At 50.5% G+C, this 68,695-nt stretch overlaps 3 protein-coding genes across 9 annotated transcripts in view; all 3 read left to right on the top strand.

Moving 5' to 3' along the window:
• The window catches only part of Adat3 (adenosine deaminase tRNA specific 3), a 9,339-nt gene extending 480 nt beyond the window's left edge, over positions 1-8,859 (top strand). For 2 of the 4 annotated variants that reach the window (XM_042697281.1, XM_042697283.1), the window contains exon 2: positions 7,350-8,859. In XM_042697281.1, coding sequence (XP_042553215.1) covers positions 7,466-8,647 — 1,182 coding nt within the window. In that variant the 5' untranslated portion in view covers positions 7,350-7,465 and the 3' untranslated portion in view covers positions 8,648-8,859. Of the gene's footprint in view, positions 1-4,699; positions 4,731-7,171; positions 7,248-7,349 lie in introns of those variants that run through there. The other 2 variants (XM_042697282.1, XM_042697284.1) reach the window with 2 other exon arrangements.
• The window catches only part of Scamp4 (secretory carrier membrane protein 4), a 24,977-nt gene extending 481 nt beyond the window's left edge, over positions 1-24,496 (top strand). For 3 of the 4 annotated variants that reach the window (XM_042697285.1, XM_042697288.1, XM_042697287.1), the window contains exons 2-7: positions 11,860-11,912; positions 13,956-14,084; positions 14,415-14,571; positions 15,663-15,764; positions 18,674-18,791; positions 22,958-24,496. In XM_042697285.1, the coding sequence (XP_042553219.1) occupies positions 11,906-11,912; positions 13,956-14,084; positions 14,415-14,571; positions 15,663-15,764; positions 18,674-18,791; positions 22,958-23,137 (693 nt within the window). In that variant the 5' untranslated portion in view covers positions 11,860-11,905 and the 3' untranslated portion in view covers positions 23,138-24,496. Of the gene's footprint in view, positions 1-9,016; positions 9,037-11,859; positions 11,913-13,955; positions 14,085-14,414; positions 14,572-15,662; positions 15,765-18,673; positions 18,792-22,957 lie in introns of those variants that run through there. The other variant, XM_042697286.1, reaches the window with a different exon arrangement.
• Positions 24,497-34,747: 10,251 nt separating this feature from the next.
• Csnk1g2 (casein kinase 1 gamma 2) lies at positions 34,748-64,191 on the top strand. The gene is made up of 12 exons (XM_042697082.1): positions 34,748-34,850; positions 55,437-55,877; positions 61,015-61,055; positions 61,148-61,217; positions 61,295-61,443; positions 61,542-61,776; positions 61,860-61,945; positions 62,025-62,109; positions 62,194-62,342; positions 62,980-63,063; positions 63,144-63,250; positions 63,344-64,191. Exons 2-12 carry the CDS (start codon positions 55,691-55,693, stop codon positions 63,396-63,398), a joined length of 1,248 nt encoding a protein of 415 aa, XP_042553016.1. The 5' UTR covers positions 34,748-34,850; positions 55,437-55,690; the 3' UTR covers positions 63,399-64,191.
• The last annotated feature ends 4,504 nt before the right edge of the window (positions 64,192-68,695 follow it).

Raw genomic sequence — 68,695 nt, 5'->3', positions numbered from 1 at the left:
TGATCGTGGTGTGTGTTTTCCATCAGCAGTTTTTCTTTCTTTTTTGCTTTCTTTCTCTCTCCCTCCTTCCCCCCCTCTTTTTCTCTTTCTCTCTTTTTTGTTTTGTTTTTGTTGGTCGTGGAGCCTGAACTCTGGGCCTGGGTGCTGTCCCTCAGCTCTTCAGCTCAAGGCTAGCGCTCCAGCACTTGAGCCGCAGCACCACTTCCAGCTTTTTCTGCTTATGTGGTGCTGAGGAATCGAACCCAGGGCCTCAGGCATGCAAAGCAAGCACTCTACCCCTGAGCCACCTTCCCAGCCCCAGCAGTTTTTCTTTAGGCATTGGTCCCACTTTTTTTTCGGTTGGTCGTGGGCTTGATCTCAGGGCCTGGGCGCTGTCCACAGCTCAAGGCTAGTGCCCTACCACTTGGGACTACAGGTCTACTTTGTTTTTTTGGTGGTTAATTGGAGATTAGACTCACAGACTTTCCTGCCTGGGCTGGCTTTGAACTGTGACTCCTCAGTAGCTAGGATTATAGGCGTGAACCACCAGCATCTGGATGAAGTTTGAATTTTATTGACACCAAAAGTGGTCTTGTTACAAGGCGAGTGTTTCAATTTTTTTTTTTTTTTTGCGGGGGGGGGGGGGGGGGAGGGGGGGGGGGAGGGTCCGGTTGTGGGGCCTGAACTCTGGGCCTGAGCGCTGTCCCTCAGCTCTTCAGCTCAAGGCTAGCGCTCTACCACTTGAGCCACAGTGCCACTTCTGGCTTTTTTCTTTTTGCTTACGTAGTGCTGAGGAATTGAACCCAGGGCCTCATTGCATGCAAGGCAAGCGCTCTACCACTGAGCCACCTTCCCAGCCCCAGTGTTTCAATATTTGAGCCAGGCTCCCACCCAGTTTTGCTTTAGTTTCGTTTATCAGCTAGGGTCTTTCATTTTTGTCTGGATGAACCTGAGAATTAAAAAAAGACCCTTCTACTTCCTCCCACACAGTAATTACAGGCCTAGCCCACCATGCCTGGCCCATCAAATATTTTTAACAATATTTTGAAGATTGCATGAAACATACTAAAACACACTATTCACTTATGCCAAATTCATAGTAGTTTTTTTGGCCTTTTTTTTTCTTCCTGTCGTGGGGCTTGAACTCTGGGCCTGAGTGCTGTCCCTCAGTTCTTCAGCTCAAGGCTAGCGCTCTACCACTTGAGCTACAATACCACTTCCAGTTTTCTGGTAGTTTATTGTAGATAAGAGTCTCACGGACTTACCTGCCCAGGCTGGCTTTGAACCGTGCTCCTCAGATCTCAGCCTCCTGAGTAGCTAGGACTATAGGCGTGAGCCACTGGTGCCCGGCTTGACTTTGTTTTATATGGTGAGTCTACTCACCTGGGAAGCATATATGGGCCCTCCTCCACTCAGCTTGGAAACTACATTTGAAATAAACATTCCCCTGGGTGAGGTGTCATGAGACTGAACATTGGCTGATCCTTCTACTCAGGTTCCTTGTCAGGCTTTGCCTGCCTTTCTTGCCTAGGTATAGATTCATTGCCTCTGGTAGCCTTTATGTGGACTTTCCCATGGAGCTATGGGGCTCTTTTGTGGAGTTATTTGAGTGTAGCTCAGGACAATGCCTAGATTAGTATGTATTCTGGCCCTTTCTGCTTATGCTTCCAAGCCTGACTGGTCAGATTGCCACGAGGTTGGAAGTGAGGCTAGAGAGGATCAACTGGTGCCTAACATGTCCCAGCTAGGGACTGTAGAGCTGGATGGAACCTCCAGTGTCCTATATGCTTTCTGATTGGGCACATGTAGGGCCAAAGCTCTGACTGTTTTGGATTCCTCATCAGTGGGTAAGAGGAGGCCGCCTAGCGTAGCACTCACCAGAAATTTCACCATGCATGTTCACCCACCCTGAACAAATGCCAAAACCATATTAGGTTTAAAATGTGAATCCAGGGGCTGGGAAGGTGGCTCAGTGGTAGAGTGCTTGTCTTGCATGCATGAGACCCTGGGTTCTATTCCTCAGCACCACATAAGCAGAAAAAGCGGGAAGTGGCACTGTGGCTCAAGTGGTAGAACGCTGACCTTGAGCTGAAGAGCTGAGGGACAGTGCCCAAGCCCAGAGTTCAGGCCCCAGAGTCAAAAAAAAAAAAAAAAAAATGTGGATCCATTTCTGCAGGACCCCAGGCCTATAGTCCATTGTTCCTCTGGGATCTAATTAAGGGAAAGTTCCTAGCCTCTTGTCCAGCTTAGACCCTTTGGCCCTGCAACAGGTAGAGGAGTTACTGTTGAGCCCACTTATCCTGGACAGCCATCGCAACAGTAAACCCAGAAGGAGCTTTCTTCCCTGTGGGTCTCCATGACTTTAGTTGCTCTCCTCCCAACCCCCAGAAGTTAGAAGCCCAGGTATCTGGTTCTGATGGCATCCTTCTTTCTTTCTCTCATTTTGTTCTGTTTTTTTTCATCAGTCAGAAATTGTAGTCTTGGGGACAAATGAGACTATGTTTGGCTTTTACCCTGTACACAGTGGAGCTTTTGTGGCCTAGGCAGGCCATGCAAGCCAAAAGAATTGGCGTGTGGTTCAGGGAATCCAGAGGGCACCATGACCCTCTTAGGGGCCCTGTTTGCCATGGGGCCTCAGGCAGCTGCAGCTATGGTGGCACCAGGCCCTTCAGGCATGCTAGACACCACCCACACTTCCCAGTCTCACTGTTCTCCACTGCACATATGTGTTTGCCTGATCACCAATAAGTAGGGTAAGCTGTCTGTGGCAGGCCTCCCTGTGCTCGCCCAGTAGGATAGACTGATGTCTGAATCTGTCACCAAGGGATGCCTGGCAGCCAAAGTGGAGTGCAGCCTATGGTTGTAAAATGATTAGCGCACTCTTGTCCTCAGGGAAGGACTAGGGCTGGTCACTCCAAGATACGGCTGTGTTTGAGACCAACCAGAACAACTCTTATACTGTAGTTCAGTGTCATCTAAGCAACAGATATTCTTTGGTTCTTTAGCTATTTTTCCATGCTGAGCAATCAAACTGAGGGCCTAATATAGTACACTTTTAGAAGCTACTTTTTAAAAAAAGTACAGCAAGAAGGGTTGAAATTCATCTTTATAATATGCCTTAGTTAATTTAAAACATGTTACACATACACACATACACACACACACATACTCCCCCCCCCCCCCCCACACACACCTTCGGTTGTAGGGCTTGAACTCTGGGCCTGAGTGCTGTCCCTGAGCTCTTCAGCTCAAGGTGGGGGCTCTACCACTTAAGCCACAGTGCCACTTTCAGTTTTTCTGGTATTAATTGGAGATAAGAGTCTCATGGACTTTCCTGTCAAGGCTGGCTTTGAACCTCGATCCTCAGATCTCAGCTTCCTGAGTAACTGGGATTACAGGTGTGAGCCACCAGTGCCCAGTAATCAATCAATCAATCTTTCTTTCTTTCCTTCCTTCCTTCCTTCCTTCCTTCCTCTCTTCCTCTCTCTCTCTCTCTCTCTCTCTGTCGGTCTTTCTTTTTTTGTCAGTTTTGGGGCTGAACTCTGGGCCTGGGCGTTGTCTCTCAGCTCTTCAGCTCAAGGCTAGCGCTCTACCACTTGAGCCACAGTGCCACTTCCGGCTTTTTTCTGCTTATGTGATGCTGAGGAATTGAACCAGGGCCTCATACATGTGAGGTTAAGCACTCTACTTCTGAGCCAACTTCCCAGCCAGTCCCCCTCCCTTTTCTTTTGGGTCCGGTGGTGGGGCCTGAACCTGGGCCTGGGCGCTGTCCCTCAGCTCTTCAGCTAGCACTCTACCACTTGAGCCACAGCACCTCTTCTGGCTTTTTTTTTTTTTTTTCTGCTTATGTGGTGCTGAGGAATGGAACCCAGGGCCTCAAGCATGCAAAGTGAGCACTCTACGACTGAGCCACCTTCCCAGCCCCTTTTTTTTTTGTCTCTTCTTTTTTGTGATACTTGGGATGGCCTTAGGGCTTGCATATGCTGTCAGCACACTATCACAAAGGTATACCCATTGCCCTCATTTTAATATGTAACTGTTTTTTTTTGTTTTTTTTGCCGGTCCTGGGGCTTGAACTCAGGGCCTGAGCACTGTCCCTGAGCTTCTTTTGCTCAAGGCTAGCATTCCATCACTTCTGGCTTTTTGTGTTTATGCGGTGCTGAGGAATCCAACCGAGGACTTCATGCATGCTAGAGGCAAGCACTCTACCACTAAGCCACATTCCTAGCTTTATAGTTTTTTGTTTTTGTTTTTATTTTTTTTAATTCACAGAAAGCTAGACACTAAGCCAGGTGCTGGTGGCTCACGCCTGTAATCCTACTCAGGAGGCTGAGATCTGAGGATGACCATTCAAAGCCAGCCTGGACAGGAAAGGCCGTGAAACTTATCTGCAGTAAACCAACAGAAAACTGATGCTGTGGCTCAAGTGGTAGAGTGCTAGCCTTTAGCTAAAGAGCTGAGGGACCGCACTCAGGACCAGAGTTCAAGCCCCATGACTGACAAAAAGAAAAAGCAAGTCAGGCACTAATGGTTTACTGCTGTAATTGTAGCTATTCAGGGGGCTAAGATCTGAGGATCAGGGTTTGAAGTCACCCAGGGCAAGAAAGTGTGTGAGACTTTTCTTTTTCTTTTTTGTTTATGTGGTGCTGAGGAATTCAACCCAGGGCCTCATGCATTCAAGGCAAGCACTCTACCACTGAGCCACCTTCTCAACCCGTGTGTGAAACTCTTATCTCCAACGAAACACCAAAGTAAGTTGGAAGTGGAGCTGTGGCTCAAGAGGTAGAGCGTTAGACTTGAGCAAAAAAGCTCAGGGACAGTGCCCAGGCTTTGAGTTCAAGCCCCAGGACTGGGGGGCATGTGGGTGCCACACACACACACACACACACTCTCTCTCTCTCTCTCTCTCTCTCTCTCTCTCTCTCTCACAGGACTGTTTATGTTCTGTTTTGTTTTTCTATTTGTTGGTCGTGGCGCCTGAACTCTGGGCCTGGGCTTTGTCCCTCAGCTCTTTAGCTCAAGGCTAGGCTCTACTTCTTGAGCCACAGCGCCACTTCTGTTTTTTTTCATGTGGTGCTGAGGAATCGAACCTAGGGCCTCATGCATGCAAGGCAAGCACTCTACCACTGAGCCACCTTCCCATCCCCAGGATTGTATATGTTCTTTTGTGTGTGTGTGTGTGTGTTGAGGGGCTTAAACTCACCATCTGGGTGCTCAAGGCTAGCCACAACACCACTTCCATTTTCTTCTTTCTCTTTCTCTTCTCTCTCTCTTTCTTTCTTTCTTTTTCTTTCTTTCTCTTTCTTTCGTTTTCTTCCTTCCCTCTCCTTCTCTCCCCTCCCCTCCTCTCCCTTCTCTTCTCTTCTCTTTTTTCTTGGAGATAAGAGTCTCAGACTCGGGCCTGGGAAGTTGGCTAGGTAGTAGAGCGCTTGCCTTGCATGCCTGAGGCCCTGGGTTCGATTCCTCAGCACCACATAAGCAAAAAGAAAAAAAGCCGGAAGTGGCGCTGTGGCTCAAGTGGTAGAGCGCTAACCTTGAGCTGAAGAGCTGAGGGACAGCGCTCAGGCCCAGAGTTCAGGCCCTCACGACCGGACCCCCCCCCCCAAAAAAAAAAAAAGAGTCTCAGACTGCTGCCCAGTCTGTTCAAACTGAGATCCTCAGATCTCAGCCTCCTAAGTAGCTAGGATAATAGGCGTGTGCCACAGGTGCCCAGCTTAACATTTGAAGTCTCTGAAACTGAGTGTTTAGTCACTGCCCAGGAGAGGAAGTGTTGATAAGGTTTTGGAAGGGCAGTTTCTTCTCATGATTTTGTAATATGTGCAGTATTAACTGCTCGCTCTGGGGCCATTTTGATACCTTGGCCTCTGTCTGGAGGGTCTCTGTCCAAGTGTTATCCTGATCCTGGGTCTAGGACATTGGAAATGTTTCAATTGTCTAGCTCCTGGGCTGTGATTTGGGATTGTATTTTCATTTTACTTTACTTTTTTGAGAGTAAGAACCTGCCCAGACTGGGTTGAACCCCTGAGCTCAAATGATTCTCCTGCCTCAGCCTCCAGACCTAATGGGCTCCTTTTTGTGGGAAGTCAGCTGGGAGCAGATGTGGACCTGGAAGGTGTTGGGGATAGAGAAGCATGGCTGTGAGCAGGTATCTTCAGGATGACCAGTGGATCAATGCCCCAGGCCAGGGATTGGGAAGCTAGAGGCACTGTCCTTCATTGTTGCCCAAGTGAAAATTCTCCCAACGGGGCTGCCTGTTCCCTACAAGCCTGAATCCCTGTTACCTCCCTCCTACACCCTGGCTGCCTATAAGCCTGGAAGCAGAAGAGGGCCTCAAGTTCTCAGGGATAAGAACGAGGGGCACCTGGCCAGCACTGCTCCTCTCTTTATTCATCTCTACTTTGAGGATGATGGTGGCAGCGATGATGTCAGGTCCAGCTTTGCAAGGCAGGGCCAGGAGCCTTGGCAGAAGGGGCAGGTGGAGTGGATAGGCAGATCTCCAGGTTAGGCCAGCCCACAGCAACCATGCCCTCCAGGGCCTCTAGGGTGGGGCAGAAGGTAGGAGAGTCTTGGGGGTCAGGTGCACCTGACCACTATAGTGCAAGGATAAGGGGAAGGATAGGAAGCATGGGCTTCCTGTAGGAGAAGGGACTGCATTTAGGGGTGGGGAGGCAATGTTTTCTCGCCTTTCTTCTGTCTAGCCTTTTGTAGTTCTGGCTGGTGAGTCTTTTATAGACACTGTGTGGAAAAGGGCATTTATTTTGGGTCATGAGCAGACACTGCATTATTCTGGTACGTAGCCCCATATCCAAACCTGGTGTGTTCATTTTCTGTCATTATGTAACTCCTGAAAATTTAGTAGCTTAAGTGATGTCTGTCCATTAGCCTGTGGACACAGTATGACTGAATCCACTCATGGAGGTCTTACCTGTTGGAGGCCAAGGCTTGGCAGGGGCTGCTTTTTCATATAGGCTCAACTAGTGGGGGTCTACTCACAACACTGTTAGCAGATTTCAGATTCAGTTCCTCCTGCTATAGGACCAAAGGCTCTGAAGCTGGCCTCAGCCTGCCAGCAGCTCATCTGGCTTCTGGAGATATAGGTGTATCCTAGCACTGGTGTGTGTGCAGAGTGGTGACTGTTTGGAATTCCATAGTATGATGGTTGTGGATCTCTATACGTCTACTGAATACTTCCTTAAAAGTGATGCTGTTATGTTGCATGCTTAGAGTCCCAGTGGAAACACTAAGATCAGGAAGATGTCAAGTTCCAGGTCAGTTTAGACTAGAAAACAAGAACCTGTCTCAAAAAACAAAGATATGTTTCTGATAGCACATGAATTTCATTTTGTTTTGTTTTGTTTTGTTTTTTAAAGAGCTAAATGGATGTTTAGACTCTGCACACCAAGAGTTAGTAGGATGTGAGCAAGATTGTGACTGGTGATGTGCAGACCCTGGGCTGGAGCTCTCTGAATGAGCCTCCAAATTCAGCATGCTCAGCCTCATAGAGCCTCCAGGAACTGACTCCTCTAGCTCACCCAGGCCTACCAAAGCTCATGGACAGTGCTCTACTCCAATCTCTGTTTCCACAGTCAGAGCCTTATTGAGGATGGAACCTGCCCTGGGCCTCACAGAACTACATGGCCATGAGAAGACTGACAACCTGGAGCCAGAGCCAGTGCCCTGGCAAGCCGTCCCAGTCCTATCTGAGCAGCAGTCCAGGGATGTGGAGCTGGTGCTGGCCTATGCTGCACCTGTTCTTGACAAACGCCAGACCTCACGCCTCCTCAAGGAGATATCAGCTGTCTACCCACTGCCTGCACAGCCGCACCTCAAGCGGGTGCGGCCCAGCCGGGATGCCAGTGGCTCCCATGCCCTGGAGATGTTGCTGTGCCTGGCAGGGCCAGCTGCGGGCACACGCTCACTGGCCGAGCTCCTCCCGAAGCCGGCTGTGGACCCTCAGGGCCTGGGGCCACCCTTCCTGGTACCTGTGCCTGCCCGGCCACCCTTGACTAGGGATCAATTTGAGGAAGCTAGGATCCACTGGCCCACATCCTTCCATGAGGACAAGCAAGTGACCAGTGCCCTGGCTGGACAGCTCTTCTCAGCACAGGAGCGGGCTGCAATGCAGAGGCACATGGAGCAGGCCATACGGGCAGCGCAGCAGGCATTGGCTCGGGGCCTGCAAGCTGTGGGTGCTGTTGTGGTGGACCCAGCCACAGGCAGAGTACTAGCCACAGGCCACGACTGTAGCCAGGTGGCCAGCCCCCTGCTGCATGCTGTCATGGTGTGCATCGATCTCGTGGCCCAGGGCCAGGGCCGTGGCACCTATGACTTCAAGCCCTACCCAGCCTGCTCCTTCACCCCTGCAACTGCCATTCTTAAGGGCCCCCAAGCAGGCCGTGTACGCAAGCTGGATGAGGACAAAGAAGAGGATGGCCTTCCCTATGTGTGCACTGGCTATGATCTCTATGTCACCCGGGAGCCCTGCGCCATGTGTGCCATGGCCCTCGTGCATTCCCGCATCCAGCGGGTCTTTTATGGGGCACCTTCACCTGACGGTGCCTTGGGCACTCGCTTCCGCATCCACGCCCAACCCGACCTCAACCACCGCTTCCAGGTATTCCGAGGTGTCCTTGAAGATCAGTGCAGCAGGCTGGACCCTGACACATAGGCTTAGTGCCCATCCACTTCCACAACTTGCTCTACTGCTGGCCAATCTCAGCATCTGAGATTCCAGAGGCTTCATCCTATCTCCATTAGAAATGCCACCACACTTCTGCAGCTCTGGGACTGAGTTCTGTTCTCTATTTCAGTCTCTGTGGTCCTTCATGACTGTGCCAGGAAACAGCAATGGCATATGAAAATAAACTACCCCCAAACCAAGCTTCTGTCTGGATAGAGGTGCCTGTCACAGTAGCTGGGGTATTGGGGCTGGAACAGGAAGGAAACCCCCTGAGCAGATTGTGATCAGGGATATAGTGTATGTCCTGAGGCAGAGGAGGCCCAGGTGGCACTCTGCGTTCCTTGAGTCTGGAAGGTTCTATGTGTGTTTGGATACAGGTCAGTCTGGGGACATCTTACCAAAAGGCTTCTTTGGGCCATTCCATTCACTGTCTTTCATAAGTTGTAATGAGGACTTCAAAAGGGGCCAGCACAAGTTCATAGGATAGAGGGCTGGAACTGCTGTTTGTGCTGGACTCAGAGTAGGTGCCTGATGCCTCGCTACTTGGTGCTGCAGGAGCCTCTATATTATTGCCCTGAAGGAATCCCTGGCCTCATGGGACCCCACAGTGTCCAGGACACTGGGACTGACTGAGCCTGCCCCATCTCCAGAAAGGGTGGGCTATGCTGGTGCTGGATGGAGGTCTGTGGTACTAGAGTGGAGGTGGCTAGAAGGAGACAGGAACCACAGTCCCAGACATGAAAGGAAGTGCGGGCCTTGGGCTGCCTGTCTTCCACACAGGTTCTTCCTGTATTAGGCAGGGTTAGGATCTTTCCTTAAGGATGTGCTTACTGTCCTGGGCAAGCAACTGAAAAAAGGTGCCTGATAGGAAGTGGCTGAGAGGCCAAGAAGTAGAGTATCCCATGCTGAGACCCTGAGGGTCTGAAGGCTAGTGGCTTTGAGCAAGATGGTCTGGACAAAGTTGGTATTCTTTTCCTTTATTTTTTTCTTCTCTCTTTTTTTTTTTTTGTCGGTCATGGGGCTTGAACTCTGGGCTTGGGTGCTGTCCTTGCGTTCTTCAGCTCAAGGTGAGTGCTCTACTGCTTGAGCTACAGTGCTGCTTCCGGTTTTCTAGTGGTTTTTATTGAAGATAAGAGTCTCATGGGCTTTCCTGCCTGGGCTGCCTTTGAACCGTGATCCTCAGAACTCAGCCTCCTGAGTAGCTAGGATTACAGGTGTGAGCCACCGGCGCCCAGCTGAAAGTTGGTATCTTTTTTTTTTTTTTTTTTGGTCCAGTAGTGAGGCCTGAACTGTAGGTCTGGGTGCTGTCCCTCAGCTCTTCATCTCAAAGCTGGCGTTCTACCACTTGAGCCACAGCACCACTTCTGACTTTTTTTCTTTTTGCGTATGTGGTGCTGATGAATTGAACCCAGGGCCTCATGCATGCAAGGCAAGGGCTCTACCACTGAGCCACGTTCCCAGCCCTGAAAGTTGGTATTCTTGAAAGCTTTATACCTGTACTGGGGAGAGCCAGTTCCCTGCCCCAGTGCCTGCCCCTCATACTGGCCTGGCAACTTTACCTTCCAGGACTCAGAAAGCTGGCTTGGGAATAGGGCTACTCTGACAGGAGCTGTGGTTACCACTCAGGCTATGTCAGGATTCATGGCTCTGTGGATCGAGGGTAACAACTGCAGCCCAGAGGTCATAGGACATAACCTAAGGTCACAGCAATAAGTTTGATCTCAGTTCTCAAGGACTCAGTGGGAAGTAGGGCCTCACAGGGGTCAGGAGGTACTTGGAACAATCTTACACCACACGCAGAAGTTGGGGTGGGGGGCTGTGAATGTGGCTTAGTGGTAGAATGCTTGCCAAGCATGCATGAAGACCTGAGTTCTATTTCTCAGTACCACATAAGCAGAAAAAGCCGGAAGTGACGCTGTGGCTCAGGTGGCAGAGTGCTAGCCTTGAGCACAGAGAGGCTCAGGGACAGAGCCCAGGTCCTGAGTTCAAGCCCCAAGACCAGCAAAAACAATAAATAAATAAAAATTAAAAAAATTCTTAGGGTGGGATGGAAGCACCAGGACCCAGCCTGACCTGTCCCATCTTGCCAGCACCAGCTAGCACTCACACAAGTAGCGGGGCTCTGAGGGGAAGTAACACTAGCCTCATTTACTGTGAGATACCAGCGGAGGCAGTAGCTGACCTTGGCCTTTCTACTGGGCTCTGTGTGTGTGTGTGTGTTTGTGTATGTGTGTGCACATGTGCAGCAGTACAGTCTTAAACTCAGGATGGTCCTGGTTCTTAGCTTTTTTGCTTAAGGCTGGCACCTTACCACTTGACTCACAGTTCCACTTTGGCTTTTTGCTGGTTAATTGGAGATAAGAGTCTCTTGGGTTTGTCTGCCTGGGCTAGCTTTGAACTTCAATCCTCACATCTCAGCCTCTTGAGTTGCTAGGATTGTACAAACATAAGCCACCAGCAATTGTTTGTTCATTTGTTTTAGTTGTGAGGCTTGAACTCGGCCTAGGCACTGTCCCTGAGCTCTTTTGTTCAAGGCTAGTGCTATACCACTTTGAGCCACAATGCCACTTCCAGTATTTGAGTGATTAGTTGGATTTTAGCCAGTGCCTGGCTTTTTTTTTTTTAATTTCTAATATGGCAATTTGAACTCAGGGCCTCACATTCTATCTCAGCTGTTTTACTCACAGCTAATACTCTACCACTTGACCATGCTTCTAGACTGGCATCTTGCTGGCTAATTAATTGGAGCTGGAATCTCACATAATTTTTTTTTTTTGTCGGGCATGGGGCTTGAACTCTGGGCTTGGGCACTGTCCCTGTGCTCTTCAGCTCAAGGTGAGTGTTCTACCGCTTGAGCCACAGTGCCACTTCCAGTTTTCTAGTGGTTTATTAGAGATAAGAGTCTCATGGACTTTACCGCCCGGGCTGGCTTTGAACCGAGATTCTCAGATCTCAGCCTCCTGAGTAGCTAGGATTACAGGCGTGAGCCACTGGTGCCCAGCTTCTCACAGAATTTTCTACTGGGCTGCCTCTGACTCAGTCTTCTTATCTCACCCTCTTGAGTTACTAGGATAACAGCCATCAGCAAGCAGCCTGACGGGGCTTTTGGTCATGATGGATGCCCTACTTAGGACCCAGGCTACAAGTGGGCATCTGATCACCTGTGGCTATGGGGTTCCTGACATCCTGTTTCCTTTCAGGTGGCTGCAGCCTTCAGCCAGGGTGACCAGATCAGCCAGAGCAGAAATGTCAGGTAAGTCCCACCAGGAAGGCCATGGAAGCAAGGAGTCTGCTCTTCTCTAGGACATGGCCCCCAGTGGGAGTGATGTAAGCAGCTTCTATATGAGACCATGGTTTCAGCTAGTACCTCACCTCACCCCTGGAGCCTGCAACAGGGCTTTCTGCCTTATTGCACCTTGGGCAGCTGTGCGGTGCAGACATGCCCACCTGCAAAGCTGCCATGTCCACAGTGGCAGAGTCACATGGTCACCTTCATTTATACCAAAAATGAGTGAAGCAGCCAGGTGCCATGGCTCATGCCTGTAATCCTAGCTATTAGAGGTTGAAATCTGAAGATTGCAATTCAGAGTCAGTCCAGGCAGGAAAGTCTGAGAGATTCTTATCTCCAATTAATTACCAAAACCAGCCAGAAGTTGAGTTGTGGCTCAAGTTGGTAAGTGCCAGACTTGAGTGGAAAAAGCTCCCAATCCTTGAGTTCAAGCCTCAAAATTGATCAGAAAAACCAAAAACAAGTGAAGCAGTCCTTGGAGGTTCATCTGCAGCTCCTACCTCCCATCATCTCCCTGCTGGTCTCTCCACTCCTAGACCTATTATGGTGCACTCACTTCAGGAATCTATATTGTGCATGCCCCCTGCCTGATGGCCGCCTCAGAGTCTGGACTCCCTTATCTGTGCTGCAGTCCTGCAGTGCACACAGACCTGGAGTACTTGAGCAGGTCTCACACTGTACCTTTTTTTTTTTGCTAGTCCTGGGGCTTGAACTCAGGGCCTGGGCACTATTCCTGAGCTTCCTTTACTCAAAGCTAGCACTCTGCCACTTGAGCCACAATGTCACTTCCAGTTTTCTGGTAGTTAATTGGAGATAAAGAGTCTCACTTTGCTGTGTAGACTGGCTTTGAACTGCTATCTTCAGATTTCAGCTTCCTGAGTAGTTAGAATTATAGGCATGGGTACTGTCCTTGAGGTTTTTCCCTCAAGGCTAGCGTTCTATCACTTTTACCCATAGTGCCACTTCTGGTTTTTTGGTAATTAAGTGGAGATAAGAATCGCATGAGGGCTGGGATGGTGGCTCAGTGGTAAAGTGCCTTGTATGCATGAGGTCCTAGGTTTGATGCCTCAGAACCACATAAGCAGAAAAAGCTGGAAGTGGCACTGTGGCTCAAGTGGTAGAGCGCTAGCCTTGAGCTGAAGAGCTGAGGGACAGCGCCCAGGCCCAGAGTTCAGGCCCCACAACCAACAAAAAAACAAAACAAAAACAAAGAATCTCATGAGTCAGGCACCCCATGGCTCACGTCTAATCCTAGCGACTCAGGAGGCTGAGATCTGAGGATCAAGGTTCAAAGCCAGACCAGACAGGAAAGTCCATGAGACTTATCTCCAATAAACCACTCAGAAAACTGGAAGTGGTGCTGTGGCTCAAGTGGTAGAGCACTAGCCTTGAGCTGAAGAGCTGAGAGACAATGCCCAAGCCCAGAGTTCAAGCCCCACGACCAACAACAACAAATAAAAAAGTCTCATGGACTTTCCTCTCTAGACTGGCTTTGCACCAGATCTCAGCCTCCTGAATAGCTAGGATTACAGATGTGAGCCACTGACATGTGGCTCATAAGAAATTTTTTTGTTGTTGGTCATGGGGCTGGAACTTTGTTCCAGGGGGTCAGATGCTTGACATGGAGACTTCTTGGGCTAGAGCCCAGCTGTGGTAGGGCAGGTGATTTATAGTTCTTTCTTTCTTTCTTTCTTTATTTCTTTATTTTTTGCCCATTGTGGGGCCTGAACTCTGGGCCTGGGCGCTGTCCCTGAGCTCTTCAGCTCAAGGCTAGTGCTCTACCACTTGAGCCACAGTGCCACTTCCAGCTTTTTCTGCTTCTGTGGTGCTGAGGCAACGAACCCAGGGCCTAATGCATGCAAGGCAAGCACTCTACCACTGAACCACCTTCCCAGCTCAATTTATGGTTCTAGGGGGATCCTCCACCAGCTTGGAACAGACAAAGATGTCCTGACATGCTTTGGACAGAATGTGATCATGTGACCTGTGGCTTTTTTCCTTCCTTAGGGAAGGAGAACAACTTTCCACCTTTGCCCAAGTTCATCCCGCTGAAACCATGTTTCTACCAGGACTTTTCTGATGAGATTCCCATTGAGCACCAGGTCTTAGTGAAGAGGATCTACCGCCTTTGGATATGTAAGCCCTAGGGCTGTAGGCACCAACTAGTAGCTGGCGGGGAGTCTAAACTGTGTGTCTTTTGTGGAAAAGCTGCTGTCGCAATGTAGCACTGTGCAGTGTGGACGTGGCAACTGGGGCAACTGGGGACAGCAGCCTTCCCTGAGGGCCTGAGTGGCCTGCCAGGAATCCCCTTGTCCCTGCATCCTAAGCCTGGCCTGCTAGTATGGATTGCCCCAGCTCATCTCTAATGTGTGAAAGTCCTTAGGCCAGAGAGGTGGGTACCCAACCCAGTGCCCCGTCTCTCTATCCTGCTTAGTCTACCCCACCCTTCTCTTTCCTCCCCTCCAGTTTACTGTACCACCCTTGGGGTCAACCTCATCGCCTGTCTGGTCTGGTGGATTTGTGGTGGTTCTGGAGTCAACTTTGGCCTGGCCTTCCTCTGGCTGCTGCTCTTTACCCCATGTGGCTATGTGTGCTGGTTCCGACCAGCCTACAAAGCCTTTCGGTAAGTTAGCTGCTTGGACGAGCCAGCTTATATCCAGGTTGCTCCCTGCAGGCATCTCTGGACATCTCTGCTGCTGAAGATCTTACTTAGTGTTAGGGTGACTGCCCACCCAACTGTGGTCTGGTTTCTGTTACCAGTTCTCCCCCACCAGAGCCGAGCCTGGTGCCAGCTGCCTAGAATGGTCCTGGTATTCATTGGGCTTTAGTGAAGTGAACAACATCTCTTCCTCCTTTTTTTTTTTTTTTTTTTTTGTGGATTGTTGGTCTTGAACTCTTTTGTAGATTGTTGGTCTTGAGCTCTTCAGCTCAAGGCTAATGCTCTACCACTTGAGCCACAGTGCCACTTCCAGTTTTCTGGTGGTTAATTGGAGTCTCATGGACTTTCTGCCCAGGCTGTCTTTGAACCATGATCCTCAGATCTCAGCCTCCTGAGTAGCTAGAATTACAGGCGTAGATTACAGGTGTAAGCCACTGGCACCCAGCTTCTTCCTTCCTTTGTGGAAGTTTATATTGGAGTCAGCAAACTAGAGCCCATAGGCCAAATCTTTTTTGTTTTTGTTTTTATTGCTTGTGGGGCTTGAACTCGGCCTGGGCACTGTCCCTGAGCTCATCAGCTCAAGACTAGTGCTCTGCTACTTGAGCCGTAGCGCCACTTATGGTCTTCATGGACTTTCCTGCCCAGGCTGGCTTTGTACCAGATCTCAGCCTTCTGAATAGCTAGAATTACAGGTGTGAGCTACTGCTACCCAGTGAAATATTCTTTTCTTTCTTCTCTCTCTCTCTCTCTTTTTTTTTGTCAATTATGTCGTTTGAACTCTTGGCCTGGGTGCTGGCCCTGAGCTCTTCAGCTCCAGGCTAGTGCTCTACTACCTGAGTCACAGTGCTACTTCGTTTTCTGGTGGTTAATTGGAGGTAAGAGTGTCATGGACTTTCCTGCCCAGTCTGACTTCAAACTGCAATCCTCGGATCTCAGTCTCCTGAGTAGCTAGGATTACAGGTGTGACCCAATGGTGCCTGGTTAAAATATTACTTCTTAAAGCAACAGAAGTGTCAAGTGTCACCATCACAGCAGTGTTTTTTGTCCCTTTGTAGAGCCGACAGCTCCTTTAATTTCATGCTGTTTTTCTTCATCTTTGGAGCTCAGTTCATCCTGACTGCCATCCAGACAATTGGCTTCGTAGGCTGGGGCACATGGTAAGTTCTGAACACTCTAAGTGTTGTGTGGTACATTGTGTTGTGTATGTGTCAATCAGATATGTTGTGTGCTGTTACAAAGGCACCCCAAGTACATGGGAACTCAGGTAACAGTATCCTGTAGTCTTTTTTTTTTTTTTTTTTTTGGTCTGTTGTGGGGCTTGAACTCTGGGCTTGGGTACTATCCCTCAGCTCTTCAGCTCAAGACGAACCCTCTACCAGTCGAGCTACAATGCCACTTCTGGTTTTCTAGTGGTTTATTGGAGATAAGAGTCTCATAGACTTTCCTGCCTGGATTGGCTTTGAACTGTGATCCTCAGATCTCAGCCTCCTGAATAGCTAGGATTACAGGCATGAGCCACCGGTGCCCGGCTCCTGTAGTCTCCAGAGAGGCTCTGGTCCAATGAATTGGGTGGTGTCTGCTCCCTGTGGTAACTGGCTGCTGGCATCATCTCTCTTTCTCTCTATTTTTTTTTTCTTTTTTTGCCAGTTGTGAGGCTTGAACTATGGGCCTGGGTGCTGTCCTTGAGCTCCTTTTACTCAAGGCTAAAACTCTACCACTTGAGCCACAGAACGAACCACTTCTAGCTTTTTCTGTGATTTAATTGGAGTTAAGAGTCTCACAGGCTGGGTGCTGGTGTCTCAAGCCTGTAATCCTAGCCACTCCAGAGGCTGAGATCTGATTATGGTTCAAAGTAAACCTAGGCAAAAAGTCCATGAGACCCTTATCTCCAATTAACCATCAAAAAGCCAGAAGTGAAGCTGTGACTCAATGGTAGAGTACTAACCTTGAGTGAAAAAAGCTCAGGGACAGCACCCAGCCCCCACCCCAAAAAACTTTTAGGCTAAATTTTAAGCTTTTTCAAAGTTAATTTTGAGAATTGAGGCACAATACTAACATTGGTGGACTTGGTGAGGCCTTATCTTAAATCTTTTGTTCTGTGATTTCCTTTTCTTTTCTCTCTCTTTTTTTCCTTGGACTTGGGGCTTGAACTCAGGGTCTGGGTGATGTCCCTGAGCTCTTTTACTCAAGGATAGAGCTCTACTACTTTGAGCTATAGCTCTACTTCTGGTTTTCTGGTGGTTATTGGAAATATGAGTCTCATGGACTTTTCTGCCCAGCTGGCTTTGAACTGTGAGCCTCAGATCTCAGCCTCCTGAGTAGCTAGGATTACAGGCATGAGCCATAGGTGCCTGGCAACTTTTTAAAAAATTATTATTTATTTACTTATTATTTAGTTGTTGTTGTTCATGGGGCTTGAATTTAGTCTGGGCACTATCCCTGAGTCTCTCTGTGCTCAAGGTTAGCACTCTACCACTTGAGCTCCAATGCCACTTCTGGCTTTTTCTGTGTATGCAGTACTGAGCATTTAAACTCAGGGTTTCATGTATGCTAGGCAAGCACTCTACCACTGAGCCACATTCCCAGACCCCTTTTTAATTTTTTAATTTTATTTTAAAGTTTGCTTTGGGCCTTTAAAAACTTTGTTATTTTTATTTTATTTTATTTTTGCCACTCTTGGGGCTTGAACTCCATGGCTCCACCGCCACTTCTGGCTTTTTTTTTTTTTTTTTTTCTTTGTTTCTTTTTTTTTGATCGGTTATGGGGTTTGAACTCTGGGCCTGAGCACTGTCCCTCAGCTCTTCAACTCAAGGCTAGTGCTCTATCCCTTGAGCCACAATGCCATTTCTGGTGTTCTGGTGGTTTATTGGAGATAAGAGTTTCTTGGCTTTTCCTGCCCAGGCTGGCTTTGAACCACAGTCCTCAGCTCTCAGCCTCCTGAGTAGCTAGTATTACAGGCATGAGCCACTGGCGCCTGGCTACTTTTGGCTTTTTCTGATAATGTGGAACTGAGGAACCGAAACTGGGGCTTTGTGCATGCATGGTAGGTGAGTACTCTATCACTAAGCCATGTTCCCAGCCCTTAAAACCTTTTTAGATGGGGCTGGGAAGGTGGCTCAGTGGTAGAGTGCTTGCCTTGCATGCCTGAGGCCCTGGGTTCGATTCCTCAGAACCACATAAGCAAAAAGAAAAAAGCCGGAAGTGGTGCTGTGGCTCAAGTGGTAGAGCACTAGCCTTGAGCTGAAGAGCTGAGGGACAGCGCCCAGGCCCAGAGTTCAGGCCCCATGACCAGACTCAAAAAAACAAACAAACAAAAAAAACCTTTTTAGAATTGTTATAAAGGAAATAATACGGAGGGGTTATGGTTATGTAAATCAAGTAAAGAGTACATTTTTGGGGCTGGAAACATGGCTTAGTGGTAGAGTACTTGCCTAGCATGCATGAAGCCCTGGGTTCGATTCCTCAGTACCACATACACAGAAAATGCCAGAAGTGGTGCTCTGGCTCAAGTGCTAGCCTTGAGCAAAAGAAACTCAGGGACAGCGCCCAGGCCTTAAGTTCAAGCTCTAGGACTGGCCAAAAAAAAGAAAGAGTACATTTTGGGGGGGAGGTGATGTCATCCCTTTATTTGCTCTCTCCTAGTTTTTCCCTCCCATCCCCACCCATAAGTTGTATAGTTCGTTTTCAACACAGTGTCTAGTGGTTACCACTGCTGCATTTATTCACCCTTCGTCCCTCCATTTCTGTGGCCCCTCTTTCCCCTCCCAAAGCCATATAAACAAGAAGTAAAGAAAACAAAGTGACAAAAAAAAACTTGTTACCATTTCCTAGAGTTCACTTTGATAAATATTTTGTATGATCAGAGTTTCATTTCAACTTCATTTTGACAAGTGAAATCTGCTGTTAGCACCCTGTTGGCACTCACACTTGCATCCTCAATGATGGTTACAGTACCACTTCATGGGGTTATTGCTCACCTGATAGTTGGTGACCCATTGCCATAGAAAGGACAAACAGGCCCTTATCTGTGGTGTGCCCAGGCCCACTTACTTTCTTGCCCCTGCAGTGGCTGGCTGGCAGTGATGGTCACATTCAAGACTAATGTTGGGGTGGCAGTGGTTATGCTGATTCCAGCTGTCATGTTCTCCCTGACGGCCGCCTTGATGGCCATTGTGATCATGAAGGTAAGTCCTCAGTCCTGGGCCACCTAGCCCTCACTGTTCCTCTCCCCTCTCCATCCCAGGTATATGAAATCAGGGATGTCTTTTCTTTGAGTCACATCAGATGTGCATACTTCATCTTTAGTAAGAAGCTGATACTCACAGGAGCTCACAAAGACTCAAATTTGGCATCTTGCGAGGCAGCCATGTGGCTCCTCTACCTGGTAGTGACAAAATCCCCACACAGAAGGACAGGGCCTGAGAGTAAACTACATCATCTGTACTGGAAGTCTAGACCTAGGAACCCCTAGATCCACAAGTGCCCAAGCACAATGGATAAACCTGGCAGCCTTCTGAACATACAGCCTCAGGCCTGCCTAAGGGGTGACTCTCCCTCCTCATCTCCCTCAGGGACAGAGAAATGAGCCTTTAGTAGCCAGGTGACAGGATAGAGGCAGATCCTGCTGGAAGGTTAGTATGCAGCTGAGCTGATAACAGAGAATATGGAATTAAAAAACAGAAGACCTTGCCAGGTACCAGTGGCTCATGCCTGTAATCATAGTACTCAGGAGGCTGAGATCTGAGGATTGAGATTCAAAGCCAGCCCAGGCAAGAAAGTCTGTGAGACTCTTTTATCTGCCCAGGCCCAGAGTTCAAGACCCATGACTGACAAAAAACAAAACAACCCCCCCCCAGAAGACCTATAACCCTAGCTACTCAGGAGGCTGAGATCTAAGCATGAGTTTGAAGCAACTCCGGGCAGGAAAGTCTATGAGATTCTTATGTCCAATTAACCAGCAGAAAGCTGGGAGTGTGGCTTAAACAATAGAACACTAGCTTTGAATGAAAAAACTCAGAGATAAGCTGGGTGCCTGCTTATGTCTGTAATCCTAGCTACTCAGAATGCTGAGATTGCAGTTTGAAGCCAGCCTGGGCAGGGAAGTCTGTGAGACTTTTTGTTGTTATTGTTGGTCATAGGGCTTGAACTCTGGGCTTAGCCACTGTCCCTGAGCTCTTCAGCTCAAGACAAGCGCTGTACCACTTGAGCCACAGTGCCACTTCTGGCTTTCTGGTGGTTTATTGGAGATTAAGAGTCTCACAGGGGCTGGGAAGGTGGCTTAGTGGTAGAGCACTTGCCTTGCATGCTTGAGGCCCTGGGTTTGATTCCTCAGCACCACATAAGCAAAAAGAAAAAAGCTGGAAGTGGCACTGTGGCTCAAGTGGTAGAGCGCTAGTCTTGAGCTGAAGAGCTGAGGGACAGTGCCCAGGCCCAGAGTTGAGGCCCCACGACCGGATCCAAAAAAAAAAAAAAAAGAGTCTCACAGACTTTCCTTGCTTGTGCTGTCTTTGAACCGTGATCCTCAGATGTGAACCTCCTGAGTAGCTAGGATTATAGGTGTGAGCCACTGGGCCCGGCTTGTGAGACTCTTTATCTCCAATTAACTACCCCAAAACTGGAAGTGACACTGTGGCCCAAAGTGGTAGAGCACTAGCTTTGAATAAAAAAGCTTAGAGACAGCCCAAACCCTGAGTTCAAGCCCTAGGAGTGACATGCACATGTGTGTGCATGAACACACACACACATGTACATAGTTAAGCTGGCCACTTGTGCCTCATGACGGTAATCCTGGCTACTTAGGAGCCTGTGATCTGAGGATCACTGTTCAAAACCAGCCTTCCAGCAAAGTCCTTGAAACACTTATCTCCGATTTTAACTAGCAAAAGCCAAAAGTGAAGCTGTGGCTCAAGTGGTAGAGTGTCAGCCTTGAGCCAAAAAGCCAAAGAAAATCTTGAGGCCTTGAGTTCAAGCCTAGTACTAGCACAAACAAACCAAAAGACCTATGTGTTTTGTGGTACTGAGGGTGACCCAGAGCCTTATGCATGCTGGGAAGTTTCTAGAAATACATGGCTCAGGAGCATGATCAGAAGGTAGCCTGCACAGCCTCTAGTCAGCAGGGAGCCGAGTCTTGAGTCACAGCCCAGAGGCAAGGAGGATCCATGACCTAATGCTCCCAGGTGAGGCAGCCAGTGCTTTCCCTCAGTAAGTTCATTCTCCCTATCTGGGCCCCCCTCCAAGAGGCTTCATGAGATCATCATCCCTGAGTGCCCAGAGCTACTCCACAGAGCATGACTTTCAGGTGAGGGACATATGATAGGCGATCAAGTCTCCAGAGTCCAATGTGTGATCACCATCTCATAGCTTAGGCTTGGTCATGAAAGTAATGGCAGAGAACATATGAACAGGACTAGGCCTCAAATTGGCCAGTTGGACCAGCCTTTGTCTTTGAAAGGAGAACCTGTGGCCAGAGCCGGGTGTGTCTGACAGAATCAGGAGAGTGGGGGGAGGGGGGTAGGAGGGAGAGGGAGGCCTCCATGTGCCCATAAAGGCTCCATTCTTTTCTCCAGTTCCTACCAGAACCTCAGACACCAAAGTGCTGGATTTGCCTTATCTGTACTGTTGCTCTGAAGCTGTAATCCACTGTGGGTTTATTGGACTTGGTTACAGCTCCGTGCATTTCTAAGGCACCAGGTTCACTGTCAGTGCTGCAAAAACTCTACCAATGTGCTTAATGGACACCCTAGGTATAGCTGGTGCTTACTGATCACAACTGAGCCTGAGCCTCTTAGAAGCTTACTTTGGTCACACCCTCAATTTTCCTTTTTTTTTTTTTTTTGATTGGTTGTGGGGCTTGAACTCTGGGCCTGGGAGCTGTCCTTCAGCTCTTCAGCTCAAGGACAGCACTCTACCACTTGAGCCACAGCACCACTTCCAGTTTTCTAGTGGTTTATTGGAGATAACAGTCTCATGGATTTTCCTACCCAGGCTGGCTTTGAACTGTGATCCTCAGGCACTGGTGGCTCACGCCTGTAATCCTAACTACTCAGGAGGCTGAGATCTGAGGATTACGGTTCAAAGCCAGCCTGGGTAGGAAAGTCCATGAGACTGTTATCTCCAATAAACCACTAGAAAACCAGAAGTGCCACTGTGGCTCAAGTGGTAGAGCACTCACCTTGAGCTGAAGAGCTGAAGGACAGCACCTAGGCCCACAGTTCAAGTCCCACAACCGACAAAAAATAATAATTTTACAAGGGGGCTGGGAAGGTGGCTCAGTGACAGAGTGCTTGCCTTGCATGCATGAGGACCTGGGTTCAATTCCTCAGTACCATATAAGCAGAAAAAGCTGGAAGTGGTGCTGTGGCTCAAGTGGTAGAGCTTTCATATTAAGCTGAAAAGCTCAGGGTCAGTGCCCAGGCCCAGATTTCAGGCCCCACAACTGACCAAAAAAAAAAAAAAATCTCACAAGGAACTGACACTATCTCTCAAGTGGTAGAGTGCTCGCCTTGAGCTGAAGAGCTGAGGGACAGTGCCCAAGCAAGCCCAGAGTTCAAGCCCTAGAAGGGACAAAAAAAAAAAGAAGGGTTGCAAGAATTTCCTACCTGGGTTACTGGGCTGGGCTAGCTTTGAACTATGATCTACAGATCTCAGCCTCCTAAGTAGGATTAAAGGCATAAACCATAGACATCCATAACTGTTGCCCTTTTATTTTCTGAAAATATCCCCACCTTCCACACTTCTGTGACATGTTCTCTGTGATCTGGGCTGTTGAGGTGACAATACTATTTGCTCATGTCTCTGAGTGGCAACCTGAGACAGCTCAGTGGTTGATGGGAATGGAGCCCTGGACGTGGGTGGTACCCCCACACTGGTTATGTGGCAGCATAGCGACATGTCCCAGGGGAGTGGTGCATGTGTCCGTAGGGAAGCTGTCAAGTTCTAGTATGTCTTATTTTATGAGAGATCCATACTCTGTTGTAGCAAGACCATGTTCCCACACACTAGCGTTTGTGGGCCAGGAACAAGAAAGCCAATTCTGTTGTGTTGTATCTCTGTCATATTCATGAGCCAGCTGATTTTTTTGGTCGTGGGGTTTGAACTCTGGGCCTGGATGCTGTCCCTCAGCTCTTCAGCTCAAGGCAAGTGTTCTACCACTTGAGCCACAGTGCCACTTCCAGTTGCCTGGTGGTTTATTGGAGATAAGAGTCTCATGGACTTTCCTGCCAAGGCTGCCTTTGAACAGTAGATCCTCAGATCTCAGCCTCCTGAGTAGCTAGAATTACAGGCGAGAGCCACTGGCACCCAGCTCAGCTAATTTTTCTTATATCTCCTCTTTTGTCCTCCTATCCTGCAGGTGCACAGGATCTATCGAGGGGCTGGTGGAAGCTTCCAGAAGGCACAGACAGAGTGGAGCATGGGCACCTGGCGAAATCCACCATCACGGGAGGCCCAATACAACAACTTCTCGGGGAATAGCTTGCCAGAATACCCCACTGTGCCCAACTACCCAGCCAGTGGTAGCCACTGGCCTTAGAAGGAGCTTGCTAGGCCTGTTGCCACCTGCCTCTTCCACCCTGTCCACGTCTGCCACCTGCCCTTGGAAATATGAGGCCTGAAACACTATCCCAGTAGGCTGGAACTGTTACCATGCCAGGGCCCAGGGACCTGTGGTCATCTCATTCCTGTGTGTGGACCTGTCACAAGCACTACTGAATGGCTGTCAGCTTATTGCCCCTGAGAATGTGTGGCCACTCATCATGTGACAGCCACAGCCTTTGTTTCCAGGTCAGGTGAGGCCAACTCACCAGGGCCCAGGTGAAGAATACCATAGGCTGAATACCCCCGTGGGCCTGGGCCTAAGTTCCACATCTCAACCTCCACCTGCATTACCAGAGCAGGTGCCCTCAATTGGCTTGGAAGGGGTCTGATGGTTAGGTTCTTGGGCCACTGTGACTGCCAGGCCTAGTCCTCCATGTGCCATTCTGGACAGTCCCACACGGGATAGTGGGAGGCAAGTTTACTCATCACCAAGAACACATGTTTCTCCCTGTCTGTCCATCCATCCAGCCTTCCTGGATGGATGGACAGGCATTCTGGAATTTACTGTTCTGCCTAGCTCTGGCAGGTGGCTTTCCTCTCCTCAAATCATAGAGCCAGGTGAAACCTCCATTTGCATCCCAGAAGCCAGCCCCATCCTTTTGGTGGAGGTAGGGTCCTGACTGTGAGGAGAGCCCCGTGTCTCTGAATACTCGTGCTGCCTCTGCCAGCCACCAACAGTGGCTGGGAACCTGGGGCTTCTGCTTTGACAGGATGGAGGAGCCTTCCTCCTGTGTGTATTGCAAGGAGCAGAGCCTGGCTCTCAGGAGAGACTCAAGGATGGCACACACAAGGGCCAGGGACAGATAGGTGCCTTAGAAAGGAATCTAACAATTGACACTATTTCCCCATTCTCCTGACTCCCTTCTGGAGATGTATCAGGGGAGTGGCCACAGTACCTTTGGGCCCAAAACTTGAGGCTTCTGTGCCGCTGGCCAACCCTTCATGGCAACAAGGTCACTGCCCTCAGCACCTAGTTGCACCCCACCCCTGAGGACTGGGGTCTTGGACCTTTGCCAAATTGCCCAAGTGCTTCTCCGGCCCCAGTGCACCTGAGCATGGCTCTTAAGAGTATGGTGGCAACTCATCAAGCTGCAGGTTCCAGCCCAGGCTTTGGGCTTTCACTGGTGCCCAGCTAAATCTCCTGCCCATGGAAGTGCCACTTTACACCTGAGGCTGCTTCAGCCTCCTTACTGCACCAGGGCCAGCTGTAGGAGAGCCTTCTGTGTGTACATCCTTACATGTGTATTCTACTACCTGAGAATATTCTGGAAATAAATCCTCTTTCTGCATCAGATAGAGCAAGGGACTACCTTTATGAATGAAGTGTGAACATGAGTGGATGTGTGATAAGTGAATGTATACAGCCCGGCCCTCCCCTCCATTTCGCTGTCAAATTTTCAGAACATGGCCAGGATGACCTGCCCTGCCCCAGACACCCCACAGCTTCCCTCATGCCTGTGTCTGCTGTGGTTTCCCCTGAGGAGCAGCAGAGACGATCAGATGTCACAGCTCAGCAGTCTCCCTCCCTATCATACCTCATCCCCACAAACAGCTGGTCTCTTGAAATTGGCTCATTTTCTTTCTGCTTTATTTGAATACCGTATTGTGGGTAATAGAAAACCAGTGTCATAGTTGGGCACTGGTGGCTCACGCCTGTAATCTTGGCAACTCAGAAGGCTGAGATCTCAGGGAGCCAACCAGAGCAGGAAAGTCTAAGACATATTTTGTGTGTTTGTACCAGTCCCAGGCCTTAAACTCAGGGCTCTGAACTGTATTGGTCAAGGCTAGCATGCTACTATTTGAGCCATAGCTTACTTCTTGAGTTTTTGATGGTTAATTGGAGATTAACCATCTCCAGCTTGGGCTGGCTTTGAACCATGATCCTCAGATCTCAGCTTCCTGAGTAGCTAGTATTACAAGCGTAAGCCACCGGCTGTCAGTGAGACTTACCTCTTAACCACCAAAAAAGCCAGAAGGGGAGGTGTGGCTCAAGTGGTAGAATGCTAGTTTGAGTAAAAAGCTGAGGGACAATGCCTAGGCTCTGAGTTCAAACCTTAGTACTGGCACTAAAAACAGCATCACAATCTTAGAGGGCTTATTATCAACCATCACAGCAGCAGGGATAAGAGTGGCGGCAGGAGGGATGCCAATGTGTGAGGATGGGGCCTGTTGGTAGCAAAGACTTAGACACTGAGGATCTGAAGGGGAAGCCTGTCTGCTGCTCCACTGTGGTTGTGAGAACAAAGCCAGACCACAGGTACAGATGATCCCAAAGCAGATGGTACTGGTCATATCAGTTCACAGATTGAAGCCCTGTTCCCCAGGTGTTCCACTGACATGACTTGGCATGGAAATGAGGTCTTTGTTCATGAAATTAGTTCAGTGGAGATTACTAGGGACATCAACATGAGATGTGTCCTTACTGAAGACTTGTGAGCCAGGCATCAGTGGCTCATGACTGTAATCCTACCTACTCAGAAGGCTGATATTTGAGGATCCAGATTTGAAGCTTGCCCAGGCAGGAAAGTCCATGAGACTCCAGTTAAACACACACGCACATGCACACACGCACATGCACACGCACACACACACAAACACAAAACCCATAAGTGGATCTGTGGCTCCAGCAGTAGAGTGCTAGTCCTGAGTGAAAAAATTAAGGGACAGCACCTAGGTTCTGAGTTCAAGCCTCAGTACCAGTACCAAAGGAGGGAGAAAGAAGGGGAAGGAGGAGATATGTGGATGCAGATACTCTTGGGATTAAGTCAATGTAGAGATGAAGGCAGAAGTAAGTACCCTGATGCTTACCAGCTACTACTAGAAACTAGGGGCAGCCCTGGGGTGGATTTTCCCAGTCCTCCTCACACCTTGTCCTCAAGGTTTTGTTTTTTGTTTTTTTGGTCCGTTGTGGGGCTTAAACTCTGGGCCTGGCCGCTATCCCTGAGCTCTTTAGCTCAAGGCTAGTGCTCTACCACTTGAGTCACAGCTCCACTTCCGGCTTTTTCCGTTTATGTAGTACTGAGGAATCAAACCTAGGGCCTCATGCATGCGAAGTAAGCACTCTACCACAGAACCACCTTCCCAGCCCCAAGGTTTTTTTTTTGTTTTGTTAATTTTTGTTTGTTTTGTTTTTTGGTCAGTTGGGCTTGAGCTCTGGGCCTGGGCACTGTCCCTCTGCTCTTCAGCTCAAGGCGAGCGCTCTACCACTTGAGCCACAGTGCCACTTCTGGTTTTCTAGTAGTTTTTATTTTTTTATCTTTTATTATTTTGGTCCGGTCGTGGAGCCTGAACTCCGGGCCTGGGCACTGGCCCTCAGCTCTTCAGCTCAAGGCTAGCACTCTACCATTTGAGCCACAGCGCCACTTCTGGTTTTTCTTTTTTGCTTATGTGGTGCTGAGGAATTGAACCCAGGGCCTCATGCATGCAAGGCAAGCACTCTACCACTGAGCCACCTTCCCAGCCCCTTCCTAGTAGTTTTTAATGGAGATAAGAGTCTCACGGACTTTCCTGCCTGGGCTGGATTTGAACTGAGATCCTCAGATCTCAGCCTCCTGAGTAGCTAGGATTACAGGCGTGAGCCACCAGCACCCGGCCGGCATTTTTATTTTTTGTCGGTCGTGGGGCCTGAACTCTGGGCCTGGGCACTGTCCCTCAGCTCTTCAGCCCAAGGTGAGCACTCTACCACTTCAGCCACAGTGCCACTTCTGTTTTTTTCTGGTTATGTGGTGCCAAGGAATCAAACCTAGGGCCTCATGCATGCAAGGCAAGCACTCTACTACTGAGCCACCTTCCCAGCCATAGCATTTAAAAAATGTTTAATACCGGGGCTTGAACTCAGTATCTTATGCTCTCACTCAGCTTGCTTGCTCAGGACTGGAGTTCTACCAAATCTCCAACTCAGTTTTTGGCTTTCAGATCCAAGATGGGATAAATGTGTTGGGGTTGCAGTTGGTGAAGCACTAGCCAATGAGTGAAGGCATCAGGTACTGAGTTTGAGTCCTGGTCTCAAACAAAAGAAAAAAAAGTAAATGTGTTCCAGTCAACTTGCAACCCAAGCTTACCACATTTATACACCCGTGTTTGCATCTGCACGATCCGGAATAAATTCTGCGGGACTGGCCAAAAATATATCCCTCTTTTCCCCAATACCGTCCTTTCCACTCACTTCTTCTTGAATCAGCCTGTAATAGATCTGTAATCAGCCACTAGGGGACACCCCTGGCTTCTATCAGACCTCAAGCAGCACCTGGCCTGAACCTTCAGGGCTCCCAAGGGCCTCTCAAATACTCCAAGCTGAGGCCATACCCGATTCTACCCAATACTGCTCCACACTGCTTACTTTATGGGTCTTTGTCCCTTATCCTTGTCCCTCCAGAGCCCAACCTGAAACTCTCATCACAACCCCTACATGAAAAGTACATTCTGGCTGAACACTGGTAGCTTACACCTGTAATCCTAGCAGGCTGAGATCTGAGGATCACAGTTCAAAGCCAGCCTGGGCAGGAAAGTCTGCGAAACTTTTTTTTTTTGTCCGTTGTGGGGCTTGAACACTGGGCCTGGGCACTGTCCCCCAGCTCTTCAGCTCAAGGTGAGTGATCTACCACTTGAGCTACAGCGCCACTTCCAGTTTTCTAGTGGTTTATTGGAGTTAGGAGTCTCACGGTCTTTCCTGCCTGGGCTGGCTTTGAACCTTGATCCTCAGATCTCAGCCTCCTGAGTAGCTAGGATTACAGGTGTGAGCCACGGGTGCCCAGCTCTGTGAAACTCTTATCTCCAATAAACTGCTAGAAAACAAAGTGGTGCTGTGGCTCAAGTGGGAGAGCACTTGCCTTGAGCTAAAGAGCTGAGGGACAGTGCTCAGGCCCAGAGTTCAAACCCCACAATCAACAACAACAAAAAAAGCTGAGAATGAAAAACTGACAACAGAAAGAATTATGATACTACACTTAGTAGATGGGGAAACTGAGGCAGGGTTGTTCACCCTGCCCAGGATTGTGCAAAGTAGCACAGCTTTTTTTTTTTTTTTTTTTTCTTGTCGGTCGTGGGGCCTGAACTCTGGGCCAGGGTACTGTCCCTCAGCTCTTCTTCTCAAGGCTAGCACTCTACCACTTGAGCCACAGCACCATTTCTGGCTTTTTCTGCTTATGTGGTGCTGAGGTATCAAACCCAGGGCCTCATGCATGCAAGGCAAGCACTCTACCACTGAGCCACATTTCCAGCCCCACAGCTGTTCTTTTAAACTTAAGAACTGGGGATCATGGTCTGGGAAGGTGGCTCAGTGGTAGAGTGCTTGTCTTGCATGCATGAGGCCCTGGGTTCAATTCCTTAGCACCGCATAAGCAGAAAAAGCTGGAAGTGGCGCTGTGGCTCAAGTGGTAGAGTGTTAGCCTTGAGCTGAAGAGCTGGGGAAACAGCACCCAGGCCAAGAATTCAGGCCCCATGACCAACAAAAACAAAGAAAAAAGAAAAAAAAAAAAGAACTGGGGATCTGAACCTAACCACTCTGCCCCCTGGATGACAACAGTTTTCTCCCAGGCTGCCCAATTCCAAAAACCAAGATCTCTCCTAATCACCATTTGGCTCACCTCTTACTTTCTCATTGGACTGAGACCATTCAGTCCTCCACTGGCCATTTGCCTGTCTTTTTGTTGTTGTTGGTCATGGGGCTTGAACTCTGGGCTTAGGCGCTGTCCCTCAAGTGCTGCTTGAGCCACAGCAGCACTTCCGATATTGGAGATAAGAGTCTCACGGATTTTCCTGCCTGGGCTGGCTTTGAACTGTAATTCTCAGATCTCAGCCTCCTGAGTAGCTAGGATTACAGGCGTGAGCCACTGGCGCTCAGCTTTGCCTATCATTTTTTATGTGTGCTAGTACTGGGGCTTAAACTCAGGCATGGGTACTATCTCTTAGTTTTTTTGGTTCAAGGTTGGCTATACCATTTAAGCCTCCTGAGTAGCTAGGATGACAGGCCTGAACCATCAGCACAGAGCCCTACAGTGTGTCTTGATAATTGATTCCGAGTCACAAGAGACAGAAGAGAAAACAGGCCCAGCAGGTGACAGATCCCAGTAGGAAGTTGGGAAGCAGAATAAAGGCTCTCTGGCAGCTGGCCACTCCACCTCTGTCCTACCAGGTGCCCTTCCCTAGCCAATGCCCTAGAGTTCATCAGGTCTCCTGCCAGGAATTATTCACTGACATAAATCCATGTATTTATAAATATTGTGCAAATTGGAGTGTAGGAACACAGTGTTCTGACTAGTGTGCTCCTCGTCGTGAAGCTTCTGCATGGCTTTTCTGTGCCAGATGGACTTCTGTATGCCAGAGGATGTCCCTACATCCAGGCTGCTGTGTCCCTGTGGCAGATCGCCTAGAGATAGATAACTGAACACTTGTTCTGTCCATCAATTTCTTTTTTTTGGGGGGGAGGGGTCCGGTCGTGGGACCTGAACTCTGGGCCTGGGAGCTGTCCCTCAGCTCTTCAGTTCAAGGCTAGTGCTCTACCACTTGAGCCACAGCATCACGTCCGGCTTTTTCTGCTTATGTGGTGCTGAAGAATCAAACCCAGGGCCTGATGAATGCTAGGCAAGCACTTTACCACTGAGCCACTTTCCCAGCCCCAAAAGACCTCGCATACTTGCTTGGCTTTTTTTGCTCACAGATAGTACATTACTACTTGAGTTTACTCAGGTTAGCTCTGGACTCAATCTTCAGATCTCAGCCTCCTGATTAGTTTGTTTTGTTTTTTTGGTGCTGGGAGTTTACCTCAGGACCTCTTGCTTGTTAGGCAAGTGCTCTACTATTTAAGGCATGTCTCTATCCCTCTTTTCTTTGGTTATTTTTCTCTTTCTTTTTTTTCTTTTTTTGGTCTTTCGTGGGCTTGAACTCTGGGCCTGGGTGCTGTTCCTCAGCTCTTCAGCTCAAAGCAAGTGCTCTCCCATTTGAGCCACAGCACCACTTCTGGTTTTCTGGTGGTTAATTGGAGATAAGAGTCTCAAAGGGCCGGGCACCGGTGGCTCATTCCTGTAATCCTAGCTACTCAGGAGGCTGAGATCTGAGGATTGTTGTTCAAAGCCAGGCTGGGCAGGAAAGCCCGTGAAACTCTTATCTCCAACAAACCACTAGAAAACCGGAAGTGGTGCTGTAGCTCAAGTGGTAGAGCACTAGCCTTGAGCTGAAATGCTGAGGGACAGAACTCAGGCCCAGAGTTCAAGCCACACAACCCACAAAAAAAAAAAAAAAAAGAAGTCTTGAAGGCTTTCCTTGCCTGGGCTAGCTTTGAACTGTGATCCTCAGATCTCAGCCTCCTGAGTAGCTAGGACTACAGGCATGAGCCACTGGCACCTGGCACCTTTTTATTTTTTTATTTATTTATTTTTTAAATTTTTTTTTGGGTCCGGTTGTGGGGCCTGAACTCTGGGCCTGGGCACTGTCCCTCAGCTCTTCAGCTCAAGGCTAGTGCTCTACCACTGGAGCCACAGCGCCACTTCTGGCTTTTTTCTTTTTGCTTATGTGGTGCTGAGGAATCGAACCCAGGGCCTCGAGCATGCAAGGCAAGTGCTCTACCACTGAGCCACCTTCCCAGCCCGCACCTTTTTATTTTTGTTAGTCATAGGGCTTGAACTCAGGGCCTGAATACTGTCTTTGCGCTTTTTTTCTCAAGTCTAGTGCTTTACCACTTTGAGCCACAGCTATACTTCTGTTTTTTTGGTGAATAATTGGAATTGTTAGTCGCACAGACATTCCTGCCCTGGCTGGCTTTGTACCATAATCCTCAGATCTCAGCCTCCTGAATAGCTAGGATTACAGGTGTAAGCCATCAGTGCCCAGCTTGGTTATTTTTCAAATAGGATTCAAGTTTATACTCAAGGTGGCCTGGACTGTGATCCTATTATTTATTCTTCCCAAGTAGCTAGGATGACAGGCTTCTGATATTTGTTTACAAGTAGAGGGGGGAGTATAGTCTTAGCAACTTTTTTTTTTGCCTAGGGATGTCCTCAAACCACAATCATCCCAATCAGATAGGCCTGAACCACCATACCCAGCCAAGCCTACTTTTTGAGATAAGGTCTCTTGAACTTTCTGTTCTGGGATGGCCTGGACTTTGATCCTCCTATCTCTGCACATCCACCCTTTTAAAAGACCACTTTTTCCTTCTTCTTTCAGTATTGGTGACTTAAGGTGACCTCCTTGGAGCTGCAATATCACTGTCTACAGAGGTGGGCTTAAGGGGTGGACATCCTGGGTGGGAGACACCCAGGGGAGCTGAGAAGAGTCTACTCAGATCTTCTGTAGAACTGCATGGTCAGTTTTTACCCTGTTCTGAGCCCTCTGTCCCTGCACAGTGCCCTCCATAGCTAGCTCCTTCATTTCCTGAAACTTCCTACCAGCACTCTACAAGATGAAGGACCAATGAGTAGCTGGGTGCCATGGCACACACCTGTATTCCTAGCCACTTAAGAGGCTGAGATCTGAGGATCCCAGTTTGAAGCCCGCCTGGGCAGGAAAGTCTGTGAAACTCAAATTCTAATTAACCAGCAAAAAGCCAAACTGGAAGTATAGATGAAATGGTAGAGTGCCAGCCTTGAGAGAGAAAAAAAACTAAGGGACAGTCCCCAGGCCTTGGGTTCAAGCTCCAGTACCAGCACACACACCCCTACACTTCCCCCACACCTACACACCCCCCCCCCACACACCAGGAAGTCATAGTACACTGTACCATCCACAAGGACCACTCCAGCCCTCCATGAAACCCGTTTCCACAGCCAGCCATACCACTTGGAACAGCATTGATGAGGGGAGGAGGGAATCAGAGAGTAGTAGAGAGAGAGCAAGGAAGGAAGGGTTGTATAGAGTGACTTTAGGCCCCAGTGATTTTAGGACACTCCTAGACCCCCAAGATTTTGTGTCTCAAAGAACCTATCATCTCCAAATAGCTCTAGGCTTTTTAACACATTGGCTTTTGAGGCTCATTCAATATCCAAACCAAAGCATACTCGGCACATATTCATAGTCACAAACACATATACCCAAAGGACACTAGAGGATGAGTTTCAGTCCTCTGGGACCCAAAGCTATCACGTAGGAGTAAATCCTCTCTCAGAACTGTATATCCTGCCAGGTGCTGGTGCCTCATGCTGTAATCCTAGCTACTCAGGAGGCTGAGATTGGAGGATCGAGGTTCAAAGCCAGCATGAGAAGAGAAGTCCCCATGAGACTCTTATCTCCAATTAACCACTCAAAAACCGAAATTGGCGCGGGCCCTAAGTTCATGCTTACAACTCACAGAGAGAGAGAGACAGAGAGGCAGAGAGGCTGAAATCTGAGGATCCAGGGCTGGGCAGAAGAGTCTGTGAGACTCTTATCTCTGATTAATCAGTAAAAGGCTGAAAGTGAAAGTATGGCTCAAGTGATAGAGCACCAGACCAGCAAAAAAGCCAAGCAAGAACATGAGGTTCTGCGTTCAAGCCTCAGTACTGGCACAAAAAAAGAGGGGGGTAGGAGGGTTTGGAGGTGTTGCTCAATTGGTAGAGTACTAGCCAACGAATAAAAGTGTCAGATACCAAGTTTGAATCCCAATCTTGGACCAAAGATGAAAAAGAAGAATAATTGTGCATTCTCTGCCCACCTGATAAGACAGGTCCCGATGTGGTATACAGATGAGGGCAAATTTTCCTTTTTTTTTTTTTTTTGTCGGTTATGGGCCTTGAACTCTGGGCCTCGGTCATGGGCCTTGAACTCTGGGCCTGGAATGCTGTCCCTCAGCTCTTCAGCTCAAGTATTGAGCCACAGTGCCACTTCCAGTTTTTTCTGTGGTGCTGAGGAATCGAACCCAGGGCCTCATACAAGCAAGACAAGCACTCTACCACTGAGCCACCTTCCTAGCCTTTTGTTGTTGGTTTGATTTTGGTCATGGGGCTTGATCTCAGGGCCTGGGCCTTGTCCTGAGCTTTTCCCTTGAAGGCTAGAGCTCTACCACTTGAGCCACAGCTTCACTTTTGGCTTTTTGCTAGTTAATTGGAGAAAAGAGTCTCACAGACCTCCTGCCTGGGCTGGCTTTTAACTGTGATCCTCAGATCTTAGCTTCCCCGGTAGCTAGGATTATAGATATAAGCCACTAGAGCCCCACTCCATTTCTTTTTTTCAACCCTAAAAGACCCTGTATGAAAGCAAGAATCCTCTCCATTTTATCACATCTGGCATTTAGCCTTTAGGGTCTGGCTTACTCTGGCCATCTGGCCCCAGGAGTCCTCCCCAGGCACCCTGCTATTAACTAGCCTAGTGTCATTTGAAACCATCTTACCATTTAGTTTTCTTTTGGCCTCTTCCTCCACCACCTCCCCCCCCCCCCCCAAGGACTGAGGACTCCCTGGAAGCCATGCCAAGAGCCTCACTCACTGTTCTATTCCCAGAGCCATTGGCTGGCACTTAATACATATTTGAATGGATTGTCTCCTCTGTACTTTACAAATACCATGCCCACACCTGGGAGGTAGTGGGGTAAGTAGGAAGGCCATGAGTCTTCAGCTGCCCTTCCTCTTCAGCCGCTCTGTCCTTGTGTAGAACAGGGATTCACTGGGAGGTGAGGGGGGTGTTTGTGTGGTGGCCAGTCACCCACTCCCCCGAAGTTCTTTCTTCAGTGCAGGAGACAGACAAGGCATAGCAAACAATTAGAAAGCTGCCATGGAGTGCTTACTGGGTGTGGGGCCTGTGTTAAGCAGGGGAGGCTCAGCAAGGCACTTCACAGGTAATCCTGCTTACTCCAGGTAACCCTCTGCACCTTGGGGACCACCCACCCTTCTGCAGTGATCTTCCGGCTCTTGTTACCAAGAAGCCTAGGTCTGGCTCTTTACCCGGTGCGCACGGACTACACTATACTCATAAATTATATATATGCATACACGTTGCTTTTTGTTCTGCGGTGCAAACTACTGTTTTTGATTCTCCTCTTCTCCAAGTCCAGGAAATCGAAGCACCTAGTAGTCGCGTCCCCACGCCACACCAGCCGCCGCCCACGCAGGCCCCACCCTCTGTGACGTCAGGTGGTGAGACCCTGACGACACAGACGCGGAGGCCCGGTGGCTCCCGGCCACGCGTCGCTATGGCGACGGAGGGCGGGGCCAGGCGGAAGGCGGAAGGTCCGCCCACAGGGTATTGGGGAGCCATTCCGCCTCTTTCCCGCCCGCGCGCACCCCCAGCGGCCACACGCCTCCAGCGTCCCGGGGGACAGCGGCCAGGCAGCCTCGGCACGGCCGTAAAGTGGGACGACCGTCGCGCGGCGCCCTCCGCTGTCGCAAAGCGGCGCGCCCTCTGCCTAGCTTTCCTCCTGCCCCGCCCCGCGCTGTGACGTGGACGGCGCGCGCGCTCCGCGGCCCAGCCGCGCTTGCGCAGTGGTTCGCGCAGGCCGCCGCCCCCCGCTGGCCGACGCTGGCGGCGTAAGGCGCGCGGGCCCCGGAGCGGGCGCGGCGGAGCGGCGAGCCCGGCCCTCCCGCCGAACATGCCGAGGCCGGCCCCGGCGGCGCGGGAGCCGGAGCGGGGGCCCAAGCGGGCGCCGGAGCCGGAGCGCGAGTGCGCGCGGGGCCCGGAGCGGGGGACGCCGCGCTGCTGAGGCCGGCCGCCGCCACCGCCCGCGGGCCCCAGGCGGAGCGCAGGTAACGACGCGCGTGCCCGCCCGTCCAGCCGACCCAAGCCCCACCTCCACCCCACCCTCACGACCCGCCCTTCTCTCGGGACCCCAGGACTTTGGACTCCGCCACCCCCATACCTTGAGCTCCGGTTCCTGGTACCTCCCGTGACCCCTGCTCCCACGTTCGGGACCCCACCGTCCCCTAGACCCTGCCTGAACCCTGGCTCTGGAATCTGTTGACTCCCAGCCATCCCCGGCGCTGTTCTCGGGGTCCCACAGACCCTGAGGTCCGGACTCCACTCCCTCCCTCCTGAGCCCCACCCCCACATTGGGACCCTACCGCCTTTTACACCCCGCCGACCCCTTGTTCTGGATCGCGGCTGCCCCCACCGCGCTGGCCCTTTGCTTCGCACTTCCAGGCCCTGCCCCCTGTCCACCACACTCTAAACCCCACCCTGTTGACCCCCACTGGCTGACCCCACTGCCCTCCACTGACCCTTGGTCTCCAGCTCACCAGCCATGAGTTTCCTGCACCGCCGGTGCTAGAGCCCCCTCCCACCTTCATGTGTCCCTCCACTTTCCCCTCCGTTGTCCTTAGGCTTCCTCCACTCTGCCCACCTGGTGCCATGGCTTCCTGCTGTCTGGGCCTGGCTCCTCCTTCCTCTTCCAGCCCTTCCCCACGCTGGTGTACCTCCCTCCTCCCTTCGTGGTTCTGCAGCTTTTGAGAGAAAGAGTTGAAGGACTGGCGGGAAAGGGGGTCTGGTGGGGGGGACCTGTTGCGGGTGCTGTTTGGGAACTCTGGGTTGGGTTGGGTTGGTTGCGCCCTCCCCCTTCCGCTCTGGCCACCGGCTTTGTTTTCCGGAAACACAGGGATCTGGGTGGGAGGGAGGGGTGAAGTTGTCTGAGCATGCTACAAATCCCCGCCTGGCCCCTCTGCCTCAACTTTCTTGAGGGATGACTTTGTCAATAAGAGGGTGGGAGTGGAGAGACTGTTCAGGGACCGTTGCATTCTGGGCAAAGCTAGCTATGAGGGGCAACTGATTCTTATCCCACTGGCCTCCGGATGGCACTGTTTGCAGGAAGCAGCCCAGAGGGTGGTGTGTAGGTGGAGGCCAGCATTTTCTTCTGTTCCCTCTACGGTATTGCCCAGGCCTGGACTTATGTCTGCAAGTCTATCCTCCGGGGCAATACCTACTGGAGTCTTCGGTTCCCACCTCCAGGGACACATGGAACATGGTTGGTCCTGTTTTCTGCGGTGATTCTGGGAGCTGGTGGGTGTGAGATTGATGGGAAAGGTACAAAGGCCTCCCTGGTATAGGGGAAACCCAGCCACCCGCAGGGGAACTAAACTAGTAGTCAATAAAAGTTGGGGGTGGGGTTGTTCCTGTTGAGGGGGCCTCAGGAAGAGAGCAGATTATGTGAGGGCCCCACAGGTTTAAAAGGGGGAAGTTTGAGGTTGTCGCTAGTCGTTTGTTTTTGTTTTCAGCTGTGTCTCCACTAGAGCTGGGTGGTGCTGACTGATGATGTTCCCAGGCAGCACAGGAGCACTCAGGCACCAGGGCACACCTGCCTGCCCCGGGGTCTCCAGAGCACCACCGATGCTGTGTTTAGTCCCCCCCCCCCCCCATGAGGAGTTCTAATGCCTGGAGCTAATGGGAGGGGTGTGGATCGTCAAAGGGAGTCCCAGGGGATGGCCAGATCTAGGGTCTTAGAGGCCAGCTAGTGGGATGGATGGGGTAAAATATAGGAGGCACTGGCTTCCTCCTCCTTCCCTGCTAGCGCGTACACACACACACACACAACCCTGGTGAGTCGGCTGGTGGCCACAGTTGTGCCATGGGTCTAGTTGGAACTTGCCCTAATTTGTGTCAAGTGGCCTCCTGTCTGATTTGATTTTCCCAGTTCCTCTCAGGGGAAAGGGAGATGATTGTTCCTGTGGGCTCTGGACACCATTGGGAGGTTAGACTAGCCTGGCACACTCAATGATTGTTCGGCATTTTGTGCAGACAGATTTCTTTGAATTACTGATTACTTTTCTTCTCTCCTCCTTTTTAATTATACAGTAATTACCTCTGTGTTGCAAAAGGAAGTAGGTAAGGTTTTTGTAATTGAGTTTTCCTCCTTGCTTATCCCAGACTGAGGAAGCCAACATGCCAGCCATTAATTTGGGAATCAGGGCAGGTGTGTAGTATGCCAGCCAGACATGGAGCCACTCATGTTTGGGAATGTTTAGGTGTGGTGCCCACATGAGAGGCAGGAAGGCTATGCTTCAGGATAGCAGGCATTTCCCCTTGGAGTATCCATGGAGGGAAATGTGTGCCTTTGCTGCCCTTTTCTTTGTGTGGATGTGTATGGGTGTAGGTCCTATTACTTAAACTCAGGCTCTGGGCACTGTCCCTGAGCTTTTTTGCCAAGGTTTGTGCTCTATCGTCTCTTGAGTAGCTAGGGTTATAAGCCAGAGTCACTGGCAAGTAGCTTTTGCTGTTTCTTTTGAATCTCCATTGAGCAGCCATCAGCCCCTTTGATCTACCAAGACTCACTGTCCATCAAGTCTCTGATTTGTTGTGATGGGTAGGATGGGGAAGAGAGAAGGTCCTGTTGGTGTCAAGTGCTGCATAGTTTTGAGTATTTAGGAGGCATTGGACAAGTCAGTCTCTGCAAGCTGGTGACTTTTTCATATCTGGGAGGGCAGATGGGGCCCATGTGAAGGAGACCTTGGTTTGGAAATTGTGCAAGATGCAATAGCTGTAGCTTTATTCACTATTCAGCCACATGGCTGATACCTCATTAGGTTCAGTAGCCATCTCATGCTGGGCATTGGCTCTGCCAGATAGCTTTAGCTGGCTTGTGTGTACAGGCTCCCAGGTAGATGCTGTTGTTGCTTGTTGGTTTTAGGCTCACAGCAGGAAGTCACACAGACATTTCCACATACTGGAAGTCAAGCAAGGGTGTCTAAGCTGGTCTGGGAGGGTTTCTCTTTTTTTCTTTTTTTGCCATTCTGGAGCTGAACTCAGGGCCAGGGCACTGTTATTGAGCCTCTTTTTGCTCAAGGCTAGCACTCTACTACTAGAGCCCAGTGCCACTTCTGGCTTTTTTTGTTTATGTGGTACTGAGGAATTGAACCCAGGGCTTTATGCATGCTAGGCAAGCACTCTACCACTAAGCCACATTCCCAACCCTAGAAGAGTTTCTTGAGTATACAGCTAATTCCTGAGCATGGGACCTTGTGTGGCTTTTGTGAGATGGCTGCTGTATTCTGTTTACAGAGGAGCTTTGCTGACCCTTATCAGTAGAGGATGACCTGGGGTCACTGACTTCAGTCACCCATGCCGCCAGTAGGTGCTGGCAGAAACTAGGAAGGTCCTGTACTGAGAAAGCCTGGAAGTGTCTTGGATGGCCCCATTGCTCCCACCTTCTTGGTGTCTTCTCTGCTCACCACCCCCCTCTGTGTCCTTTCCAGCAACTGAGCCAAGCCAGCAATACTTCACTGTATAGGTAAACCTCCAGGAACAGCTTTGGCTTTACAGGGCCAGGGGCTGGCCTTATTCTGATACCCTGGCAGAGCTCAGTTACTCACAGGCACTGGCTAAGGTGGAGTCTACCAGCTGCTAACTGCAGAAATGCATATTCAACGTGGCAGAGACTAAGCTAATTGAGTGGGCTTGCCTTGCACCCGATCACCTCACTGGATCAGATGCTCTCTGACTGCGGATAGACTCTTTGCAGGCAGGACTTTGAGGCTGTCTCACTCATCCCTGAGCAGGGCCTGTTGTGGCTCCCATGTGCCTGTCTACTTCTAGCTTTTCTGTAGAGTGTCAGGGCTATCATAATGCCCATATGTTCTTTGTCTTTTCTATACTCTTGTCCCAGAGGATGTCATAGATGGTGGCCTCTGGGTGGCAGGAAGTCAGACAGAACCAAGTCTAGAAGCCCCCAGCCATCAGGTCTTCCCTTTTGTCTTATGTCTATTTTTGTCCCTAACAAGACTGCCAGATTTATAAGGAAGTTAGGCCCCATTAACATGGAGCACCTTTTCTTCTCTGCCAGGATCCACACATTGCCACTACTTGTTCATTCCTGTCGGGGAGTCAGTGGAACCATGCTCAGGTGAGCAGCTGAGGCCATCTGGTGTAAATTGCTCTTACGCCCATGAGACAGTGGCCAAGATGTCGTGACGTCTTGGCTCTCTCCGCTGCAGCTGCTCACAGCTCTTAAACTGTTCTTTTGGGGTGAGGGACTGCTTGCCTGAGCACCTTTTTTTTTTGGTTGTGGGTCTTGAACTCTGGGCTTTGGCACTGTCCCTGAGCTCTTCAGCTCAAGGCTAGCACTCTAGCACTCTACCACTTGAGCCACAGCACTATTTCCAGTTTTCTGGTGGTTAATTGGAGATAAGAGTCTCACAGACTCTCTTGCCCAGGCTGGCTTTGAACTATGATCCTCAGATTTCAGCCTTCTGAGTTGCTGGGATTACAGCCGTGAGCCACTGGTGCCTGGCTGCCTGAGCACTTTGAGTAACTTCTTTGCACAGGAGTTAGCTGCAGTTTAGGCTCAAGGATTGAGGTACAGTCCCTACCAGTCTGCCTTGGATCCCCTCCCCTGCATCATCCCTCAGAGGGCAGCCCAGAGCCTCCTTGAAGCCTCTTTCCTGCTGTCCAGGCCCAGGCCCTTTGGAATAGCTCAGTGCTCTAAGGTTTGAAACAGTTTTAGGTCAGTACCCTGTTAAATAAGTTCTTTCTAGCTCCTGACCACATGTTACAGGGATGAGCTGACAGGCAGACTATGAAGTCTGTTCTCCAAGCTCTCTATGGAACTTCCAGGCTTTTTGGAGAAGTACAAGTCTCTGAATGCTGTGTATGGGCCATGGTTGAACGAAGAAAGTGGGGGGAGCGTGAATGGTAGAGGCTGCCCACTGGCCAGACATGAAGATGCCTCAGCTCTTTAAGTGAGACCAAAGGGCCAAGAAGCTTCCAAGGTAAAGGTGGACAGAAGGTTACTAGGGAGTGGGCCTGTACAATGGAACCAAGAACTATCGGTTTCTTGGAGAGGTAGAGGAGGGCCAGGGCCTGCTGGAGGAAGAACCATTCTAGGCTTGTTCCTTGATGGCTCAAACTCTGCTTCCCCAGCTCCTTTGAGAAGTGAGGAGCTGAGTAGTACTGGCGCTACTTGATGGTCCTGGGTTACTATCCATGGGATGGCCTGGGGTTACCAGATGTTTAAAAGTCAGAGATAGATATAGTTGGTGACTTAGAATTTACCTTGGAATCCTAAAATAGTTGTGCCTAAAGGGATCACTCAGTTCTGGGAATTTCAGCTACTCAATACTGCCATGCCAGTTGCTGGAGGAAATTTGGACCCCTGAGGATCCCCCCTGAACTCTGGGTCTGAGCACTGTCCCTCAGTTCTTCAGCTCAAGGCTAGCGCTCTACCACTTGAGTCACAGTGCCACTTCCGGCTTTTTCTGCTTACGTGGTGCTGAGGAATCGAACCCAGGGCCTCATGCATGCAAGGCAAGCACTCTACCACTGAGCCACCTTCCCAGCTACTCCCCCCCCCCCCCCGCCCCCAATCTTTGAGACCAGATGAGAATATGGCCTTGCCTTCCTCAGGGGCCTTATATCTGAAGACCCTTAGACCTCAGATAACCCACAGTGACCCCTGTCTTTTTTTCCATCTGACTCCTCTCGGTCCTAGGTAAGATGGTGAATATGTGTGAGACTGGGCTTGGGTCCCTGGTGGCTGTGCTCATGGGGTCCCTGGGAAAGGGTGGGGGTGCTTGGTGGGCCGTGAGCTTGTTTGGGGAATTGCTGGCTGTGTTTTCTGAGCTGCTGTTGATAATGAGGTATGGCAAAGGCAGGACCAGGCACATTCTGAGTCCTACAGCTCAGTGCTAGTGGCCTCAGAGGCCTCTCGACAGCATCCCACAGGTTGCTAGTCAGTGCCATGGAGCCTTTTTGGCAGGAAGCAGTTGTTCTGTGGATCTTAATTTTTGAAAGTTAACATGGGCCTTCAGGAAGTTGAAGCTGAGAAGTCCTGGAGTTATTCATGCTCAAAAAGGCTATAAGGCTAGGTGCTGGTGGCTCACGCCTGTAGTCCTAGCTACTAAGGAGGCTGAGATCTGAAGATCACGGTTCAAAGCAGGAAAGTCGATGAGACTCTTATCTTCAATTAACCCACCAGAAAACTGGAAGTGCCTCTGTGGCTCAAGCAGTAGATCGCTCACCTTGAGCTGAAGTACGCAGGGACAACACCCAAGCCCAGAGTTCAAGCCCCACGACCAGCGCCCCCCCCCCCCCCCCCCCAGCAAAAGGCTATAAGGGGTTTACCAGAGGCCAACAGTGTGAGGGGAGCCCCTCAGAGCTGCTAGAAAAGGTGTCACACATGTCAGGGCACTTCTCCACTTCTGGGGCGGTGCCCTGGGCTTCTGAAACAGTCTGGCAGGTGGTTTACCAGTTCTTCTGCTGCCCTGAGGATTGGCCCTGCTTCTCTCCAGCTCACTAGTTTCTACAGCTTGACTACAGTAGTGACTGTGGGTGCTCACCTTGCATCCCTCTGAAATATTTGCAGACCATCCTGTCCTAAAAGCCAGAATGATTAGGGATGGGCCCATATGAGAGGAGGAATGCCTTTAGGCAGTAGCCAGTGTAATGGGTTGGTCTTTGGTCCTGCACAGAAAGGAGCTGATTCTTAGGCATCTTCCTTAACCCACATAGTCCCACTTCACCTGGTTGTTGGTCAGCTCTGGGCCCACTATTTACTGCAGCTTCATTCATGGTCCTTGTGTCACCCAACCACTTTCCCCAACTGGAGTCAGGTTTTAGTTAGCCCCTGCTAACTAACTGAACCTGTGAGAGATCTGCCTTTCCTTTATGGTTACACTGCCAGAAGGATTCCATTTTCACCCTCAGGCTCTTCCACCAGGGTGAAGTGGAATGGGACTAGTGGCTGGGACTTATCCTTGTTTGCTGGGGCTTGTCTGGCTCCCTCGGGGACTTCTTCCCACCTGTGGCTGGCCAGATGGGAGTTTCCTAACTATCTCCATTGCCCACAAAAGCTTGTCCATGGCTTGGCTCAGCTTTGCCATGAGGCTGTTTCCTACTGTGAAAGTAATTCTATTTTCTTTGTATGTATTGTGGGAAATAGGAAAAACACAAAAACATCTGCTCAGGGGCCCCAAGTTACATACATATGCATGGGGGGTGGGGTGGGCCTTAGGCTCTGTCCCTGAGCTTTTTCACTCTAGTCGTTAACTAGAGGTAAGCCTCATGGACTTTCCTGCCCCAGCAGGTTTTGAACTGAGATCCTCAGATTTCAGCCTCCTAAATAGCTAGGATTATAGGCATGAGCCACCAGAACCCAACCCATTACTCTTTGATTTACATATTTCTAGACTCTGTTGTCTGCTTGTGTCTGGTTATGTGTATATATATTTACATGTATATATGTATATGTTTCTGATCACAGATGACGTATCTTTGTGTCTTCCCACTGCCCTCTTGGGGGAGGAATTGTGAGCCAGTTGCATGAATTTGTAAATGTATCCTTTTAGCTCGTGGTCTCCCCTCAGCATTGTGTGCATTGGGCCAGGTCATTCTCTGTGGGATGTCCTGGGCGCTGCAAGATGCCAAGCAGCATCCCTGGATTCTACTCACTCCAGGCTAGGAGCCTCCTTATGTCTCCTGTCAGCCATAAATGTCCCCGATATTGTCCAATATCCCCAGGGGGGCAAAATCAGTTGAGACTCCTGGGCTAGGGAATTTCATTGACTTCAGTGTGATCTGCTAAAGCCCTAGGATTGGACGCCACACCCTGAGTGGGAGGAGAGAGGAAGGAAGGTCAGTCCCAAAAGCTGGGGTCCCCCCACCTCTTGAAATACATTCTGCTGTCTGGTGGAGGAAGGGACTAGACCCTGTTCTTCCTCCTGTGTCCCCATAATGTCACCATCCTTCCCTGTGTCTCCCTCCATTCCAGCCTCTGCATTTTTTCAATTTTTCATTATGGAAATTTTCAAGTGCTCCCAAATACAGAGAATAACATGGTGGGCTACCTCCTGTCACCAGACCCCAGAGTTACTTGCTTTCTGAATCTTACCTTTCTTTTTTTTGGGTCCGGTCATGGGGCCTGAACTCTGGGCCTGGGCACTCCTTCAGCTCAAGGCTAGCGCTCTACCACTTGAGCCACAGCACCACTTCCGGCTTTTTTCTTTTTGCTTATGTGGTGCTGAGGAATCGAACCCAGGGCCTCAGGCATGCAAGGCAAGCGCTCTACTACTGAGCCACCTTCCCAGCCCATGAATCTTACCTTTCCTTATGTCATAGTGCTCATCTGAAAGGGGTTAGCTTTTTTTTTTTTGCCAGTCCTGAGGCTCAGGGCCTGGGTACTGTCCATGAGCTTCTTTTTGATCAAGGCTAATGCTTTACCATTTTGAGCCACAGCACCACTTCTGGCTTTTTCTGAGTAGTTTATTGATGATAAGAGTCTTTATGGACTTCCCTGCTTGGGCTGGCTTTGAACCACAATGCCTGGCTGGTGGCTCTTTGTGTGTGTGTGTGTGTGTGTGTGTGTGTGTGTGTGTGTGTGTGTGTGTGTGTGTGTTAGGTGCTGAAGTCTTCTGCTCAAGTCTAACACTCTACTATTTGAGCCACAGATCCACTTTCTGTTGTTTTGTTTCTGTTTGTTTGTTTGTAGTTAATTGGAGAAAGAATCTCATGGACTTTCCTGCTTGTACTGGCTTTGGTCGACAATCCTCAGATCTCAATCTCTTGTATAGCTAGGATGACAGACATGAACTATTAGTGCCCAGCCATGATGCCTTAATGATGTAGAGCCTTCTGTGTGGCTAGTGAAGACAGGGTTCTGGGTCAATAACACCTCTTCTAAACTTTGAAGCAGTTGCATGCCTTTTAAGAGGCCACACAGATGGTTGGGACCTCTCTCCAGCTCAGCCCTGAGCAGGCTCACTTGTCACACTGGCCACATGTGTGCATCTCTTTCCAGAGTAATGGCCAGGTGTAAGAGATTTTTCCCTGTGCATCTTTAACCTGGCTGCTAAAATGAGGTCATCCATTGTGTGATGCAAGGGCCCCAGTACCAGCTACATCTGGGAGCCCATGCTGTACCCACAGGCCAGAGCCCAGCTGAGTTGTCCTCACAGTGAGACTCCTTTGCCTTCTTCACTGTGCACGTGGCCTGGCCTGCCTTTTCTTTGCTGACAGTGCTGCTGTGACAAAGTCTTATTTCTGGGACTAGCTCTCCACCAGATTGTTTCTTCAGGCAGCATCAGGGTAAGGCTTGTTGGCACCTTTTTGGGGCATAGTGTTGGCTTGACCCTGGACCTCACCTTCTCTTAAGGATAACGGTCCTTCCCTTGTGAGGTGGCATTCCTTGTGCACCTGTGTGAGTCTTGCAAGCCTCTCAGCCCCCAGGACTATATTCCATGGCCTCTCTCTTGCTTTGGTTATTCTCAGGCCCTGAGGTGGGGTTTGGGGTCTCTTTGTCTTGCTGACTCTTGAGAGTTGCAGCCTTTCTCCAACTCACCTATGAGAATCTTGCATAAGGTACCCTGATGTTGGCCTTGCCCAGGTTGTTGCATGCCTTGGATGGGGTAGGCTAAGGCTGGTCAGGGCCCTTCCTGCTTGCTTTGGTTATAAGATGTTCCTGGCTGCTGGCTTGTCAGCTACAGACTGGTTCACCTGATTCTCCAGCCAGGGTTCTTAGTGGGTGCACAGTGCAGAAGCCACATCCCAATCTGCGGCTCAAGCCTGTTGGCTTCGGGCATGAGAAATATCATTTGGTGCAGAATTGGCTGTGCCACAGCCAGGATTCATGATTGAGACCTGGTGCTTCTGAGATGGGGATTTTTCTAGCTTGTGCTCCTCAGATTGGCACTAGCTCTAGACTGGGGACTACGTTGATGATGTCAGCCCAAGGACTGTGACATCACTGAGTGGAGACACAGAAGGGATGCCAGGGCCCCAGCAGGGGGATGGCCTAGGCCCTGGCAAGATGGAGGACCCCAAAAAGAACAGGGCAGGTAAGGCACCTAAGGCTGGCTTCAGGAAAAGGGAGGTTCCCCACTTTGAATTGTGTCTTGGCCCCTGGTTTTATGTCTATTCTTTGCCTAGGCCAAGCAACCAGGTCCTCTGAGCCTCATGGAGGAAGATCTTGGACTGTGGGCCTTGTGGGTAGGCTGATTCAGGGTTTATTTAGAGCTGAGTGAGAGCTTAGTGGCCCCTCCTTCCCTCTGGGGTATTTTTAGCTCTAAACCTCAGTCTGGGCCAGGACTTACGGTGATATTTCTGTTCCCCTAGGGTCTCAGGGTCACCCTGCCCCCACTCAGGTGTGTCTAACACCCCCTGCCCTAGGACTGGGAATGAGGGTTCATGTGGAGGGCTCTAGTTCTCCCCTCCCTCCCTGGCAGGGTGAGTAAGTCCCTTACTCCTTGGGTAGCATACTGGCAGTGGTCACTGAGCCCCCAGTGATGTTGGTCCTCCAGGAGCAGCTTGGACTGGGTTAGCCCCTTCTAAAGTTGAGCCTGAAAATAACAGCTCTTATTTGTGGAAGAGAAGCAGCAAGATTCCAGCCGGGGTGTGTATAGGCTCATGCCCTTCATCTCCCTGTCCTCTTCTCTCACACTGGCTTCACGGGGACTTTTCTGCTCGGGCTGGCTTTGAGCCACGATCCTCACATCTCAGCCTTCTAAGTAGCTAGGATTGGAGGTGTGAGCCACCAGCACCCCAAAAATAAGGGTTTTCTCCCCCTGAGTACTCCCAGACTCTCCCTAGGACTCCCACATTTGTCCTCACATCTTTCAGGCATACCCCTATGAGTTGTGGCCATTTCTTAGTGTATCTTCAATGAATAGGCCTTTGGAACTGACTAGCTCCCTTGCCCACAAGGCTCAGGCAGACTGGGCCGTGCACACTGGGGTGTCATTGGTTATACTAGGAATGTATAGGAAAACGGGGCCACATGGGCACAGGAGGAATTCAGGCACTTGTCCTGTTTCATCTGGCTGCTGTGTCCACTGGCACCACAGTCAGCATGCCCTCTGGCCCTGGGGTGCAGTGATTAGGAGACATAACAGTGTGATGGCTCACTGCTTTGAGGGTTCCTCCATGCTGGCTCCAGGCTAGATGTGGTCAGTGCCCCATGTAGAAGATCTCCTGAGACCTTTTGCCTATTGCTCCTTCCCACCTGGGACTGACTGAAGCAGTGTTCACAGAGCATATTCTGGTTGGCCTGAGTACCCAGGATAGAACTACATGTGTTACCTTCTGCTGAGCTGTGAGTCAGGAGATAGAGGTAAGCAAAGGTGTCCTGGGTCCACCCCGCTTACTGCTGAGCCTAGCTCTGGTAGAAGTGTTTCTGTTGTGGGCCTCGGCTTCCCTGTGAACAAGGGATGCAGGGTTTCCCTTGACAGGCTAGAGTGTCACAGTGAGATCTGAGCCTGGTGGAGATGAGCCCCAAGAAGCCCACAGTACCATCCCAGGGTGAGGTGTGGGAACTTCCCCACCTGTCTGCGACTTCAGACACCAGCCAGATATACTGCTGGTGCTAGATTTGAGGGTGTGATGAGTCCTGCTGGACCTGGCAGTAGGCACACAGCCTGACTTGCTGAAAGTGCTTTTCCAAAGCATGTCTAGAAACTCTTTATAAAACTCACTCAATGCCTGCCTTCCATGCATGAGGCCCTGGGTTCCTTCCTTAGCACCACATAAACAGAAAAGTCCAGAAGTGGTGCTGTGGCTCAAGTAGTAGAGTTCTAGCCTTGAGCTGAAGAGCTGAGGGACAGCGCCCAGGCCCAGAATTCAAGCCCCATGACTGACAAAACAACAACAACAACAACTGAACTGGGTGCTGTTGACTCATGGCTGTAATCGTAGCTACTCAGGAGGCTGAGATCTCAGGATCTCACCTCAAAGCCAGCCCAGGCAGGAAACCCCATGAGACTCTTTATTTCCAATTAACTACCAGAAAACCAGAAGTGGTCCTGTGGTTCAAGTGGTAAGAGTGCTGACCTTGAGCTGAAGTGCTCAGGGTCTGTGCCCAGGCGCAGAGTTCAAGTTCCACAACCAACAGACACACAAAGTCTCACAGGACTCATGCTTGTAGTCCTAGCTATTCAGGAGGCTGAGATCTGACCATGGGGATTCAAAGCAAGCCCAGATAGAAAAGTCCCGGTGAGACTCTTACCCCTAATTAACCCCTGAAAACAGGAATGGCACTGTGGCTTAAAGAGCTAAGGGACAGCACCCAGGCACTGAGTTCAAGCCCCACAACCAGCAAAAAAAAAGTCTCAACAGGGACTTTTCTGCCTGGGATGGCTTTTTGAGCAGTGATCCTCAGATCTCTGTCTTCTGAGTAGCTAGGATTACAGGTTTGAGCCACCAGCACACAGCAAAGTCAGAGTTTTATCCTCCTGAAGTCCCAGACCCTCCTAATGCCCATATTGTCCTCACATCTCCCAGGCCTGCCCCTCTGGGTTGTGGCTAATAGTGTATCTTCAATGAACAGAAGCCTATCTCAGCTTCTGTTTTATCTGGAACTTGACAAATCACTGCTTCATGAAGAGACAGTTTCTCAGACCCAGCGGATACTTTTTCCATGTACAAATCATTGTATTGGCCCCTAGACTCCTATGATGCTGGCTGGTAATGTTCTGCCTCCTGGGGCCTGTTTTCTCTTCATCTTCAATCTTTTCCCATAGAATTCAGTTTGTGTTTCTTTTTTTTTTTTGTCGGTCGTGGGGCTTGAACTCTGGGCCTGGGCGCTGTCCCTCAGCTCTTCAGCTCAAGGCGAGCACTCTACCACTTGAGCTACAGCGCCACTTCCTGTTTTCTGGTGGTTTATTGGAGATAGGAGTCTCACGGTCTCTCCTGCCTGGGCTGGCTTTGAACCGCGATCCTCAGATCTCAGCCTCCTGAGTAGCTAGGATTACAGGCGTGAGCCACCAGCGCCCAGCTTCAGTTTGTGTTTCTTTATCCAAAGTTGTTTTCAAGAGAGTCTTGGTCTGGAATGGTTCTGTCTAAAGCACATTTAAAATAACCTTATGGCAGGCCTGGCGTGAGGTCTTCTGCCTGTCCAGGGCCTGGGCACAGGCATGGGATATTCAGGGTTGCCTGGTGACTGAGTTCTGAGTATCCCTTGCTTCATGGACCTTTCCTGCCTTCCTTTGTGTGGTATGAGTGTTTTTTGTTTGTTTGTTTGTTTTTTGGTCATGGGTCTTCAACTCTAGGCCTGGGAGCTGTCCTTGGGCTCTTCAGCTCAAAGCTAGCGTTCTACCACTTGAGCCACAGTGTCACTTCCGGTTTTCTGGTGGTTAATTGGAGATGAGAGTCTCATGATGTTCCTGCCTGGGCTGGCTTTGAACCAAGATCCTGAGTAGCTAGGATTACAGGTGTGAGCCACTGGTGCCTGGCTGAGTTGCTTTTTTTGAGGGGGGAAGAACTAATACTGGGGCTTGAACTCAAGGTTTCTTTTTTTTTGTGGGGGGGGGGGGAGGTCCGGTCATGGGGCCTTGAACTCTGGGCCTGGGTGCTGTCCCTCAGCTCTTCAGCTCAAGGCTAGCGCTCTACTACTTGAGCCACAGTGCCACTTCTGGCTTTTTCCTTTTTTTTTTTGCTTATGTGGTGCTGAGGAATTGAACCCAAGGCCTCAGGCATGCAAGGCAAGCGCTTTACCACTGAGCCACCTTCCCAGCCCCTAGAACTCAAGGTTTCTTACTTGGCTTTTTTGCTCATACTTGGCACTCTGTCACTTAAGCCATACTTTCACTTGCATTTTGCTGTGGTGGCAACATCTACAGATTTATCTATCTGGGCTGGCTTTGAACCTTGATCCTCAGATCTTAGCCTTCTGAGCAACTAGGATTACAACTGGGCACCCAACATGAGTTGCTGTCAATGCTTATGGTAGTCTGCACCTCACACATGGCCCTCAGGAGATGTGCAACTCATTGATCTCTGCATCCCCACAGTTTAGTCCAGGACTTCTCACCCTGCCAGGGAGGACTCTATCCTCCTCCCATGAAGCAAGGGTCTGGTTTAGGTCCTGACTCCAAACTTTCATCTGCCAGCTCTTTTTCTCTATTTCTCGCTCGAGAATTCTCTGGGCCACTCCAGGAAATGAATCTCTTTTCCCCAAATAGTATAGAGGTACATTCCATGGCCTCAGCGCCTCCAGTGGCCAATGGGAAGGGCTTGCCACCATGTCTTAAACTGGGTATGTGGTATCTTCTAACCCATGGCTCCTTTTTTTTTGTCAGTCATGGGGCTTGAACTCAGCCTGGGTGCTGTTCCTCAGCTCTTCAGCTCAAGGCAAGTGCTCTACTACTTGAGCCACAGCGCCATTTCTGGTTTTCTGGTGGTTTATTGGAGATAAGAGTCTCACAGACTTTCCTGCCTGGGCTGGCTTTGAACTGTGATCCTCAGATTTCAGCCTCCTGAGGAGCTAGGATTACAGGCCTGAGCCACGGATACCTGGCTAAATCGAAAGCTAAGTGTCTCTAACAGAGGCCCCTCCTGACTAAACGCTGAGTCAGAGCAGACTTCCCAGCTCAAGCACCAGCCCCCAACCTAGTCCCTTGAGCTACCTGTCACCAGGCCCCTCAGCTTCCATAATCATGTCTCTTGTAAAGGATGCAAACCCAGAAATAAACTTAGGTTAGGAATGGAGTTGTATAAGCCTGAGCTCATTTGTGGCCCAGGGATTCAAGAATCACAAAGTTCTGACATGGAGAACAGTTTCCATGTCAGAGCTGAAACCGACAAGTACAATCACTTTAGGCCATGCCAAAATCTCTTAATTTCTTTTTTTTTTTTTTTTTCTTTTTGTCAGTCATGGGGCTTGAACTCTGGGCTTGGGCGCTGTCCTTGCATTCTTCAGCTCAAGGCAAGTGCTCTACCGCTAGAGCCACAGTGCCACTTCCGGTTTTCTAGTGGTTTATTGGAGATGAGTCTCACAGACTTTCCTGCCCAGGCTTGCTTTGAACTGCGATCCTTAGATCTCAGCCTCCTGAGGAGCTAGGATTACAGGCGTGAGCCACCAGCGCCCAGCAAAATCTCTTAATTTTGGAGCCACAGCTTCTTACTTGGGATTAAAACTGCCTATCCTACCTACCCCACAAGCTTGATATTAGGATAAGATGACATTAAACTGTCTCAAAAAAAAACCCAAAAAAACAAAAACAGAAGCCAGGTGCCAGTGGCTCGCGCCTATAATCCTTGCTACTCAGGAGACTGAGATCTGAGGACCCCAGTTCAAAGCCACCCTGGGCAGGAAAAGCTGTGAAACTCTATCTCCAATAAACCACCAGAAAACAGGAACTGGCGCTGTGGCTCAAGTGGTAGAGCACTCACCTTGAGCTGAAGAGCTGAGGGACAGACCTCAGGCCCAGAGTTCAAGTGCCATGATTGACCAAAAAGGAAAAAAAAAAAAATCATTAAGTTCCCAAGGATTATAAGGTTCAGTGGCAGGCAGGGACAGAGTCCAGATATATACTTGTATCACTTCTGGCTTGTATTACTCTTCTGGCTAGACCTGCTCACCCTTCCCATCGCTATATGTGCCCCCAAGGTGATGGATCATTTCACCAGGTGTCCTGTTGGTCTTCTGTAGGCAGTCACGGCTGCATGTGCCAAGTCTCTTCTGGTTATGTGGATACTGGGGACAGGGAGATGTAAGCATGTTGGCCTGGGGAGTATGCATATGTGTGTGTGTGTGTGTGTGTGTGTGTGTGTGTGTGTGTGTTTGCTTTCTGCAGGCCTACTGGTAAGCAACCTCTTGAGTGGGCATCTCAGTGCAGGCATGTGTATCTCAGTGACTTGCTCTATGGCATACAGAGGTTTTCTGAAGAAGGTAGGCCTGCTTGTGCTGAGCTGCCCATGTGTCAGGGTGTGTCCATGCTGGCTGTGCTGGGCTGGATTGCTGAATTTCTGGTTTTAGCCTATGATATCCTTCAGTAAGTACAGGTGTTCCCTGGCAGACATGAGGGCATTCCCTCCCCCAGCTTCATTGTATAGGCTCCTATGCTTGGACTAGGCACCATCTCATTCTCATGAGATCCCTCAGGACAGGAACCTTATGGCTCCAGGCTGCTGGGTGCCACTTGGGCCTCTTCACTACTGTGCTGTTGGCAGCAGATGCCACTTCCAGGTATATGAGCAGGAGCAAGCCTGGCCATGGCTAACTCAGCACTGTCAAAGGAGCTGGTCCAACTTGTGGCCTCAATGGGTGAGGAGCGTGGTGTGACTAAAGGCAGTCACTGGCTCAGCCTGAAGATATCCATGCTTCAGGGGTATCCTGCTAGGCTAAGGTGTGCAGAAGAGCATCTGGGCCTGGTTGTCATGTCCTTTCTTCCTCACAAAGGCCTTGCTGGGCATTGCAGAAGTGGCCCAGCACTAGCTAGTGACACACACAGGTGCTGTTGCGTCCCGTCTCCCTACCACATAATGCCAAAGCCCTGGGCCACAGGGAAGATGGGCTTCAGAAGAGGAAAGGAGACTATTTCCTGAATACATGGGAGAGCACCACTGATTGTGTACAGAGGTTCTCAGAGTGCCCAGGGAAGAGGTTGATGGTTAGCCATTGGCTACCTGTGCTTCCCTTCTTCTTGAGCAGCAGGGAGAGTCATATTTCTAGCAAACTGACAGGCAGGGATGTCATGTGCTCAGTGGTCACTCACCTGCAACCACACTTCCCACTGCTTCCCTGTGCTCAGCGCCAACCGGCACAGGGCTGGCTGCCCGCCACAGTTCAGGCAAGGAAATACAAATCCAGCTTGGTGCAGCGGCATCTCCCACCAGGTGGCTGTGAGCAAAGGAGGGTAGGGGAGGGGTGGAGACCCTGAGCCCTCACCCACTGAGGGGATGTGAGGTGGTGTATCTGCTGTGGAAAGCAGACCAGTGTGAGGCCTTTTTGTTCTCTCCCCGAGAGTCCTCAGGATCCCTCTGTTGTAGTATGTGTCAAAACTTTACTCCTGTTCATGACTCAGTGATACTCTAGTGTGGAGAACCACACCGTGTCCATTCACCCATCACAGACACTGGATTATCCTCCGCTGCTGCACGTTCATACATACGTTTCTGTGTGCACCTGTTCAATTCTCAGGTACACAACTAGGGGTGATAACCTGATCACTTGACACTATAGCCTCTAGATTTGCCTGTTCTGATATATGCTTTTCTGTGCAGATCTTTGGCCCCTGGTTTACAAATAATGAAATATATGATACTCTATTGGAAGGTGTGTGTGTGTGTGTGTGTGTGTGTGTGTGTGTGTGTGTGTGTGTGTGTGTGTGTGTGTGTGTGTGTGCGCGCGTGCGTGCTAGTGCTCTGGGCTGGGAATGTGGTACAGTGCTTGTCTAGCATGCATGAAGCCCTGGGTTCAATTCCTCAGTACCACATAAACAGAAAAAGCCAGAAGTGGCATTGTGGCTCAAGTGGTAAAGTGCTAGCCTTGAGCACAGAGAGGCTCAGGGATAGAGTCCAGGCCTTGAGTTTCGTCTTCTACCACTTGAGCCATAGTACTTCCAGCCATTTCTGAGTAGTTTGTTGGAGATGAGTCTCATAGACTTTCCTGCCCCGGCTGGCTTTGAACCTTGATCCTCAGATCTCAGCCTCCTGAGTATCTAGGATTACAGATGTGAGATAGATACCAACACTCAGCTCCATTGATTTTTTTTTTTTTGTCAGTCGTGGGGCTTGAACTCTGGGCCTGAGCACTGTCCCTGAGCTTTTGCTCAAGGCTAGCTCTTTACCACTTGGGCCACAGCACCACTTCCAGTTTTTAATGTTAATGTCCTACTGAGGAATCAAACCCAGGGTTTCATGTATGCTAGGCAAGCCGTGTTTTAGTTCTGTTGGGGCCAGAACTGATATGGGCCACTGGCTGGCATTTCTTAGGGCCTCAGAATGCTGTTGTCTGAGAGTTTGTGCATCTGAGTGTCAGCATGCTCTTGAGTGTGGATGTGAGTACACCAGGCCAGGCGCTCTACCACTTGTGATAATGTCTCCTTTCATCTGTGGCTCTGGGGAATGGACTAATTGAGGGCTTTCCAGCAGGTGTTCCCAAGATCCAGGCACTGCCCTTGGTCTGGTTCCCAGAGGACCCTGCCCTGTGGCCTTCTTCCAGGGAGGAGCTGGAAGTGCCCTGGAGCAGGTACAGGGCCCAGGACCCCCCCCACCCCCACCCCCCGCCTATCCTTATTCTGGGGAGGTGGAAAAGCCCCTAGATGGGTGTACTGTTCAGTAGTCCTGAGCGCCAGAGAGACTTGTAGAACTACAACTCCCAGACTTCACTCCCTGTGTTCCCACATTCATGTAGCTGTGTCATGTCTGACAATGTCATAGTCCCTAGTTATGGCTCTCAGTCTTGGGTCCACTTGCAACCAGTCCTTCCACTATGTATGTTGAATAGTATGGACAACCCAGATGGAGGCTTGGGCACCGAAGAGTGCAGATGGCATTGTTCTCCTGGAACTTGACAGCTGTAAGAATCCTGTCATACTACCTAGGCAGGCGCTTTGCCTGCGTGCTTACCTTAAGAGGGTCTCCAAGAGGGAAGTTTGGGGCACTTTCACGCTGGGGTCTGTATAGAGCCCCTCTTGTTCAAGCTAACCTGAAACTGGCAAGACCTGTGGCGACATGGTCTCCTGTTACTGACACTCACTGTTCACCTTGCTTAGTAAGAACCTTTGATGTCCTTGGTCTCCATTCCTCTCATTTCCTTCCTCTCTCAACTATTTACAGTTGCTGGGGAGGGGGGGGGTGCTATGTCCTTGCACTAAGCATGAGGCTTAGTGCTGGGTGGGGCTGTAGGCAGGATGACCCCATAGGGGTCAGTTTGGCAGGCAAGGCCCTTCCCAGCTCTGTTGGCACTCAGTTCATAGCTGCAAAGCCTGAAGGAGCAGATGGATTTGTGTTTTTTTTGTTTTTGTTTTGTTTTGTTTTTTCCAGTCCTGCAGCTTGAACTCAAGGTCTGGCCACTGTCCCTGAGCTGCTTTTGCTCAAGGCTACTACTTAAGCCACAGTGCCACTTTTGGCTTTTTCTGTTTATGTGGTACCAAGGAATCGAACCCAGGGCTTAATGTGTGCTAGGCACACTTTAACACTAAGCCACGTTTCCAGCCTTGCCTTGTGGTTTTGATGCTTAGCATTGAACCTAGGTCTCTGATGGAGCAGATTAATTGGATTTGTTTAGAGACAGAGTCTTGCTATGTAGTCCAGGCTGAACTGGAACTCATAATCCTCCTGCCTCTGTTTTTCCAGTCCAGTAGCCTCTGCTACCACACCCAGTACTCTGTAGCAGAAAAAATTTTAATTTGGTTCCTTTAGCCCAGGGGCTTGAGAACTAGAGGCTCTGATATAGGGAGCTCCAGCTGGGAGCAGCAGAAGCTGGTGGTGTGAAGGTTGTGTGTGAAGGCCTGCACTTGGCATGACAAGGACTGTCAAGATGGTCTATGGGTGGGTGCAGGCCAAGTCTGAAGGGAGTGAGGTTCTAGGAGGAGCCATTCAGGCACTTGAGCTATGGGGAGGGCATCTCAGGGCAGATTTCTGCCGCTTTTCTTTTTTTTTTTTTGTTGGTCGTGGGGCTTGAACTCTGGGCCTGGGCGCTGTCCCTCAGCTCTTCAGCTCAAGGCGAGCGCTCTACCACTTGAGCTACAGCGCCACTTCTGGTTTTCTGGTGGTTTATTGGAGATAGGAGTCTCACGGTCTTTCCTGCCCGGGCTGGCTTTGAACCGCGATCCTCAGATCTCAGCCTCCTGAGTAGCTAGGATTACAGGCGTGAGCCACCAGCGCCCGGCTTCTGCGGCTTTTCTACCTGGGCCGCCTTTGGGCTGTTTTCCTTTCTGTGCCCTCTTAGCCTGTTTTTCGGTGTAGGGCCAGGCCATTTCCCCTACCACTCTGCACAGCGCTTGTCTGGGCTTCCCACCAGGACCTCTGGAGAAGCCACAGTCTGGGCTGCACAGTTATAGTTCCTTGCTTCCACAGCCTACCCTCTCACTGTGTCAGTGCTCTTCCTGGGATGGAGAGGCAGTGGAGGCCTGTCTGAGGTCAGGTACGGAGGCTCCTGTCCCCATCTGAGCCCTGTCTGCTCTGCCATCTGTCACCTTCCCGCTCTTAAGCAGTCCTTAGAGTAGAGACCAGGACCAGCAGACAGGCTTTTTGAATTTGAGGCCTCCTGCCATACTTCAGCCTCTCATAGGCCTCTGCTGTTTGGCTACTTGGTCTAGGCTACCCACCCTATCTTCCCCTTGGGAAGTCCATGTGCCCGAGGTCACAACCTTCAATCTGATCTCTGACCTCTTCTGTTAGTGATGGATTTGTGGGGGTTAGGTAGGAGGTAGGTAATGAGTCCCTCACATAAGATCTAGGGCAGGAATGTTGGCCTGTCTCAGATCTCCAAAGATGTTTCTGGAAACATAGCCTCCTAGGAGACATGTCCTGGTGCTGTACTTAGTTAGCCTGCTCACCCAGTCTACCCCACAGGGAGCCATGGTGCTCTGTGATGTCCTCACAAGCTTCTTGACCTCTCTCTCTCCCCCCCCCCCTCCCTCTCTCCCTCTCTCCTTCCCCTCTTCCCCTCCCTCCCCCCTTTCTTTTTCTCTCTGCAGCTGGGTGCCACGAGATTTGAGGCTGTGGGACCTGTCAGCAGGATGTCTCCTCTCTCTGCAAGCAACCCTGAGGCCACCAAGATGAGCACCGCGGCTGAGCCCACGAGCGTGGTTGCGTGTCATTAGCTGGGAGCCGCAAGGCCACCCACAGCTGGTGTGATGGTGTATTAGCGCAGAGTGGTGACCTCAGGTTTTGTAGACTCGGGATTGCACAGAGCAGAGTCACCGTGGAGAGGCCAGGGTACCACAAACTTATGGATTTTGACAAGAAAGGAGGGAAAGGGGAGTTGGAGGAGGGCCAGAGAATGTCCAAAACCGGCGGGGGCCGGAGCAGCCATGGCGTCCGGAGCTCGGGGACCAGCTCAGGGGTCCTGATGGTGGGCCCCAACTTCCGAGTTGGCAAGAAGATAGGCTGTGGCAACTTCGGGGAGCTTCGCTTAGGTAAGTCCCCCACTTGTGCAATGGCAGGGAGAACTGGGAGGTCTTGCTGACAGGCTGAGCTGGTACGGCTGACCCCCACCACTAGTGGATATCCCTGGAACTGTCGGGTCATTTAGGGACGTTTTAGGAAGAAAGCTCGGACCTGGCCCCTCCGAAGACCTGCGAGGAGCAGGACAGACAAGCCACACAACGCTGATGGGGAGAGCTGACTGCTTATTTACAGTAGTTACTCCCTCCCCCGATTTCTAAGCTGGACAAATCCTGGCATGGTTTGCAGGGCCATCTGGAAGCAGCTGGGAGCCCTGGTCACGTTTAGCCACTAGTGCCACACTGTGTACCTTTTTTTTTTTTTTTTCTTTTGTCAGTCATGGGGCTTGAACTCTGGGCCTGGGCATTGTCTCTGAGCTCAAGGCGAGTGCTTCTCCCACTTGAGCTACAGCGCCACTTCCGGCCTTTTCTGTTTATGTGGTGCTGAGGAATCAAACCCAGGGCTTTATGCATGCGAGGCAAGCACTCTTACCACTGAGCCACCTTCCCAGCCCTGTGTACCTTTTTTCATTGGCACACAATGCTTGGTCCACCTGGGGCATACACTTGAAGCCTGAGGTGGGTACCCCTGAACACACAGGACCCTAAGCCAGAATCCCTCCTTGGCAGAGGCCTGCCTTCAGGTGTCAGCATGCCAGCCTTTGAGGAGCTCTGTTCTTATCAAGTCAGGTCAGGCCCAGTCTTTCTGGTCATCCATCCATGGAAGGCTTCTGTTCCCAGAAGCTGCTGGAATCCCAGCCATGTCAGACCCCTGACCCTTTCAGATGGTATGGGGATCCTGGGCACCAGGCAAGGGGACTTGGTACATGCTCCATGCCAGACTACCACATCAGGCACCCAGCCTCCATCTGGAGTGGTCAGATGAGGGAGACTGAGGCATATGGGATGTATGCGACTTGGCTGCACCCCAGGGCAGCAGCCACGCTGGAGCCCCCACTCACCTGTTTCTGCACCTGTAAATGGAGTGGTGACATTTGCTTCTTGAGGGACTGGTATGAGAGTTATAGCAGTTGACTTCTGTGACAAGCACATGGCAAGCTCTGAGAATTTTGGGGTCTCTGGTTTAGTGTGGCCACGTGTCCCAGGAGGTGTGTGATTTTGGAAAGCCTCTTTTCAGTGGCTTTACTTAGTTTCCTCATAAGGCCAGTTTGAAACTCTGTCCTGAGCCTATATATTTTTTTTTTTTTGGTTGGTCATGGGGCCTGAACTCTGGGTCTGGGCGCTGTCCCTCAGCTCTTCAGCTCAAAGCACTCTACCACTTGAGCTACAGCACCACTTCTGGCTTTTTCTGCTTATGTGGTGCTGAGGAATCGAACCCAGGGCCTCATGCATGCAAGGCAAGCACTCTACCACTGAGCCACCTTCCCAGCCCCCTGTATGACCTTTTGCTGAGACCCTAGGTCTTCACCTCTTACCACCCTGTATGCAGAGCCTCCTGCCTGCAGCCTCAGAAAGTCCCAGCTTCAGGTTTTTTAGCCAAAAGATGGAGCCTTCCCTACTGCCCGTAAGATATGCACCTGTGTTCACACATTGACACTTGCAGACAGGGAGATGCACAGTGTAGACTCACACAAAGGCACATATACATAGAAGAACACAGCTGTGAGTGTGGTGGTATGCACATTGCATACATACAGACATGCACACAAGCTTATGCAGACAGACCTACTTATACACAATCACATGTCCAGCACTATCTTCTGGCAACCTGGAGGGTGACCTTATCCATCTTTAGGGACATGGTTGGCCTGGGTCCTGTGCTTGGACAGTGGGAGCAGTAGCTAAGCAGTGCAGGTTCCTATACAGCTGAGAGTCCACATGGGCTGTGGGTGGCTTTTATTTTTGCAAGTTGTGTAAATTAGAGTTCTTTTTAGCCTGGCCTCTGGCTTCATGTTCTTATGTCCCAGTCATTGCTCACTGCATACTGCTGTGGGGTTGTCTGCTTATAGCATGTACTATGCTTTTATTTCTTTGTCTATCTGCTAAAGGGCGTTCAGGTGTTTCTGTTTGGGTGTCTAGGGATAGAACTGTCCTGAACGTCCTTCTCTGAGGATGTCAGCAGTTTGGGGAGGTGGTCATGTCCTGGGTGCTGGAGCTCCAGCATCTTCTCATCAGTGTAAATCCAGAATCCTTCCTTGGCCCACAGCCACTTTCAGAGTTGCCATCTGTCAGGCCTGTGTGACCATAATTGCTGCAGTGGCTTTTTGAGCATGAGCTCCTCCAGTCCTAAGTCCACAAGACCTCATGTGCCTGTGTACATGTTTCACTTGAACCCAAGCTCTCCTCTAGGGACCCAGCTCTCTGGCAGGTCTTAGCCAGCTGTGTCCACCTAAGGTTTCTTCAGTAAAGCACAGTAGGAAAAAAAAATCACCATAAGACATAATTGACCAGGGAAGTGTCATCACATCTGGAAATGGCTGCTCGTGAGACATTGGAGGGGGTTATTGTGAGTGGTTCCAGATGGTGAAGCAGGTGTTCACAGAGCATCTTCCTAGAGTACATAAAAAAAGCCATGACGGGAAAAAGATTAATGATCCAGCGAAAAGTGGGCAAAATATGTGAACAGACAAAATCCGAAAGAAGACTGTTGAAGTAGCAGCTCTTCAGAGAATGGCGCATGTGAGCCTGTATTGTGGACTTACTGCATTGCACCACTCATGAGAGTTGCAACCTAGAAACAATCCAGCATCTGCTGAGGTTGAGCTGGGGACAAGATCAGAGCTCCTCAGATTGCTGCAGCAGGAGGCGGGAACAGTTTACACATGGCCTTGTCATCCTATGTTGGTTGCCTTCTTGGCTTCTCCACAGCCATCAAGCATCCTGTCTGGTGGGGTAGGTTAGATGGGGTATTGTTGCTGGGAGGTGGAGGCATTTCTGTGTGAACTTGCCTCTAAAGGGAAAGAGGACCAGAAATAGATGCTGAACTTGATCACAGGTGACACCAGTAGGAGGGGCACTGTGCTGTGTCTAGGACTTGGGAATGTTTCTACAAATAAGGAATCCCAACTGTGTGTTCGGCTGTGTTTCACACCTATAAGCCAAGTTTACTTGGAAGTCTGAGATGAATAAATCGCAGCTCAGAACCAGACCAGCCCTGGCAGAAAAGTTGGTGAGATTCTCAGTGAGGGGATTCCTTGAGTAAGTGGATGGTGGCTTGGGTGTACACCTGGGTGGAAAGTGAGATCCTGTCCTAAAAAGAACTAGCAAAAAAAAAAAAAGAAGAAGAAAAAAGAAAAAACTGGGTTGGAGATGTGGCTGAGTGGTAAAGTGCTAGCCTAGCACCCTGAGTTCAAACTCTAGTACCATCCAAAAAATAGTGAGTACTAGTGACTTACACCTAAATTGTAGCAGCTCATGAGGCTGAGATGTGAGGATTGCAGTTTAAAGCTAGTCAGAGCAGGAAAGTCCATGAAAATCTTATTTCCAATAAAGTACCCCCAAAAGCTACAAGTGATACAGTAGGGACAGCAGCCAGGGCCCTGAGTTCAAGCCCCAGGACCAGCACCAAAAAATAAAACACAAAACCCCTGAAAGTGAAGCTGTGGCTCAAATAGTAGAGCACCAGCCTTAAGTAAAAGAACCAAGTGAAAAATGTCAGGCCTAGAGTTCAAGTACCAGTACTGGAACAAAAAAAAAAAAAAAATCAACCAAACAAAAAATGCCCAGAACAACAAATAAATCCTGAGGTGGCAAGATAGTGTAGCAGGTTCACTGCCCTGTCTTGGGGCAAGCAGACAGTTTCTGCACAGAATTTCTGCTGCTAAGCATTCTTTATATTAGCAGTTCACAGAGGCAGAGCAACCCAGGGACCAGGCCAGAGGGTAGTACGCTCAGCTCACTGGCTCACAGAGGAGCCATTGCTGCGTTCTCAAGATGTCACCTTCTGCAGTGCCGCTACAGGCTTGATGAGATCCTACAGGCTATTTGGGGACACCAGTGAATTAACTGACCGTTGGCTCTGGTTGGAAACAAGCACCTGGACAGCAAGGCAGCATTTAAGCATAACAAGTCCAGAGAGAGCTATGGCAGCGTGTCTGCGAGCACATCAGAACATCGAGGACAAACTGCAGCCTAGAGGCCTGTAGGGTTGTGACCATGGGGATCTCAGCTTCTGAGTTTTGATCCCCTCAGCAGTGTCTCCACACCTGCTGTCTTCAGATCCCCCAGCTGTCCTGCAGCAAAGCCAGGAGGACATAGAAGCTCTTCCTGCAGTGGGTGGCAGGCACGATGAAAGCAGCATACAAAGGCCCAGCTTTGGAATCCATCTGGGACAGAACTCTGAGGTGGTTACGGGTGGGACGTGCAGAGCCTGGAGACTGGGCACTCGCAAATACATATGGGATATGCATATTCTGTGAAGACACATAGAGGCTGGCTCTGAAACATAGAGGTAGGATCCCACCACCCTCATGGGCCCAGTTCCCTGGAAGTTAATAACACCACCACTTCTCTGCCAGTCTGTTGGCAAGTAATCCTCATCCTGGGCCATTATGGAGACTAGGAGTGGTGGATGAAGGCCTGGAGAACTCCGCCTTAAGCATGGAAGGGGTTCTGGCCTAACCAGCCTGCCCATTCTGGACCGCTGATAGGAAGCCCAGAGCAGAGCTTGGGGCTCTTGGCTCAACTTTGGGCTCCTTAGGCCCAAGGAGACAATACAGCAGGGCCTATTGAGCAAGAGGGAGTCTTCACAGGGTGATGTGCCCTGGCCCAGCACTGCCCTTTCCTTCCTTGGCACCAGGAGAGTAGGCCCACTAGTACCCAGGATGGAAATGCTTTTTTGTGTGTGTGTCAGTCCTGGGGTTTGCTGGTCTTAAATTCTACCGGGGTGCTGTCCCTGAGCTTTTTTTTTTGCTGAAGGTTATAACACTCATCACTTGAGCCACAGCTCTGCTTCTGGCTTTTTTGGAGGTCAAACGGTTCACCTACTTTCCTGACCAGACTGGCTTCTACCTGCAATCCTCAGATCTCAGCCTCCTGAAAAGCTAGAATAACAGACATGAGCCTGTGGTGCTGATTTTGGTGAAGGTTGAGGACAGTGTGGGCACAGTGGCCAGGAGCCCTATAATCCTGATGTCCTCTGTTTCCATAGGAAAGAACCTCTATACAAACGAGTACGTGGCAATCAAACTGGTGAGTTTGTTCTCTTGTGTGGTTAGGGGGAGGGGAGTTCCGTGGCCCCCATAGGGACCCTGGGGGGCTGCTAACTGAGCCCTGTCTCCCAGGAGCCCATCAAGTCCCGGGCCCCGCAGCTGCACCTGGAGTACCGTTTCTACAAGCAGCTCAGCACTGCAGGTAAGGGGCATGTGTGGGCAGCAGACTGGTTCCCCTGCAGGGTATGGTGCCTAGACGCAGCTGTTTCCTCCTTGCAGAGGGAGTCCCTCAGGTCTACTACTTCGGCCCCTGCGGGAAGTACAACGCCATGGTGCTGGAGCTTTTGGGGCCCAGCCTAGAGGACCTGTTTGACCTGTGCGACCGCACCTTCACGCTGAAGACGGTGCTCATGATTGCCATCCAGCTGGTGCGGGCAAAGGGGAGGGACGTGTGGAGTTGTTGGGGGGTGGGGGGGAGAAGGCATGACTGGGGTCTGCTTCTGCTAAGGCCCCCTTCCCACCCAAGATCACACGCATGGAGTATGTGCACACCAAGAGCCTCATCTACCGAGATGTGAAGCCGGAGAACTTTCTGGTGGGGCGCCCGGGGACCAAGCGACAGCACTCCATCCACATCATCGACTTTGGGCTGGCTAAGGAGTACATCGACCCTGAGACCAAGAAGCACATCCCGTACCGCGAGCATAAGAGCCTGACGGGCACTGCGCGCTACATGAGCATCAACACACACTTGGGCAAGGGTGAGCGCCGTGGGGAGCACAAGGGGGTGAGGGTTGGAGGCTGCAGGCCGCACTGAGCCTGCTGTTCCCGCTCTTGTCCGCAGAGCAGAGCCGCCGTGATGACCTGGAGGCACTGGGCCACATGTTCATGTACTTCCTACGTGGCAGCCTGCCCTGGCAGGGACTCAAGGTAGGGACCAGGACTCGAGGTGGGGAGGAGGCAGGAGCAGGAGACTGAGCTGGACAGTGCTGACCATGGTCCCCTGCAGGCCGACACACTCAAGGAGCGGTACCAGAAGATCGGTGACACCAAGCGGGCCACGCCCATCGAGGTGCTGTGTGAGAGCTTCCCAGGTGAGGCCTGCATATTCCAGCTCACATCCCCTGTCCATAGTGCCCCAGCCAGGCCTCATTTTGCCCTGTATGCGCCCTCTGCAGAAGAGATGGCCACATACCTGCGCTATGTGCGCCGCCTGGACTTCTTTGAGAAGCCGGACTATGACTACCTGAGGAAGCTCTTCACTGACCTCTTTGACCGCAGCGGCTACGTGTTCGACTACGAGTATGACTGGGCTGGGAAGCCTCTGGTAGGTGGTGCTGGGAGCCCCACTAGTGGACATGGTGTGGTATTCAGGAACCCTTGGGTAGGTTATGGGAGTGTAGTAGAAGCCCCCTTAGGGAGTGGTGTAGGTGGGGAGCTCCTGTAAGTAATGACGGTGTATGGGGCGCCCCCTGGAGGCGATGGGAGTGTGTACTGATGTACCCTACCCAGTGGTGATGGGTGGAGGTGGTGATTCCTCTTAGGTGAGGGGTCTAGGAAGGGTGCTCCCACAGGTGCTGAGGAGAAGAGGGGGACTGGTAGGTGATATAAGTGGTGATGGGCGTGGGAGGGAAAGACCCCAGAGGTGAGAGGGAAGGGGAGGAGCCTCTGTAGGTGATGGGGTTGCATGTAGGGAGCTCCCATAGGTGATGGGGATACAGAGAGGATGCCTTGTAGGTGAAAGAAGTGGGGGGGCAGAAGTGATGGGGTGAGAGTAGGTGAGGAGCCTCATGTGTGATAGGGGCGAGCCACATGCCCCCCAGTAGGTGGGGGGGACAGCCAGCCCCTGCACAACAAGGAATGAGTGGGGAGGTGTCCATCCACTGGATAGTAGGCCAGGGGAGCCTGACCGAGTAGGTGGGAGCAATAGCCCTCCTGGCCCATCTTGATGCCTCTTCTCCCAGCCAACACCCATTGGCACCGTTCATGCTGACCTCCCTGCCCAGCCCCAGCACCGGGACAAAGCCCAGCCACACAACAAAAACCAGGTGAGTGCCTGTCCTTTGGGACTCCCACATCCAAGGGTCCAGAGGCTGGCATGACTCCCTTACTTCCCCTGCCCTCCTAGGCACTGAACTCTACCAATGGAGAGCTGAACGCAGATGATCCCACAGCTGGTCACTCCAATGCCCCCATCACGGCCCCTGCAGAGGTAGAGGTGGCCGATGACACCAAGTAAGGCTCTGGATAGGGCTCTAGGGGTGGGGATGTCTTTTGGTCCTGCAGCTAGCCCATTCCCACTGCCCTTACTTCCCTGCTCTTCTCTAGGTGCTGCTGTTTCTTCAAGAGGACGAAGAGAAAATCATTGCAGCGGCACAAATGACCCAGGTGCCTGCAGCGCTGTGACTTTCTCCGTGCAGCCCCAGGCGCTTGTTCAGGACGCCTAGGGGGTCCATCAGCGGCCCGGGGTCCAAGCCCAGCCAAAGCCAGGGCGCGCAAACTGTGGGACTCCAAGGGCCCAGAACGGCCACAGGCCCCCACCCCCGGGACGTGGGGTCACTTCCTTCACGTAAGACTTTGGCTGAAATTTCTACACCCGTGTCTAGTCCTCCCCTCCGAGAGCATTAACTATTTAAAACAAGGATAAAAGGAACAAAGCAGAGGCCACCCTGCGCTCGCCCCTCCTGCCGCCCATGCTCAAGTGCATAGTGTGGCCCCGGAGGCCCAGGCCGCCCACTCCCGTTAGCCTCATAAAGTCCAGCTTGTCTCCCTCTATCCAAAGGCCGTTTTCTCCAGGGGGGACAGGCCCAGCCTGGGAGAGGCTCTTGAGCCAACTCACCGGCTGCCCAGGAGGGTCTCAGGCATTGCTGCCAGGGTGAGGCCAGCCCTGGGCCTCCCCAAAACCAAAGGGGAAGTCAGGGTGGGGCCGCAGCTGCGGCCAAAGTCAGCCTCGCAACCAAAATGCTGCACCAAAGCTCGGCGCCCGGTGCGGCTGCCGCAGCCCAGCCCTGTGGAGCTTGCACCTGTCAGGCAGGTGCTTCTTGATACACCTGCTCTGGAGGCTATGCCCAGGTGCCCCGGACCCCGGGAGGCGGGCAGCCACTGTACTGTTGAGCACATGGGCTCCTTTGTGCCCCTGCTGTGCTGCAGGAGGCTGTGGTCCAGGAGATGCCAGACTTTAAAAAATCGCCTTAATGCCCCCACTCAGCCCTGCAGAGGGCACGGGGCAGAGGGCAGCCAGTGTGATATGGGGTGCCCCTTTTTGGTCCCCCAAATGGCCAGGGCAGAGGCACCTGGGTGTCCCTGGGGGTGGTGGTTGTTCAAACATAATTCTTGCTTTACAAAGTGTACAGAAATGGCATTTACGTTTCTCTGATGCTTCCTTGAAGCCATAGAATTTAGGGGCTTTTTTAAAAAAAACAAATAAAAGAAAAGTGAAACCACTCCCAAGTGCGGCCTGGTATTTCTAGAACCCAACTCAAAGCTGACAACAGTTACTCTCTTGTCAGGGTCCTGAGGAGCTGCGGGGACCAGGGTGGTGTCTTTGGGAAGCAGAATGCAAACAGGCAGCCGGGCCGGATGAGTGCGGACTCCTCACTGCCTCCTTAGAAGAGCAGTAGGAGGCAGGAAGCCCCCAAAAACCACACTGAGTGGAGCAGACAAAAGATGTTAGGGGTGGGGAAAGCAAAGCTCAGTCTTAGCTGTAGTTACTGCAGAGCCTATGGCCATGGCGCTCCTTGCCTAAGGACAAGGGTGAATCCTTCCCTCCCTTCTCAAGTGTTTCTCCCCACAGCTGGACAGGAAGGGGGAGGCCCTACAAAAGCACTGTCCAGTTTAGAAGCTAGCAGAAGGATAGCTCCCCAAGTGCTGGGTGTATTTCAGCTTCCTGCAGGACCTGTAGGTAGAGGGAGGTAAGGAGAGGAGAGGGAATCCTCCCGCCAATAGCCACCTGGAAGCCCAAGGATGGACAGCTAGGCTTTCAAGATGGAAGAACCTGCCTAGGTCAGCAACGCAGGAGGACAGAAAACAGTTCAAGAAGGAAAAGCAGGAAGTGGAAGAAACGAGGGTGTCTTGCATTTCTACACTCTGCTACTGAACTGGGACTCCCACCGGAAAGGTTTGTGTGGTTTTTAATGATTTTTTAAAAACTAGTATACATTAGTTGCAGTGTTCGTTGTGACCTTTCCACACATGTATAATTTCTCCCCTCTGTCACTCTCCCTTACCTTCTCCACATGTATACTTGCTCCTATCACTCCTTACCTTACCTTCTCCCTTCTAAAATAATTCCAAGCCAGGCGCTGGTAGCTCAGGTATTCAGGAGGCTGAGATCTGAGGATTGCGGTTCAAAGCCAGCTTAGGCAGGAAAATCTATGAGGCCCTTATCTCCTAAATTAACCACCATAAAACTGAAAATAGCGCTGTGGCTCAAAAGTGGAAGAAGTGCTACCCTTAAGCAAAAGACTCATGGACAGTGCCCAGGTCCTGAGTTCAAGTCCTACAACCAACAATGGGAAGGGGGCGGGGGAGCCACGCACGGTGTTAACTATAATCTCACCATTGGGAGGCTGAGGCAAGAAAATCACAAGTTCAAGGCCAGCCTGGATCATATAGTCTCAACAAAACGACCAAAACGAGGGGCTGGGAAGGTGGCTCAGTGGTAAGAGTGGTTGCCTAGCATGCATGAGGCCCTGGGTTTGATTCCTCAGCATCACATAAACAGAAAAAAAAGGAAGTGACGCTGTGGTTCAAGTGGTAGAGCGCTAGCCTTGAGCCAAAGAGCTGAGGGAAAGCGCCCAGGCCCAGAGTTCAGGCTCCACGACCGACAACAACAAAAAAAGTAGTGGCAGCAGAACACTGGCCCAGAAGGTCCAGTGTCTCTGTTAGTCACTGGAATGGTTTTCAATCCCTGAAAACCAGCTATTGTCAAAATGTCCAAGTCTGCTCCACATGGGGCAGGAATGTGGGGTGCAGAGACAATTCCATTTTATTCATCTTTTGTTGTGGTGTATAGGTCACCAGTGCCCAGTTTGACCTATTATTATTATTGTTGTAGTCTTGCAGGTTGAGATCCCCTAGGGCCTCCAACTTGCTAAATAAGCACCTGCTCCTTTCTAGTTGGGAGCTATGGTTGCTGGTTAGGCAGGGTTACCACTTCATTCTGTTTCAATTCATGTTGACTCTGATGCTTTGAGTATAGGTCTGGTGGTGTTTAGTGCCAGTCCTGCATCCTGATAGGACCTTGGCTGCTTGGCTGCTTAATACAGCAAGATTCCAGGCTCTATGCTCTGTCTTGCACTTCTGTGCTGCCCCCAGCCTCCCCATCTAGTCACTAAGCACAAGTCCCAGGAAGAAAACCTGGCCAATTTTTAGCTTCCCACCCACGTCTGGCCCACCAGCCTCATGGTCATCACTTTCCCAGCTGCTGCTTTCTCTTCTTGCAACTTGCCCAGTGCTAACTCAGCACTGTTTGAGGTCCATGCTAAGCATTGCTAGCCTCTGCTCTCCTAGGAGCATGCTTTCTGTTCTCTGTGCTCCAGGGTAGACCTTCAGATCTGCCTCCACATCTCTTAGGTAAGTGTGTGGTTTCTGTAGGGACCCTGATACCTATCTCCTTTTCATGACTATTATTCTACCAGCTAGTTCTGGCTGGCCATGAACAAACAGCCTTCATCCTCGTTAGAAACTGAAGCCCTTTTTGCCACTGTGAGTCTGTACATTTGTGTGATAACTTTCCATAGTTTCATATCTTCTCTTTCATGTTTGCATTTTTATTTCATTATTTCTCTTAGGGAGGTTCAGTTTGTTGTTGATACTGATTTTTTTCCTTCCCTCACACTTATAATCCTCTTGCATCACCTCCCTTAATGCTATAGGACTGTGCTACCACTCCTGGCATAATTTTCTCATTTTTGGGGGGAGAGGGGGGATTGGTCATGGGGCCTGAACTCTGGGCCTGGGCGCTGTCTCTCAGCTCTTCAGCTGTGGGCTAGCGCTCTACCACTAGAACCACAGTGCCACTTCTGGCTTTTTCTGTGTATGTGGTGCTGAGGAATCAAACCGAGGGCCTCATGCATGCAAGACAAGCACTCTTTAACACTGAGCCACCTTTCCAGCCCCATTTTCTGATTTCTTGAGATGTAAGCTTTGATCATTGCTTTGAGCCAACGTCCTTATTTTTTCCTTTCTTTCCCTCCTTCCCTCCTGTGTTGAGAATACAACCCATAGCCTTACACATGCTAGGCAAACTCTCTACCACTGAGCTCTTTTTTTTCTTTTTGCCGGTCCTAGGGCTTGAACTCAAGACCTGGGCTCTGTCCCCGAGCCTCTCTGTGCTCAAGGCTAGTGCTTTACCACTTGACCCACAGTGCTACTTCCAGCTTTTTCTGCTTATGTGGTGCTGAGGAATCGAACCCAGGGCTTCAATGCATGCTAGGCAAGCGCTCTACCACTAAGCCATGTTCCCAGCCTGAGCCCTTTTTTCTTTTGTTTGTGGAGCTTGAACTCAAGGCCTGAGCTTTTTTTTTTTTTTTTTGGTCCAGTTGTGGGGCTTGAACTCTGGGCCTGGGCGCTGTCCCTCAGCTCTTCAGCTCAAGGCTAGCACTCTACCGCTTGAGCCACAGTGCCACTTCTGGCTTTTTTCTTTTTGCTTATGTGGTGCTGAGGAATTGAACCCAGGGCCTCATGCATGCAAGGCAAGCACTCTACCACTGAGCCACCCTCCCAGCCCGGGCCTGAGCTTTTTTGCTCAAGGCTCGTGTGAACCACAGCTCCACTTCCAGTTTTTGAGTGGTGAGAGTCTCATGGGGCTTTGGCAGCCCAGGCTAGCTTCAAACCAGGATCCTCAGACCTCAGCCTCCTGAGTAGCTAGAATTACAGGCGTGAGCCACCAGCCCCCAACCGAGCCCTTTGTCTCATCTGTACACAATACATTCTCAATTCTCTAGCAGAATCCTCAAATTTTAGTGTATTCAAAATACTTCCTAGTTTTCATGATTTCTCATTTTACCTGTATCTATGTAAAGGTGTTTCCTGATAGACACTTGAGGGTTTTGTCTTCCTGGCATGTCTAACAATCTTACCAGTCTGAGAACAGTGGGCCTGGAGCAACCACTTCCTGATTGCGAACTGTACCCTGTCTAGCAGCATCTGAGATAGTTTCCTCTGTACTTGTGGGTGAATGCCAATCCAAATCCAACACTCCTTCCCTTCTCATTGAGTGGTTTTCACTTGATCTAATTATAGGATTAAATCCAATGCTACTATTTTAGGTGTTTTTTTTTTTTCTGTTGGTCGTGGGGCTTGAACTCTGGGCTATGCGCTACTGCTTGAGCCACAGTGCCACTCTGGTTTTCTAGTGGTTAATTGGCGATAAGACTCTTGAGGACTTTTCTGCCTGGGCTGGCTTTGAACCCTGATCCTCAGATCTCAGCCTCCTGAATAGCTAGATTGCAGGCGTAAGCCACCAGTGCCTGGCTGTTTTTGAGTTTTGAAGGATGCAGAATCCTAATTTGGTAATGTTTATTGGTTTTAAGATTTTTTTTTCCCCTTTTTTTTTTTTTTGGCCAGTCCTGGAGTTTGAGCTCAGGGCCTGGGCTGCTTTTGTTTGTTGTTGTTTGTGGGGCTTGAACTCCGGGCCTGGGCGCTGTCCCTCAGCTCTTCAGCTCAAGGCTGGCACTC

The sequence above is a fragment of the Dipodomys spectabilis genome, unplaced genomic scaffold, assembly GCF_019054845.1.
Source record: "Dipodomys spectabilis isolate Male_0828 unplaced genomic scaffold, ASM1905484v1 ptg000215l, whole genome shotgun sequence".
Taxonomy (NCBI): Eukaryota; Metazoa; Chordata; class Mammalia; order Rodentia; family Heteromyidae; genus Dipodomys; species Dipodomys spectabilis.
The sequence above is the reverse complement of the archived record's forward strand: the minus strand, read 5'-3'. Positions and strand labels throughout refer to the sequence as shown.

What these genes read in the sequence shown, in the direction of transcription:
- Csnk1g2 (XM_042697082.1), top strand. Translation starts at nt 55,691, where the DNA reads ATGGATTTTGACAAGAAAGGAGGGAAAGGGGAGTTGGAGGAGGGCCAG. An exon ending in TCATGATTGCCATCCAGCTG is followed by an intron (nt 61,444 to 61,541) that starts GTGCGGGCAAAG and finishes TTCCCACCCAAG; the next exon opens with ATCACACGCATGGAGTATGT. An exon ending in ACTGGGCTGGGAAGCCTCTG is followed by an intron (nt 62,343 to 62,979) that starts GTAGGTGGTGCT and finishes CTCTTCTCCCAG; the next exon opens with CCAACACCCATTGGCACCGT.